This window comes from Pleurodeles waltl, chromosome 4_1 (genome assembly GCF_031143425.1).
Source record: "Pleurodeles waltl isolate 20211129_DDA chromosome 4_1, aPleWal1.hap1.20221129, whole genome shotgun sequence".
NCBI lineage: Eukaryota > Metazoa > Chordata > Amphibia > Caudata > Salamandridae > Pleurodeles > Pleurodeles waltl.
In genome coordinates this window covers 852118585-852190673 of record NC_090442.1, presented here as the reverse complement: position 1 = coordinate 852190673, position 72089 = coordinate 852118585, and positions in this window count along the sequence as shown.

Sequence of the window (72089 nt, the reverse complement as noted above, 5' to 3'; positions counted from 1 at the left end):
CCGCCATGACCTCCTTGCCGCGTCCGGATTGGTGTGAAGTCCGAGGACTTCTGGGTCCTCAGTGGCAGCGCCAGCACCAGTAGTGGAATCGTGCGGGCCGACCCAGTCCGGCCCATCACAGACACTCCCCCTAGAACGCGGCTTCTGCTTCCCGGAGTCTGTTTCTTCTTCGTTTCCTGATCGGGACAACCGCCGTCCAGTTCTTCCCACTTCTCCTGTCCCCGATTGGGACACACGGCTCCTCGGTCTCCCGGCTTTCTCCGTCCTCCTGGTCGCCTTCGTCTCCACTCCTCCGTCTTCCTCCTTGTTCACTTCTCTTTGGAAACCCGACGTCGGGTTTCTTAAGCTTCCGTCTTCCCGCCATGACCTCCTTGCCGCGTCTGGATTGGCGTGAAGTCCGAGGACTTTCGGGTCCTCAGTGGCAGCGCCAGCACCAGTAGTGGAATCGTGCGGGCCGACCCAGTCCGGCCCATCACAGACACTCCCCCTAGAACGCGGCAGTAGATGACGCTCAGGATCCGGATAGCAGTGGCTGATCTGGAAGGAGAAAGGTTGCAATGGAAGAAACCACCATAAGACACGAGAATTAGTATCCTTGTGGCGGGCAAGCCATGTGAGTGGCACGTGATCCGTGACCAGGGTGAATGTCCGACCAGTGAGAAAGTATCAGAGCGCTTCCAAGGCCCATTTAATGGCTAAACATTCTTTCTCGATTGTGGGGTAGTGGATTTCCCTTGGGAGTAGCTTCCGACTAATGTACAGTATCGGATGTATGTGTCCGTCATCTTCAGACTGGGATAACACTGCCCCAAACCCCACATCTGAGGCGTCTGTTTGTAACAGGAAAGGTTTCTGGAAATCAGGACAGCCTAACACTGGATCTGCAGTCAAGGCGTTTCGTAGTCGTTCAAAACTGTGTCGTTCAGTCTCAGATAGAGACGGAAGTGTTTTGGGACAGGACTTCTTAATAAGGTTGGTAGGGGGTTCTGCTACTGTGGAAAACTGATGGATAAACCGTCTATTGTACCCTACTAACCCGAGGAATGCTCTTATATCTTTCGTTGTTCGTAGCACAGGTATTTTTGTGATAGCTTCTATTTTTTCAACTTGTGGGCGTACCTGACCGTCTCCCAGGATGTATCCTAGGTACTTGATTTTGGTGTTTCCCAACCTGCATTTTTCTGGGTTGCCTGTTAGATGGGCTTCTCTTAATGCTTGCAAAACCTTCCCCAAGTGGTGTAAGTGTACCTCCCAGGTTTTATTATATATGACTATATCGTCCAGATATGCAGCCGCATATCGTTGATGGGGCCGTAAAATCCTATCCATAAGTCGTTGGAAAGTGGCGGGGGCCCCGTGAAGCCCGAAAGGAAGGACCGTAAACTGATACAGACCAGATGGGGCTGCGAATGCAGTTTTTTCTCTATCTTCTCTTTTCAATGGGATTTGCCAATACCCTTTTGTAAGGTCTAGGTATGACATAAACTGGGCTTGGCCTCGTCTCTCGAGGAGCTCATCAATGAGTGGCATTGGGTAGACATTAAAGTGCGTTAACTCATTAACTTGTCTATAGTCTACACAGAAACAAGTGCTCCTGTCGGGTTTCGGTACCAACACCACGGGGGAACACCAGGGGCTGTTGGAGGGTTCAATAATACCGGCCTCAAGCATAGAGTGGACCTCTTGTTCGATAACTGCTTTTTTTGCTTCTGGGATACGATATGGATGTTGTCTGGAGATTTTGTCTATGTTCGTCCGTATCGGGTGATCTACTAGCTGTGTTCGACCAGGTTGTTTGGAAAAGACATTGTGATACTGCTCTATCACGTGCGTGAGTTGTCCCTGATAGGGTTCTGCGAGGGTAGAGTTTGTCTGGAGAAAAGGACATTCATTAGAGATATTTGTGGGAAACGAAAGATACGGTATTTCATCTGTGCCCACATTTGTAATGTAACAAATGGGTTGCTCGCCTGTGGGTTCCTGCCATTTCTTGATGAGGTTTATATGGTATATCTGTTCTCTACCTTGCCCGAGAGGAATAGACAATTTATACATGGCGGGATTTATTTGCACAAGAACCTCATATGGACTTTGCCACCGGGCCAATAGCTTATTTTCGCAACTGGGAAGTAAGATTAAGGCCTTGTCTCCTACCTTTAGACTGCGGAACACGCTTTTGGCATCATACCATTATTTCTGTTTATTTTGGGATTCTCTTAGTGTTTTGTGGGGTTCTTCGCACACGGTATGAAGATTGTCCCTTAACTCACGTGTATAGGTCAATAGGTCTTTTGCCTCATCCTCTGTTTCCTCCCATTGTTCGGCCAACATCTCGAGAAGAGTCCATGGTTGTCGCCCGAACAATAATTCGAAGGGGCTATGCCCTAGTGAGGTCTGAACGTGTGTGCGAATAGTATATAGTACGAGAGGCAATTTTTCCCCCCAATCTTTACCCCCTTCGGAGATGCTGTTCCTGAGTAGGGATTTGATTGTCCTATTTTACCTTTCCACTAAACCGTCCGTTTGAGGGTGGTACACTGATGTTCTGATCTGCTTCACCCCCAGAGTATTGCTTACTTCGGCCATGAGTCTGGACATAAAAGGGATCCCCTGGTCGGTTAGAATTTCTTTGGGAAATCCCACCTGGGAAAAGAAATCAATCAGTGCTTGGGCAATGACTTTGGTGTGCATGCTAGGAAGGGGAATGGCTTCTGGGTATCGGGTGACATAGTCCACTAATACCAGGACGTATTGATGTGCCCAACTGAAAGGGGTAAGGGGCCAATGAGGTCCATACCCACTCTCGAAAAAGGGGTCTCTGTGACTGGTAAGGGCTGGAGCGGAGCTGGTGGGTGTGAGGATGGGTTAAACAATTGACATTCAGGACAGTCAGAACAGTGTTTACGTATGTCCCCGAATACCCTGGGCCAATAAAACCGACGGAGTACTGCCTCCTCTGTTTTTCCCCTACCAAGGTGCCCCGCCCCTTTATCCCCATGTGCTAGATATAGGACCTGTTGTCGGTGACTTCTGGGAACTACCAACTGTTTCTGTCATCTGTTCTTTGAATTTGGTACTCTGTATAACAGGTGGTTTTGTATTATAAAATGCGGACCTACTGCATTCTCGTACGGGTTTAGGGCTCTTTGCCATGCATTTTTCAGGGAGGGGTTGTCTCTTTGACTCTGGCGAAACTCCCCTGGAATGGTACACACCGACTGGCCATTCCTGAAGTAGGCTCTGACGTACTATTGTGCTTTTGGACATAGTTTTGTCTCTGGACCCTTTTTTGTCATTTACTGAGGGTTGTCTTTGGGGTTCGACTTACTCCTTCACCTGCCCCGAAGGGTACTTCTTTCCACCAAGTCTTGAGGGTGTGTTCCTGCCCTGCTTGGGATAAGAGGGTGGAGAAGTCTCTATATTCTGTTCCAATGATGGTATCTTCCTCCAGGTGGGGAAGTATTCCCACTTTTAGGGTCTCAGTCACTTCCCTCCACTTCAGGTGTACTATAGCTACTGGGTAGTATCTTTGATCCCCATGTACACATGCTATTAAGACCTGTGCCTGGGGTATCTCTTGCCCGTGTAATACTAATTCTTGTCTTATCACACTCTGGCTACACCCAGAATCGACCAACGCTGTCCTTTCAACTCCATTGAGGATGACAGGGAGAGTATAAGTCGGTTTGTCTCCACCTGCCCGGAAGACTCTCCCTTTTGCTACCCCAATCTCCATGGGTTCTTCAGTATCCTTTTTATGGGGACAATATCGAGCAATATGCCCCCATTCAGAGCAGTGGAAACACTGAGGCCCAGTGGTTGGGTAGTTAGTATTCGATGGTGGGTTAGGCATGGTACGTTCCTGGCCATGTAATAACATTGGTCTTTGAGATGTTCCTCTCCCGACAGTCAGGTGTACAGAGGAAGGGACTGGATGTCTGCTGGAGGTGGCCCTGAAATCAGGACCCCTATGATACGCACAAGCGAGATCTATAGCTGTTTAGTTATTCAAGCCTGGGTGTTGTCTAACCCAGTTACGGGTGGTACTGGGCAACGCATCCAAATACTGTTCCAACACTACAGTATTGAATATTTCTTCCTGAGTTTTCACGGTCTGTTGTAACCATCTCCCCGCCGCATGCTGAACCCTATAGTAGAGGGTGCGCGGATTCTCTTGCTGTTGCCACTTGGATTGGCGGAATCGGGAGCGATAACTTTCGTTGTCCAGCCCTACCCGTTCCAGGATGGTTTTCTTAATGTCCTTATAAGGGAGAGTACCACTGGGGTTGATGGCTTGATAGGTGGCCTGTAAATGCCCTGTGAGTAATGGTGGGATATATTGTCCCCACGTCTCTTATGGCCAGCTCGCAGTACTAGCGACTCTCTCAAATTTGGTAAAAAAAAGAATCCGGGTCTTCATGTTCCTGGTATCTTTGTAGAACGCTGCTGGGCACGTTTGGATGTACCTTCATATGTGCAATAGTGTCTGTGATCTTCCCCAGGGCGATTTTGTGCACCAGTTGATTGTTCGTCATTATCGTGGCTTGGCTTTTGAGAGCAGTCTGTAGGGCTTCCCGTTCTTCTCTGGCTTCCTTCATTTGCTGCTCCCACATCAGTTGAAGGTGACGCTGACCCTCCGCCAACTGAGCAATTATGTCAGCCATGGTGTGTTTCTCCTCCATTCCGTCGTGTTTCAAATCCCACTTCTGACACCACTTGTTGCAGGGATGGCGCAAATAACTACGCAAAGCTACGTCTGGTACTATGGTAGAGGTTATTTTATTGGTTGCATATAGTGATAATTAAGTAAGGATGGCTTCTTGGGTGGTTTATGCAATATCTGTACGTCTTATCCTGGTAGGGGTTCACAGTCTTTTCCTTGTTCTCTCTCTCTCTTCCTCCAGGTCTCTCGGGAAGCACATGTGGAAAAAAGAAGAAGATTCTCCGTAAGTGCTGGTATTTTCGCTTGTTTTACTGTCTGGCTTTCCCTCTTCTGCTGCTGTCTCTTTCTCGTCTCTTTTCCTCTCTTTCTATCTGCACCTCTCCTGTGCTTGCCCTTTCTGACAGGGGGGTTGCCTTTACTTTTCTTTCCTTTCTGTATCTCTTCCTGTTCTTTTCTGGATATCTCTAGGGCAATGTGTAATTACCTTTCATTTTGTCTCTTTTCCAATCAATACCGCATTCTTGGTATCACTTTCTCACCCCTCTCGGATCATCCCCTGACCTTCCCCGTCTCGTTTGTTGTTATAGTGCAGCCCCCTCACCTTCCTTGTGTCGTTTATTATTATAGTGCAGCCCCCTCCCCTCCAGTCCCTCTTTAGTGATTCCCCACCCATCCTCCCTACCGCTGCCCCAGCTACTTTCACGCACCTGGTGATGCCACGCTTCTCCAGAAGCGTGGCGGGCTATTGGTTTCTGCTTCCCGGAGTCTGGTTCTTCTTCGGTCCCTAATCGGGACAACCGCCGTCCGGTTCTTCCCACTTTTCCTGTCCCCGAGTGGGACACATGGGTTTCTCAGTCCTCCTGGTCGCCTTCGTCTCCACTCCTCCGTCTTCCTCCTCGTTTGCCTCTCTTTGGAAACCCGACGTCGGGTTTCTTAAGCTACGTCTTCCCGCCATGACCTCCTTGCCGCGTCTGGATTGGCGTGAAGTCCGAGGACTTCCGGGTCCTCAGTGGCAGCGCCAGCACCAGTAGTGGAATCGCGCGGGCCGACCCAGTCCGGCCCGTCACAGGGTGTGTGTAATTGATGAAGAGAGGGGAATGGCGTTATTAGATGGTGTGTTGGAAGGATGGGTTTAGGTATTGTCATGATAAAAGGGGGTCTGGCAGGAGGAAATAGAGGATAGTGCTGTTGGTTTGTATGAACAGGGAGTGTGTATCTGGATGGCTGAAAGTAATGTATATTGTGGTTTTGTGTTGTGTGGGTGTTTGCAGGTTGTGCTAGTGGCAATGGACAGAGTAGTGTTTGCTGTGAGAATGAAGGTGTTTTACTGTTGTAGTTGTGGTGGATATGTGTATTGGTGTGATATATGTGGTTTTGTGTTGGTTGATGAGACATTGTAATCTGTATGAGGTCAGTTTGTGATGCAAGAGTTGGATATCTTTGCTGATAATGTGTCTGCATGTTGATGGATGTCTAGGGAGTAAGTACCGTTTTAGTAAATGGAAAATTGAGCAGCATTTCTAGCCCTAGGCCCTACCAGTCCAGAACTAGCCCAAACAGGTGACTGCCCTTTTCCTGTCCGCCCTTAGCCTCGATGCCCAGGCTGAGACGCTCTGAGCCCTAGGTTTAACTAGCCTTACTGGCCAATAGAAACCTAGTCCTAACCCTAGCCAATCAGATTTGTAACCCTAAATTTCATGACCAATGGGAGACCTAACCCTATTCACCAATCAAACCCCTAATTCTGACAACCAATCACAACTCAACCCTAAAACCAGAAACCAATAGGAATCTCAACCATAGTATGAATCACAATTCCAACCCTAAAAACCAGGAGCCAATAGGAATCTAAACCCTAGTACCAATCAAAAACCCAACCCTAAAACCCAGGACCCAATAGGTATCTCAACCCTAGTACCAATCACAACCCTAACCCTAAAAGCCAGGAGCCAATAGGAATGTTAGCCCTAGTACCAATCACAATCCCAACCCTAATCCCTAAGCCAATAGAAAGACCAAACCTAACAACCTATCACAACACCATGTGCAACAACCAATAGAAATCTATATAAGGACCAAGTTAACTGACGCCCCAGCCCCTGTGGGAAGGGAGGAGGGAGCAGCTGCTCTATTCAGAATCTCCTTGGATATAGACAAGCTGAACCCAAACTTCCAAGCTAACATTGTCTCCAGGTAAGGGAGAGATTGTAAAAACATTGAAGTAATGCTTGTTGCGCGCTCAGAAATTTGGCTTTTTGAAGGCGAAAACAGGTGATACAGACAGTTTCTAAACACAATTTAAATCACAGAAACACATTCTGGTGTAGGTGTATTTAGCCTTTTTACTTAATAATAGAAATGGGGGGCTTTATGCAGTCTTTTGCCACAAACTAGGAGGGAAAATTCAAAGTCACGGCTAAAAAAACAGTACTTTAAACGGTCATAATTGTCTCATAATGTGACATTCGATTACCCCTTTGGTTTGACCAGAAAAACGGTTAATAGAAGGCAAGTTGCAAGTTGGCACAATCTGTCTCTGGAACGTTTGGACATTTGGGGCCAGATGTAGCAAACTTTTGTGAGTCGCAAATGGCCCGATTCGCTATTTGCGACCCCGCAAAATCGGAAATGGGATGTAAAAATCCCATTTCCGACTCGCAAAATGCGATGCGAGCCGGTACCAACTCACAAAATTTGCGACCCCATTTTGCGACCCGCAAATAGGAAGTCGCAATTTGCGAGTAGCAAACCATATGCAATAGCAACTCGCAAATTGCGACTAGTCGCAAAAAGCCCATTTTGCACTTCCAATTTACCACTAACTCAGAGCAGGTGGTAACCATTACCAAAGTATAAAAGGAGACCCAGAAGGAATCTGGATTACTCAAGATGGCGGAGATATACCTGATAGTAGTGAGGAGGAGAGCCCACGCAGCCCAGCAGAGGAGGAGGAGGAGCCAGAGACAGGAGAAGATTTACAGAACAAGGCAGACACTCTTCCAGCAAACTGAGGAGGAAATGTATGACAAATATAGACTTAGCAGCGCAGCTATACTAGATTTAATAGATTTACTCAAACCACAGCTAGAACGCCAGACTGTGCGTGGTTGCGCCATCCCTACGCATGTGCAAGTGCTATGCTCACTGCACCTCTTGGACTCGGGTAGCTATCAGGGGGTCATTGCTGTGGCAGGTGGGGTATCCCAAAGTGCACTATCAAGGTTCTTCAGGGCATTCCTAGATGCCATACTCACACACATGTCCCGATACATATACCTACCCAGGAATGAGGCATAAATTAACAGCACCAAGTTGGACTTTTACCGGATTGCCAACTTCCCCCATGTCATAGGGTGTGTAGACGGGACACATATTCAAATATGCCCTCCTGCTAACCTGGAATATCTGTTCAGCAATAGGAAGTGTACCCACTCACTCAATATTCAGGTGGTATGTGACGCCCATTATGTCATCACTGACATGGTTGCTAAGTTTCCAGGCAGTACTCATGACTCCTACATTATTAGGCACAGTGGGATACACCAACGCCTGGAACGTGGGGAGTTTGGAGACGGATACCTCCTAGGTAGAGCTGAATACACCTTGAAGACATGCACACAGATCAATGTGCAAACCACCCATGCCTTGCTAACAGTGTACGTTTTGTGCCCAACAGGTGACAGTGCATATGCACTACGTCCATGGATACTGACTCCGTACTTAACACCCAGCAATGAATGCGAGAGGTGATACAACAGTGCACATAAGAGGACCAGGAACATCATCGAAAGAACCTTCGGAGTGCTGAAAGCAAGGTTCAGATGCCTCCACCGAAGTGGAGGTGCCCTCCAGTATAACCCAATAACGGCATTCGAAATAGTTGTCGCATGCGCTATCCTGCACAACATTGCCACCCGACGTGGGCTACCTCTCACCCCTGAAGACCCAGATTCGGAGGATGAAGAGCAAGAGCAACCACATCGCCTTCATGGGGATAGGAGCATCGCCAATCAAGGCAGACTGAGACGGGAACACATTGCAAACCAATACTTTGGAAGGTACGTGCCAACTTCTACCATACTCACCAATAGAACAAACAGTCCATGTGTTAAGTGGAAAGAACAAATGATTTAATAAGTTCAAATAACCAAACTATATACAAGAAAAAACAGTTCAGGGCCTTCAATAGTCCACCTGGCATGGGACACATTGCCATCATGTGCCCCAACCCCAGGGACAGTGTTTAGCTCACACCCTACGGCGGGCTCGGCCAGCCTGGCTGGTACTAGGTGGGTCAGCAGTGCTCTGCCTTGTGCTCCCACTACGTAGCACCCTGGTGTCACCGGCAGAGACACTGCTGACAGTGGAGCCCTCCTCACTGTCTTGTGGGGTGTCACCTATGCCCCTGGACACCTGCTGTGCCTCCATTAGGTCTATTGCATGGTTGATCCGGCCCAGTCCCCATGCCACATGGCCCGCAAAGTGGCCCATGTCAACCTGGAGGCTGACTGTTCTCCTAGACAGCCCAGTTGTGTTAACTGCCAGCCTAACGATAGAGGAGGCCATCCTGTCCAGGCGTTGCAGCAGCTGGCGGTCCCTGAGCCGTGCACTGTCACTCTGCGTTAGCAGTCCAGCCACCAGTTCGCGCATAGACAGTGCAAGGTCACCTGTGTTGTTCCCAATGACCTGCAGTTCTGAATGCACCTGCTGCATGCTGTTGGCATGGTTCCTCTCAAAGCGCTGCAATACCCCACTAATCCTCCTTAACTGTTGGTTTTGCAGGCGCTGAACCCGTAGCAGTTGGGCCTCCGTTGGTGTTGTGGAGGGAAGCCCTGACTCTGCCTGCTGCTCTGCTGTTGTCATCCTGCGTCGCCTGCGCAGCGGTGGAGGCCCTGTAATGTCTGATGTGGCACTCTGGCTTGTACCTGGTGCAGGCTCCAACACCACTGTTGCAACAGGTGTTTCCAGAGAGGGGATGGTGTTGGTGGTGCAGGTGGGAGTGGTTGCTGGTCCTGTTGTCTCCTCTCTGTGCTGGCTGACCATTGGCACCTGGCTGCTTGGGCTGGTGGGGGTGTCTTGTGGGAGACCTGTGGGACATGGGGAACACAATGTCAGTGTCTACTATCAGTTAAAAACTTCCTAATAAACAATTGACTATGAAATGCCTACTTGACTACATTGCCCATAATGCATCATTCTGGTGTTTGCTACTCTGAAATGGAGCTATCTTGGTTGTGCATGCCCCTGTGTACATGGTGGGTGGGGGTATGGCATTGATGGGGGTACAAGCATATCACATGGTACTCACCGGTTGATGGTCCGGGCTCAGAGGTGTCCAGTTCTCCAAATCCAGTGACAGCCTCCGGCTCAAGGGTCTCCTCAACCCTTTCCTCCAGGGGTGTGGGTGGTGGTATGGTAGATGGTCCCCCTCTTGTGCCTCTCATCTCCCGGAGCCGTTCTGCCACCCTCTCCTTGGTCAGGGAGTGGAGGTCGTACCACCTCTTCTTTAGTTCTTCCACACTCCGGTGGCTGACCCCCAGGGAGTTTACCTTGTCCTGGATATCCTGCCAAATTCGTTTTTTTTCTGTGTCTGGCAGAGTGAGGGCTGCCTTGTCAAACAGCTCATCATGGTGCTGACAGCACTCATCTGTTAGCACCTCCAACTCCTTCTCAGCAAACTTGAGCTTCCTATTCCTGGGAGTGTTAGCCATGGTTGCTGGTGCTCTGTTAGCTGTGCTGCAGTTAAAAAGGGTGTGGTCCTCCCTCCTCCCAGGTGTATTTGTAAACTTCCTGGCTGTGATGTCATCATCATGTGCCAGGAAGTGTTTTCCTGAGTGTTCTGAAGTGATTTCTAGACTGTTCTGCAGCACCTGCTTTCAATTTTCAGCACAGTCGCAATTTGCGACACCCACTCGCAAATTGCGAGTCCGTTTTTTGCGCGGTTGCAAAAAGTGACCTCGCAAATAGCGAACTCGCTATCTGCGGTGTGACTCCGGGTGCGAGTCGCAAATTGTCTGCGCACTTTCTACCTGAATTGCAGTTAGCGACTCGCAAATTGTGAGTCGCACGTGCTCGCAATTTGCGAGTCGCTATTTTTTTCCTACCTACATCTGGCCCCAAATCTTAAACAATTTATATTTAGCTCCTGGGGCACGCCCCCCATCTGTTGCATTATAGAGCTCTCTTTCCTGCTACAGCCTGGCCTTCCAACTTTTTATGCTTTCTCGCTACCTTACAAGTTTCTAACATTACATACGGGAATCTTTCCAAGTGTAAGAACCGCCCGCATGGCATTCAGCCACTTCACTGTTATATGAGAGCATGAAATATTGAATCTCAATCACAGATTCTGTTGATTTCTCATAAGGTACAAAGACTACTGCTGTAGGCCCTCCAAATTCATGTGTCTTTAAATCAGTTCCCCAATATTCCTGTCAACTTCTTGATCACTTGCAAAAAATTCCTCTGACTGATCAACCATACTAATAATGTAATATACAAAATGAGAAATGATTTGGAAATCTCATACTTTAGCCATTAAGCCATGAATACCAACTGCCAGTTTTGCAATCTCCAGTAAAATCCAATTTTAGACATTAATGTTACGGATCTGTCAATGTAGGTTTGTGAAGATTCCAGCTTAGGTGTGGGCCTTGACAAAATTAGGTGGAGCAAAAAAAGACTTTAGATCACGGGCATACGGAGGGCAGGAGAAAGCAAGGCCGGGCATGCCTTTTAAAATTGAAAGACACAAAGTCAGTGCTGAGTTGGTAACATGGATGATGTTAGCACTCCAAACGTTGGTAAATGAGTGCCCCTCAGAGACCCTTCTGCTTTCTCTTCTATTCCCAGTTGAATCCATCCGCCTGGCATATCAAGGCCAGACAAGATACAGAGTAGGGGAGGTAGCAAGCTAGAATAGACCATTTAAAATTATGAACTATGAAGTCATCAGTTATACTGGCTATATTGTATGTTTCTGCTGTATCACTAAATACTGATAAGTGGGAGGGGTGTTTTCAGGCAATTTTATCAAATGTCTCCAGTGCCCTAAGGTCACACTGCTCTATTCCAGTGCTTGGAGTTAAGCAATAGGTGCATTATGGTACTTGGAGGCTGCTGTTCCCCTATAGTGCTTGAACAGACTAAACTAGTAGACGATTCATGTGGTGTTTGAAAGGGAAGCTCAGCCCAGCACGTCATCCTTGGTGACATAGTTGGCTGATGACCTTACTTTCAGCAACATAGTTAATGCTGGGTGAACTTCTTTTTGATCGCTGCAAAAAGTATAACTCAAGTTTAGACCATGTTTTTTAGACTAGAAAAAAAGTTTGCCATTCAGGAATTAGCACTGACCTTGCAAGTCATGATTTTAGGAACGTAGTTGAAATACGCCGAGAGTGGGTGAGTATAAAATAATCTCCCATAGTCCTGTCATGTTTGCTACGCCTCAGAGAAATATTTAACTTAGAGACACAATATGAATGAATAAATAAAATAAAATAACTCATGAAGCACAACAGTTGCCTCACCGGCAAGACAGCACAACCTTTAGTTCTTACCTTCCCGTTTGATGATCATTTTTCAGGCATGATAGGTAAAAGGGTTCAATTGAACGAAAATGAGACTACAAGCCCCAGGTTCCACAAAAATGGTAACTTAAAAGTTACCACTGGAGACAAAAGGTGTTGGTCACACAGCCACATGGTAACCCTTACTATCGTGGTGGAGGGCCGGTACAGTTACCACACCTCTTTCTGGCCCAGTGTAGTTCAGTGTCTCATTCTGGTGCGTTCTGACTGTTTACACGAAGTGTTTACCACTTTTATATGTGGTTGAAGCGAAGGCTTAAAATAATTATGGCAGCCTGTGGGTCAAATAATTTGGAACATGAGTACTGTACAACCAGTTTGTCTGTCTCTCACCCTCAGAATATTTTTGTGCTTTGGTGTTTTCGATGCCAGACCTGTATGAACTAGCAGCAGTCAGCATTGAAAGGCTCAGCTTTGGTGACCATGAACTTGCCTTGAACTCGCCCAAAGATGGAATGCTCTGTGTTTGCTTGAACTGGTTTACTCGAGCCTAACAAAAGGCTAGGAATAGTTTCTCAAATTTACAATGGACCGCATTTTTCAAAAATAAAACCACCAATGAGTGCAGTTTGGATTAGAATGGCTTAGAAGCGTTGCTGCACTTTGCACAGCAGTCATGGCCATGGTACTTCGGTAGCAGTGCGGCTTCCATAACTTTGTGTCCGCATAAGCTATCAATGCCAAATTTGTGTCCTTTTTTCCAACATTCTGGGAATTCTAAAGGTGCCCAGGGTTTGTGGATTCCACTGGAGGGTACTGCGAAATTAGCCAAAATATAGCTAAGTTTCGTTTTTTGGGGGCAATCTGTGAAAAAGTGCTGCAGAAGAAAGTGTCTGTGTTTTCCTGCAAATGGCATCAACAAAAGGTTTGTGGTGCTAAAATCACCATCTTCCCAGCATTCAGGAACAGGCAGACTTGATTCAGAAAACCAAATTTTCGAACACATTTTTGGCATTTTATTGGGAGATAGCCCATTTTTCCTACGTTTTGTGCTTTCAACCTCATTCCTCCTCGAAATTGTTGTGAAACCAATGGGGGATCCCAGAAAGCTATACATTTCTGAAAACTAGATAACATTCTGTATTCAGAAAGGGGTCATTTGTGTAGATCCTTTAAGGTTTTCCCAAAGAAACCAAGGGTCTCATTTAGATCTTGGATGAGGGAAATACTCAGTCACAAACAAGACGGATATCCTGTTCGCCTCCCCAAGCCCAATAAGTGCAGCTGTTTACGATTGCAATTGAGATGACATTGGGAGTTAGCCAAACTCTCTTGGCCCATTTGTTAAAACAACACCAAAATAAACAAATTTTCTCTTGTGTGCCATTGGGATGAGATGCTTTAGTTCGCAGAGGAGCAGAAAAACAGTTTCCCCATTTTTTATGAGTGGGGGCATGGCCATGCCCTTGCTGGACAGCCCCCACCATGCCCCCACCCCTACAAAAAGGGGGGGCAGAAAGAATGTTTCCCTTTTTGGGGAGGCATGACCATGACCATGCTGGGCAGCCACGTTTAGGGGTGGGGGGATTTGCGTGCGGTGCCCATGCCATTGCTGAAAACAGTAGAGGGATTTCCAGGTTATTTGCATAAGATGGAATGGAACAGCTCGGTCTTTATTACACAACCACCAGGGCTGAGGACGGAACCATTTTGTCCTCAGCATGGAACTGGTTAAAGAGCATGAAAACTAAATTCAATTACGCTGAACTGCTACAGTCATATATTGTTTCCACCTTGCTGCGTGTTATAGGGACATTGTGTTTTTAGTCTTGGACTTTCATTTGGCAAGCGTTTGAAATTTGGTGTGTTGAGGCCTTTTTCTTACCAAGAACTCACTATTGACATAGGTTGAAACCAGAGGGCTATTTTTGAGCTTTGACCAAGCTCTGGACTCACCCCATAAAAATGGCCCTGCTATGGCCAATGCAAAGTGATGACTCCATGACACATGCAAAGTTGTCCACACTTCACACAGTATACTTTGCTGTGAGGAGCATCGAAGGGCTGCATATCTCCCACATAATGAGCTGTCTAATTTCTTTTGTCCTAGTGGTGTCTGGGCTTCCAAGAGTTGGAGTCAAAAATAGCATAGGCACAACTCTAACATCAGATCTGGTCATACCACAGTATCTCATCAATAGAGGCAAAGAATCGTCCGCAGATTAACTTCATGTGTTGATAAGAGGTAAATGAGATTTTAAAGTGTTTTACTATCTCTGGATTAATTTTTGTGTGATGTATGCCCCGCAGAAATTCTGTTCTTTCTAAGTACCCTGATAATAAAAATAATTTAATTAGAACATAATGTAAACTGTATTTTTGCCTAATTCTACTGCCCCTTAGCCTGCATTCTCTCAGCCTTGGAGTAATGAAAGACTGAGGGTTTGAAATGTACTGCTTGCAGGTTACATGGAACTGTCGAGATGCATAACAACCAAGATATTTTACCATGAATACAGTATAGCTTGCTCCCTGCAAGTAACACACATGTCTCTGCAACAAAAGCGTTCATCCACTGAGCTGTTGTATATAGACTTCAGATCTGTGACCTTACACTTTGTCCTGCAGCAGACTATTCAACTTCTAAACTATTTTATGATGATTCAGACCTGTGACCAGAGAGTGGACTCATATCTCTCCAGCAAATGCATTACCCATCATCGGTCCTCCCAGTGTCAGTCCTGATGAATCTGAGAAGTAACTAATGGCAGCAACAACTCTGGTGGTAGCTTGGTCTGGCTTCCATTAGAAATCCCAGGTCCACCACCTTCTAGAACACTGGACCCAGAGATCACAGAATTTCAGTCAGTCAATTCCTCTAACCCAGCAGATATCATTGGCGTGCAGTGGTGGTTGGTAGAGGACAATCTTCCTAAGGGAGTTATTTTCTAGTTACCCACTCCACTCCTTCTGATGACTGATGCAAGTCTCTGGGGTTGTGAGGCTACACTGGGCCACTTGGAAGTAAAGGGACAATGGTCCAAGGAACAAAATACAGACTCATCTAACTGGAGAGAGTGGGCTGCAGTCTGGGGAGCAATGAAAGCATTTGATCTCAGCTGGTCAGGGGTTCATTTTGTAATCAGGAAAGAGAAGTAACTGACAAGATGTTATTTGAACCACTAAGGGAGTACAAAGAGTAGACAGCTCCATGAGGCAGTTTTAGAGATTTACAGTTGAACAGAGCAGACCCTTGTAGATCGAGAAACAATATATATTCATGACTTATGAGGCAATGGGGATGACTTATCAGGCAAAAAGCCTGAGCCTCAATTTCCCTTCCTCTGTGATGTTTCAGATCTCTCGCCAATTCGGAACACCTTGACTAGATCTGTTTGCGTGCTTTCAGAACACTGTTCTTCCAGTGTTCTGCATATTATCTTGGTGCCCCAAGGCTTTGTACTTCTTTCCATTGATACCCCTTCTTCTGAAGATGTTACAAAAGATCCGAGGAGAGAGGCTGACAGTAATTTTGGTGGCTTCATACTGGTCGAAATGCCCCCCTTTCTCTCAAATGCTAGAGAAGGTGATAAAGCATCACTATCAACTCGTGTTGGATCATCCATCTCTCTAATTTAATCTGTTTATGAGGGACAGGGCACAACTGTGACATAATGGTTGTGCCCAACACTGTCTCTAGATGCAGGCTTGTGCAGGCATGCCACACAGGCTTTTTCTGGAAGGCATTATCCGCATAGGCACCTTCTAGCCTGTGCTGCATCATGGTTACCGGAACAGTCGCTCATACCTCTGGCAGACCAAGACCGCAAAGACCTGGGCAGTCCATTCTTATTGTACTTAAAGGTCCTTAGCCAGCTTCCACTTAAGCAACACAGGATTGTCAAAGGATCAAAATGAAGTCACAGCAATCTTGAATCTGCCACTTTCCATAGAAAATTCACTAAATACTTTGCCTATCGTTTTTCTGAGATCTCACGGGTCTTAAAGAAGAATCAACTCTGTTCAAGCATCTATTGAGATGAACAATCCAAAGAGGTCTTTGTCAAACTAAAACAAGCCTCCACTCAAGTTCCCATTCTTCGTCATATGGATCCAACAAAAATATTCATAGTAACAATAGATGCATGACACCGCAACATTGGAGCTGTACATTTACAGCTACAGGAAGATGATGGACTTGGATATCCAATTTTTTATTTATCCCATGTTCTATCAGATTCTGAGCAAAATTATGTAGCCTTAGAGCAGGAACTGCTGGCCTTAAAGAAGGCTTGTTAAAAATGGAAACAGTTTCTGATTGGAGGTCGTGAACCTTTTGTGATTCGAACAGACCATCAAAATCTTCAATGTCTTCAAAATATTCACTGTAAAAACAGTCATCAGGTATGTTGGGTCTACTTTTTCAACCAATACGATTTTTACATCACTCGTTTTCCTGGCACAATGAATACACAACCTGATGCCCTGTCTCAAAGGTACCCAGAGTCTCCAGCTATCTTGGGTCAGAATCTTTTTGCTCCACAATGAATAATTGGGACTACCCAGTCCTTCCTTCAGAAAATACATGCAGCATATTGCACACATACAAAGACAGAATGGCAAGATGCTATACAAAGGCAAGTCTTTGTTTGTACCTACCAAATCCTTGAGAGTCAAGGTTTTAAAAATGAGTCATGATTCACCAGTTGAGGGACACGGGGTGCCATTCTAGAACTCGTACATTCCTTTCAGTGGCCATCGGTTCAGAAAGATACTGAGCTTTATGTCAAATATTCTCCCACTTGTACTCAATATAAATCTTCTCCTTCTTGCCCTTCTTAGCTCCTTCATTCACTACCCATTCCACCTGGGCCCTGGTATACCATTTCTACTGACTTTGTTGTTACTCTACTCCCAAATGGCGGAAATCAAGTCATTATGGTGACAGTCGACTTCTACTCTATAAAAGAAATTCCCAGTGATAGCAACATGAGACACATATTCTTGCAAAAGGTTTTTCTGTCACAAAGGCTTTCCCAGGTTATTATTTCTGCTTGAGGTCCTAAGTTTGTTTCCCATTTCTGGAAGTCATTGTGTAAATCCCTTCAAATTGAAGTTGCCCTGTCATCTGGTTTTCATCCCCAGACCAATGGCCAGACTGAATGTGTCAATGAGGAATTAGAGCAGTATCACCAATATTTTTGTAAATCTACATAGAATGACTGGTCTTTCTTTTTACCCCTGTCTGAATCTTCTTATGATAACTCGGTCCATAGGACCAATATGATTTCTCCATTTGTATGTCTACATGGTTTGCACCCTAGAGTCTTTCCTTCTACCTTGAAGGACACAGTCTTAGACCATCAGATATTTGATTTCACTCAATCTTCACCAAACTACATCCAAGATGAAGTCTTTTGCCAACATACACCGCACTTCCACACCAGATTATCAGGTGGGGAATAAAGTTAGGCTACCGTCTACATTTTTGCCACCCTTCTCTATCATAAGTTCAAACTTGGATTCTATGTCCCTTTTAAGATTCTCAAAGTCATAAATCTAGTGGTTTTTAAGACCACCTTTTCCTACATTGGAAAGTCCATCCCACATTTTATTCTTCAGAACTGAAACCATTTAAGGTGGATCCCTTCTACCGTGTTTTTTAGGTCTCATCTGGTGTTGGTTAATAATGTTCCTGAGTTTGAGGTCCAGGAGATCTATGACTCTCATTTCTTTAGAAATAGATGTCAGTTCCTGATTAATTGGAAGGTCTTTCTTCTGAGTGAAATATCTTGGGAGTATTTGTCCTTAGTTCATGCCCGCTCCTAGTTTGGTGCTTTTTTTTCCCCTCTCTTCCTGATAAGTCTGATCCTTCTCTGGGGAATACTGTGGCACTGTGGTCAAGCCCCACACCAGTTCCATATGCAGACTTAGGCAGGTGAGATGCATGGTGTTTTTCTCGTGGTAATGGAATGAGGAACAACAAAGGGCTGCCAGACATGTGTTGTTTGCTTAACTCACAGCAGCTGGTCCACCAGCGTAGTCTTCGGCATCCCCACCCTGATCCTGTGGATTTTCTACTAGGAGACCCATACATACCTCCATGTTCTTGATATTTCCTACTCCCAGAATTAGTAGGGGAGGAAGTATATCTCTCAATCTAATATGGCAGCCAAACTAAGTCTTCCAATGGTCTCTTTTCAATCAGTCATGGTTTCCTTTCTCCTGTTGTAATTTCCTGGTATTTTCTGTATATAAGGAGATCAGAACTGCCTTGCCTTTGAGTTGCAACACTTCACCAGTCTTTATTTCAGTTTCTACACTCCCTACTGGTATCCTGTGTCCTGGTTCTCGTCCTGCTACTCTGCTAGTATTGTGAGCCATTCACCTGAACTCCAAGTGGTTCCTATTGGGGCCATGCAATCCCCAAATCCCAATAGGAATTGACAGGGCAGCTATGAAGGACACACTGCAACCCTAGGAGTTTCCAAGGAGTGGGGGTTTGGGATGCGAGGGACAGAAAGAAATACCAGGACTTCTTCATATTTAGATTTTTCTACTCTGGGCACTACTGGGATAAAGCATATCTGGATTCTGGTACTTGATTCAGGATACTGGCAGATGCAAGGGTCTGGCCTCAGATTTAATTGTAATGAAACCACACTTTAAAACAGGAAAAACTAAACAGATCTTTGGCATTAACTAACTTCAAATCAACATACCAATAATTCACACTAGAAAAATTCCCCAGTGTGATTCAAAAATTATCTAGGAATTATCAAGAACAGGAATTATCATGTGCAAGGATTTCACTGAGAAAAAATAGCTGAGTTAATCACAATAAAACTACTTCAAATTCTTCAGTAGTTCAAGAGTCTCAAGAGGTTCACATGCAAATATACTTTGGCAATCAGATTATAGTTCTCAGTTGTCTCCAAAGTCTATAGAATACCAATATCAGATTCTGTTAGAGGAAACACAGATTCAAAACCAACTGTAAGCACAGAAATACGAGTTTTCTCTAATGTCTTTTCAGTCACAACATTGATCTGAATATTATTGCTGGCTTTAGATAAGTTTGATTAATCAATGCTGAACTTGTGTTATCTTATTTGGAATGACCCATCTCTTGCCAGCGCAAGAAAGCGTGATGCAAGAGATGAATTACAAGCTGCCTGCCTTTTACAGTTACTGTGGTAACAGAGGAGAAGATCGAAAATACTTGGTGGGAACCTGGAAGCTTTTTGCTGAGAGGAGAAACCTGTTGCTGTGAAGGTATGGATGCTACTGCAAAGGGAAGTATGCCAAAGACTGGAGACAGGTAAGTGTTGCTTCCAAGTTAAATGAGGCTAAGCATGATTTAGGCCTGCATTGTAACATTGGCAATAAAAACGGCCTACCTCCGTGGCGACTGCCGGCAACAGACCGTCGTCGCGGCTTCCAGCCGTCTGCCATATTATGACCACAGCCGGATTTCTGCCACAAGAAGGGTGGAAAACCAGCTGTAGCCGTACTGGTGGATGGTGGTAAGGTGGCGCTGCTACCATCAGCAGCGCCAAGCCAGTAGACCGCCGCCAGCTGTATAATGAGAAATGTTTTAAAAAAAAATTATTTGCTTCAAAGCTGCCAGCAAAGTGAAAAAGGTTGCTATTCCAACTCTGAGTGCAGCAAGCAATAACACAATTGTGCAGGTGGGCATGAGTAGATGTACCCCAAAATGTTCAAGTACATTCCATGAAGTCAGTATCACCTTCCTGGGCTAAATGTAGTGGAGTGATCTGAAAAGAAATCTGTAGGGATGCAACCTAGTCAACCCCATATACATTTATTAGAACATACAAATTAGAATTAAGCCAGGCAGCAGATGAAACTTTTGGTTCAGCAGTAAATAAGTCACCAATGATGCAAAGTTTTTTGCTTGATCTGTTCTCAGGACTAGGATGGAGAGGACGGATGATTTTTAATTAAATAATTACTTAGCACTAATCTTTATTGACCTGAATCATAATCCTCCACACTCCCGTCCCAGTTTCCTTCCCAACTCCCATCATTCGCACCCCCAAAGATGCTATTACTTGCTACAAACAGATGGATAGGAGGAGAGGATGAGGGTATATACCCAATGTCATTGACATAGAAAGAAGGTTAACGGTCTTTTTAAAACAAAAGGTAGTACGTGTCACTAAACTCTGGGAGAGGGGTCTCCTTACATTCGTAAGCACTGGGACAGGCAGGACTATGAGTGATGGTAATGATTATTGGAATGTAATTTTTTTCCTTAGCTCCCAGTTATCTTACTAGTATCACACCCTGAAACTTGCCGGATAAGAACAGATCCCTGCAGCAAGTGTCATAGTTCCCAGGAAGGTTCTATGAATGAAACCTTCATTTGTGGTATTTTACACAATTTTTCACATAATTGTAAGTGCATTTGTCAACTGATGTGTAACATTCAGCACCATAACAGAGCGCATATTTAGAAGGGCGTTGAACAGTAGAGTATTTTCTGTGAGGATCACTTTGGTGCGTGAGTGACCAGAAAGGTGTTATAATGTCTTTAGTTGCATGTAATGTCAGGAAAAGAACTGACTGTACCAACAATTTACATTAATTCATCACTGTGAATTGTTTTTCAGGTCTGTATAAAGTCCAGGTAGAGGCAATAACAGGGCACCCCACACCAGGTGCGTGATACAGAAAGCATGCCAAAGACTCTTTATAATCCTTGGAGGTACCTCAATGGGACTTTATACATCCAGCCATGCAAGGTGATCCTGAGACTCCTTCAGAAGTGATGGGGAAGAGTCCATAGACATCCAGAGAGGAAGCACAACCATACTAGATGTTTAGGTACTATGCTTGAATAACAGTGGAGTTAAGGATTGCCATGCACCGGTTACAGTCAGCCATTATAGGAGTTCGTTGGAGGACCTCTTGGGCCAAGGAAGAATGACCTATGGGCTCAAACTGGAAACAGTTAGCTAGACTCAGTGCCCTAAAGAGTTCACCAAGATTGAGCACAGAAGCATCTTACAGTATGCACTGGTTACCAGCTGCTAGCATAAATGCTCTATAGGTTCCAACCTGGAGCAAGGCGGGGCAGGTCTTTGTGCATGCCACATAAAGGGAGTTATCCTAAAATGATCTGAAGAGTCAGTTCCTAAATGTCTTAAAGTGTGCACCCTGGCTTAACAGGACAGCAGTCTTGGGAGGCATGGGATAAATGTCCCCATCATAATGATCCAGGATTAATTCAGAAGTGGCAAAGGGAAACCTACATGTATATGCAGGAGTAACACATGTAGTTTGATGGTCACAGGACACCAGGATAAACTGCCATGTAGGATCCACCCAGGAGCAACAAGGGAGCAACAGTCAGCCTTCAGTGGTTACAGGTGGCTTGAATAAATGCTCTCTAGAGTCAATACAGAAGAAGTAAGTGAGTAGGGCATGGAGTACTTTGGTCACAATTGACCAATGCAATGTCCTGTTTGCATCACTCTTGTATTTATGTTGCCTTACGTAAGGCAGAGATTAAAGATTGTTCAGCTTTTGAGGAACCAAGCTGTCAGAGTGGCTCTGCATCCTTAGTGAAAAGACAGGATGATGCCTCATTTCTGATCCTTAAAAGTTCTTCTACGTTTGTTAATTTTGCTGTAGCTCTCCACAGCAAAGATAACAAAAGTAGATAATACTCTTCCATAGTGTAGCTGCTTGTACAGAAAACGACGTTCCTCTGAAGTTCCTCTTCTTGTACAATAGGATAGACAGGCGAAGTGCTATTCTAGAGTCTTTGCCTTAGTTGACCCCATGAAAGGTGCAGACTGCCTTGAAGTCAGAGCCTCTTATTATTTTATTATTATTATTATTTTGCCGATACACCTAGTCTATATTTGTGTTTCCGGGGTTTAAAAGCCTTATTTCTCTTTCTGATGCTTCATCGCCATAAGGACAATTGTGATATGTTTTGCAATCCATCTGCTATGTCTCCGATTCATTCAGTCTTTGGCTTGAGAGCATTTATGTTTATTTCATGTGTGAACATTGGCTCACATAAGCACATGAGTCTATTTTTTGTGTGAATATCTTTTCAATCACAACCAAATTCCATTAGCATGCTTTTCAAATTAAATAAATTAGTCTTTCCACAGTTCCACTAAGGTGTATGTAGCCTTTTTACTTAAAAAATAAGGGTGGTGCTTTATGCAGACTTTTGCCAAAAACTAGGACGGAAATTTCAAACAGTCGCCCCTAAAAAAAACAGCACTTTAAAAGGCCATAATTGTCTCATAATGTGACATTCCAATACTCCTTTGGTTTGACCAACAAAGCTGTTAGAAGAAGGCAAGTTGCAAGTTGGCACAATCTGTCTCTGGAATTTTTTGACATTTGATCTTAAACAATTTACATTTACCTCCTGGGGCACGCCTCCCATCTGTTGCATTATAGAGCTCTCTTGCCTGCTACAGCCTGGCCTTCCAACTTTTTGTGCTTTCTCGCTACTGATAGCGTGTCCAGTCTTTATAAATTACTTATACTTGGACATGCCGGAGGTCGGTGAACCTTTTAACCCAGTTGGGTTCTCCTCATCCAAGATTAGTCGGATCACTCAAATCAATAATCAATAACCATTATAATCAATACCCAATATTCAATTAATAGATCAAACAACAAATTTGTTAAACAGAAAATCAGTAATTAGACACACCATGACCTTTCAGTCATGAATAACCACACCGGTTTATTAAAGGTTAATGAGTTTATTTTCCCTATATTAACAAAGCTAGCACAATATAGGTAAGTCTCAAAATCAAATGGTATACATATACGAACATTACTAGCTGTCCATAGCGACGGAAGAAACGCAATCTACGCAATATTTGGATTATAATGCACTCGGTTATAGCAATACAAATCACTAATATAAGTAACTGAATTTGACTAATTGCATACATCGGTCAGCATAACAAGATTTCAATTCAACATGGTGCATCAAGTGAATACCTCAACTAACCTCTAATTAGCATTGGCATGTGGGGCTTCATGCAAAACGAATTTAGTCAACACAAATTTAGAAAACTTCTAGCTTGGGCTCTGTCAAAATAAGCAGTTGGTACCTAAGAAGGAAAACACAATGCATAATACAATTATCCTTTCATAATTACCAAATACAATCAGCATTCAAGGAAAAGTCTGCGTCCTTCAGGTACCAGTTCGATCAGCATGGGGCAGACTTCAAAGGGGCAAAGTTTAAGGCAAGTTTTCCTTGCGGCAGCAAGGAAAATGGGGCAAAAGTTACTGCATAGGCAAGACGGGGCAAAATGAAAGTTTAAAGTCTCTAGGGTGAGAATTCTTAAAGTCTCTTTCTCTGCGACAGAGAAAAGGCATCAAAGTGTCATTTAAAATGGCGTCTTGAATCTGGCTTCAAAATGGCATAGAAGAAAATGGCTGACTTCTGTTTGTCTGGTGGGTTTAAGTAAGAAACATTCCAAATTCTTCAGGGTCTTCCATTGGAGGGTTCATAGGATGGCTTCCTTTTGACCAATGAATAGTGTCTTTCTCTTTGTACTCATTTATGCATATGGTGTCCTTGGAGCCTTGGAACACAAGTAGCAACAAAGTTTGCCAATTATTTCTGTATCAGTGTCTTTATTGTCTGCACCTGCAGAAACTAACCTTGCTTCAAAGGGGATGAAACTGGCCTAGTACAAAACCTTGAGATAAGTGTATTAGTCATTTCTACTGGAAAAATACAACCTTAAAGTTAAAATACGTTTTTGTTAATACAAGTGAAAACCACGCAGTCAAATTTGAGACCAGGCAACTAGGCCAAAGCCTCTGCTAAATTTAAGCTAAGCATATAACAGTTTCAACAAGAAAATCATAGAATACATTTGCAATTATGACGGATTACTACATTTTCAATTCTTCATGATAAATTAAGCTCGTTTATAATAATGGCGAACTACCTCGTGGGCACATTTTCCCACATACATTATTTTTCTTTGCTAAAATCACACTACCTTATACGATTTTGTTACATGATATATGAATATTTGTTAGTCTTTTTTTTCCTGCTTCATCACTACCATACATTACAAGTTTTTAACATTGCATACAGAAATCTTTCCAAGTGTAAGATAAAACATCCCTGCTTTACCTCTTAAAATCCTATATGAAATGTTATGAAGAAGAGCCCGCATGGCTTTCAACCACTTCACTATTTCATGACAGCATGAAATACTGAATCTCAAACACAGAATCTGTTGATTTCTCATAAGATACAATTTCATGTGTTCTTAAGTCAGTTCTCCAATATTCCGGTCAGCTACTTGATCACTTGCAAAAAATTCCTCTGACTGATCAACCATACTAATATTGTAATATAAAAAATGAGAAATGATTTGGAAATCTCATACAGGCCACATTAGGGCATACGGAGGGGAGGAGAAAGCAAAGCCGGGCATGCTTTTTAAAATTGAAAGACACAAAGTCAGTGCTGAGTTGGTAACATGGATGATGTTAGCATTCCAAACGTTGGTAAATTAGTGCCCCTCAGAGGACCATCTGCTTTCTCTGCTCTTCCCAGTTGAATCCATCAGCCTGGAATATCAAGGCCAGACAAGATAGAGAGTGGGGGAGGTAGCGAGATAGAATAGACCGTGAAGTCATCAGTTATACTGGATATATTGGATGTTTTTGTTGCATCATTAAATACGGATAAGTGGGAGGGGTGTTTTCAGGCAATGTTATCAAATGTCTCCAGTGCCCTAGGGTCACACTGCTCTGTTCCAGTGCTTGGATTTAAGCAATAGGTGCATTATGTTACTTGGAGGTTGCTTTTCCGCTATAGTGCTTGAATAGACTAAACTGGTAGACGATTCATGTGGTGTTTGAAAGGAAAGCTCAGCCCAGCACGTCATCCTTGGTGACTTAGTTGGCTGATGACCTTACTTTCAGCAGTTAATGATGGGTGAACTTCTTTCTGATCGCTGCAAGAAGTATAAATCAAGTTTACACCCATGTTTTTTAGACTAGAAAAAAAAGTTTGGCATTTAGGAATTAGCACTGATCTTGCAAAACATTATTTTAGGAAGGTAGGCGAAATACGCTGAGAGTGGGTGAGTATAAGCTTATCTCCCACAGTCCTGTCATGTTTGCTAAGCCTCAAATAAATATTTAACTTAGAGACACAATATGAATGAAGAAATAAAATAAAATGACTCATTAAGCTCAACAGTGGCCTCACCGGCAAGACAGCACAATCTTTAGTTCTTAACTTCCCATTTGATAATCATTTTTCAGGCATGATAGATAAATGGGTTCAAGTGAACGAAAATGAGACAAGCCCCCAGGATCCGCAAAAATTGTAAATTAAAAGTTACCACTGGAGACAAAGTGTGTTGGTCACACAGTCACATGGAACCCTTGCTATCGTGGTGGAGGGGCGGTACAGTTACCACACCTCTTTCTGGCCCAGTGTAATTCAGTGTCTCATTCTGGTGCGTTCTGACTGTTTACACGAAGTGTTTACCACTTTTATATGTGGTTGGAGCGAAGGCTTAAAATAATAATGGCAGCCTGTGGGTCAAATAATTTGGAACATGAGTACTGTACAACCAGTTTGTCTGTCTCTCACCCTCAGAATATTTTTGTGCTTTGGTGTTTTCGAGGCCAGACCTGTATGAACTAGCAGCAGTCAGCATTGAAAGGCTCAGCTTTGGTGACCATGAACTTGCCTTGAACTCGCCCAAAGATGGAATGCTCTGTGTTTGCTTGAACTGGTTTACTCGAGCCTAACAAAAGGCTAGGAATAGTTTCTCAAATTTACAGTGGACCGCATTTTTCAAAAATAAAACCACCAATGAGTGCAGTTTGGATTAGAATGGCTTAGAAGCGTTGCTGCACTTTGCACAGCAGTCATGGCCATGGTACTTCGGTAGCAGTGCGGCTTCCATAACTTTGTGTCCGCATAAGCTATAAATGCCAAATTTGTGCCCTTTTTTCCAACATTCTGGGAATTCTAAAGTTGCCCAGGGTTTGTGAATTCCACTGGAGGGTACTGCGAAATTAGCCAAAATATAGCTAAATTTTGTTTTTTGGGAGAAAATGTGAAAAAGTACTGCAGAAGAAAGTGTCGGTTTCTGCAAATGGCATCAACAAAAAGTTTGTGGTGCTATAAATCACCATCTTTCCAGCATTCAGGAACAGGCAGACTTGATGCAGAAAACAACATTTTCTAACACATTTTTGGCATTTTATTGGGAGATAGACCATTTTCCTATGTTTTGTGCTTCAACCTCATCCCTCCTGGAAATTGTTGTGAAACCAATGGAGGATCCCAGAAAGCTATACAGTTCTGAAAACTAGATAAAATTCTGTATTCCGAAAGGGGTAATTTGTGTAGATCCTTCAAGGTTTTCCCAAAGAAACGAAGGGCCTCATTTAGATTTTGGCAGAGGGAAATACTCAGTCATAAAAAAGGAAAAAAGACGGATATTCTATCCGCATTATTACGATCCCAATATATCTTATGAGGAATGCGATACGGTGGACGGGATATCCATCACATTTATGAAGGAGTACTCTCTCTACTGAGATCTAAATCAGCCCTGAAGTGTTGAAATTAAAAAAAAAAAAATTAATGAGAAAAAACGAGCATTTATGACAACATTTTAATTTGTAACGTCTCATCACAATGGCTGATTCACAAAGGCTATAAACCATTTCATCTGTTAGACCCTGTTGGTTGTTGGGATATATAGGGTTTGTGGGTTTTCTAAGAACTCAAGGTACCTAGAGCCAAAAACTGAGCTGCACCTTGCAATGATTTTTCATTGTGTACCGAGTATCAAGAAATTCATATGATCAAATATAAATAGTGAAAAATAGGTGTCAAGGAAGCCTATGTATTTCTGAAATGGGCACAAGATATGAGTTTAGAAGCAGGAAATATTTTCACTACGCTGAATTTGTGGGTACCCATACTAACATGTGAATTAGAGGGTATGTCTCAAAATCACTTCTTTATCATGCATTATCTTACATTGGGAAGGTGGAAATGCAGAGAAATACAATTGGTAATAACATGTGTTCTACTATTCTGTGTTCCCCTACGTCTCCCAATAAAAATGGTACCTCATTTGAATCCATTTGACTGCTATGCCTGCAACAGGAAACGTCCCAGAACGTAACATGGATACATCACATTTTTGGAACTAGGCCCAACAACACAAGTGGCGCAGCATTTTTATCGACAGAAGTGGGGCAATTCTGGGTGGTAGCACTTTTGTGGATTCCTGAAGTTTCTATCACAGAAATGTGAGGAAAACTATGTGTTTGTAGTCAACATTTGTGATATGCAGGGCATTGTGGGTAAGAAAATTGTGTGGGATGGTTGTGAAGCACACCTGCCTGGACCAGATGTCTAGTTTTCAGTACCGTCTGGGTCTGGTAGGGTTTTCCAGGTGGCATCCTCCCCAAGCCCAATAGGTGCAGCTGTTTATGATTGCAACTGAGATGATATTGGGAGTTAGCCAAGCTCACTTGGCCCATTTGTAAAAACAACACCAAAACAATCAAATAATCTCTTGTGTGCTATTGGGATGAGATGCTTTAGCCAGCAGGGGAGCAGAAATACTTTTTCCCCTTTTTTGTTGGGTGAGGCATGGCCATGCCCTTGCTGGACAGCCCTCACCATGCCCCCACCCCTACAAAAAAAAGAGGGGGCAGAAAGAATGTTTCCCTTTTTGGGGAGGCATGGCCATAACCACGCTGGGCAGTCTCCATCAATAAACAGAAAAAAAAAGTAATCCTTGGTGTCTAGTGGGTTTTCTGCCCACCAGGAGGACAGATGGGGGAAATTCGCCCCAACCCCCCCCCACAGGGGGGTAGAAAGACTGTTTCGGTCTTCAACACACAACCACCATGGCTGAGAAGGAAACCATTTTGTCCTCAGCATGGAACTGGTTAAAGAGACTGAAAACTAACTTCAATCAGGTGAACTGCTACAGTCATATATTGTTTCCACCTTGCTACGTGTTACAGGGACATTGTATTTTTAGTCTTGGACTTTCATTTGGCAAGGATTTAAAATTTGGTGAGTTGAGGACTTTTTCTTACAAAGCACTCTCTATTAACATAGTTTGAAACCAGAGGACTCTGCTTCTGGCAGCTAATTTTGAGCCTTGACCAAGCTCTGGACTGACCCAATAAAAAATCCCTGATATGGCCAATGCAAAGTGATGACACCATGACACATGCAAAGTTGTCCACACTTCACACAGTATACTTTGCTGTGAGGAGCATCAAAGGGCTGCATATCTCCCACATAACGAACTGTCTAATTTCTTTTGTACTAGTGGTGTCTGGGCTTCCAAGAGTTGGAGTTAAAAATAGCATAGGTACAACTCTGACATCAGATCTGGTCACAACACAGTATCTCATCAATAGAGACAAAGAATCGTCTGCAGATTAACTTCACGTGCTGATAAGAGGTAAATGAGATTTTAAAGTGTTTTACTGTCTCTGGATTCTTTTTTGTGTGATGTATGCCCGGCAGATATTCTGTTCTATCTAAGTACCCTGATAATAAAAATAATTTATTAGAACATAATGTAAACTGCATTTTTGCCTACTTCTACTGCCCCTTAGGCTGCATTCTATCAGCCTTGGAGTAATGAAAGACTGAGGGTTTGAAATGTACTGCTTGTACTGTAACCACATGGAACTGGTGAGATGCATAATAACCAAGATATTTTACCATGAATATAACTTGCTCCCTGCAAGTAACACAAATGTTTCTGCAACAAAAGCGTTCATCCACTCTATTGTGTATAAACTTCAGATCTGTGACCTTACACTTTGCCCTGCAGCACACTCCTATCTTCCCAGCAAATGCATTACTCATCATCAGTCCTCCCAGTCCCAATAAATATAAGAGGTCCTGCCTCCCAGACAGAGTTTAGTAACACAGAAAAACGTTTGTTTTAAAAAGGCTGTAAGTCTTCTTTCTATGTCCATGACATTCAATATACACCCTCCTCCTGCCCTCCATCCTCCTGTAAGTTTTCCTGTCTCCTGATGGGTAGAAGTTTAGTTTATGGCAGTAAGGAAAATCCTAAATTTATATAATTTCCCAAACTCTTAAGATACCCATCATGGGACCTCTGAAACCAGTGGGGGACGGGAAACTGCATTTCAAACATCAATATGAATTTCTCAAAACTTAGAGAATTCTCAGGAGTCAATAATGTAAGTTTTAGTTAGAATTTAAAGGTTTTATGTATCATACGTTTTTAAATCTGTCTTTATTTGTCAAGCACAAATTACAGAACATTACATAAAACGTGTCCCATAATATAATCCTTATTCTATACTTCTGGGGCAAAAGTAGATTGAAGTTGAGTTACTCATTAAAAGCTTTCTCGCAACAGATGAAACAAAGTTTTCAGCAGAAAATTAAAAAAAACACAGGATATCAAGCAATGTAATATAAAATAGTAAAAAGAAAACAGATATCTGAGAATTGGTCTAGCCAGTAAAGCTGTCATTAGTCATAAAGAATACAGTATCAATCTCTCATAGACAACGGTCTAAAGAAGACAGTAAATCTGTCTGAGATTTAAAAGAGTGAGACTCTGTTTGTCTGTTCCTGTAGCAGCGTTTCCCACTGTTCCTTCCCTGGGACACTTTCAGAATAGGATACAATAATATGAAAATGTCCCAAATGTTTCAGATAAATAATACAATCAGCCAGTGAAGTGACAAGAACACCGTGAGACAGGAACTATTTCCATCAAGAGGGCAAGTTCAGACAAAGAGAGTTGTAAACACTAAATACATTTTGTAGAAACATTTAAACAATTTGAAACAAGATCTTTTCTCATTCGCCTTGGCCTCTGAAAGAAAGAACACTCATGTAAGTATTAAGCATATTTGCATTAAATCTCCTCTGCCTTCACATACCTTCACACTAGAAGCTTATTCATAAAGAAGCAAGTTTAAGATTAGTCTAGCAAGTTTTGAGATTTTGATACAGGCAAGCAGTTAATACTAAATAGAAATTATAACTTTCTTTGTGAGCATAGGAAGTTTGCATCATGACAAAAGCCATGCAAAACGCACAATAGAAACATTTCTGTTGAGCTAAAGCAGTTTGGAATTCGTTAATGTTAACAATCAAGCAAGTCAAGCAAATACAGATCATGCAAAGTTTAGAAAGGAACTTGCAAATTTAAAATGCAACATTTAGTTAGGCCTACATTTCACTCATAAAGGTTATTAATTAAATGCATTTTATTTTTATTGAACTGTCTGGCATTTATTTTTGTTTCACGTTATGCTGGGCGAGTGGATACAGCTGTGCACCATCTGCCTTGTGCTCCCCACTCATGTGTAGGGCTGGAGCAGGGAGGAGAGATTTCACTGTAGTTGGGTCATTGGGAGGCCTCATTCTTAGTACTTTCAGACCCTGTGGAGTGCTGACTATGGGCTACCTGGGGGAAAGGCAGCACATGTTCAGGAGGCTAAACCTCATATCTGAAGAGGGTTGGCCTCTACACAACAGTATAAAAACTTTTGCTATAATGCAGGATGTAGTCCCTGCAGCCATGAAAGGGAGAACGGCTTGAAGATTCACAGTATCAAACCTCTGGAGACCAATGAGGAGGGCCTACATTTATCCAGGACTGACTCTGAGGCCGTGATAAAGGAAACTGTGGACTCTGCTATGAATATCAAAATAAAAGGCAAATAATGGACCACGATAAAGACAATGGCCCTCATTACAACACTGGCGGTCGGTGATAAAGCGGCGGTGATACCGCCAACAGGCCGGCGGAAAATAAAGTGGAATTACGTTCATGGCGGAAACCACCAACACAGACAGCCACTTTAACACTCCAACTGCCACGGTGGTAGAAACAAACACCGCGGCGGTAACCATCAACAGACAGGCGGAAGTCAATGTACTGCCCACACTATTACAAGGCACCAATCCACCAGCTTTTCCAGGGCGGTACCAATGCCATCAAAAGCACGGCGGAAACAGAACACAGAAGGGAAACCACTCACCTCTCGACACTCAGCGAACAACTAGGACACCATGGAGTGGGGTTTGGGAGTGGAGGAAGAGGTAGTGGTTGTAGGAGGTGTACGTCTGCTGAGTTTGGGTTAACGGTGCATGGGTTGTAGGCTGTTGTGAGGTGGATGGCTGTTGAGTGGGTGTGTGCTGGCGTTTGTGTACTTTGGGAGGAGGGCTCACAGACACACTGGGAGAGGACACAGGGGGCGTGTGAATGGTAGTGGGGGTGGTGATTGCACGTGAGTGGTGTATAGTGATGGGCGTGCTGGTGATGGAGGTAGTGGCTGAGGATGTAGTGCATGCAGGTGTGAGTGGAGACCAGACAGGGAGGGAGGTGGAGGACGTGGAGTAGGGGGACACAGTGGAGGCAATGGATGTTGGTGTGTCTGCATGGGTATGGTGCTTGTGTGAGTGCCTGTGAGATGTGTGGTGCTTATGTTTGCCTGAGCCACTTTTGTGTGTTGATGTGTGTGCATGCTGGTCTGATGGTGTGCTTGGGAGAGGCTGAGGTAGAGGGGATTGGGTCTCGGTAGTGGATATTGGAGGGGGGAGGCTGGACACAGAGACAATGGCTGCCATCAGCGCTGAGGCCAGAGCCTGAAATGCTCTCTGTTGGGCTGCCACGCCAGAATGAATGCCCTCCAGGTATGCATTTGTTCGCTGCAAATGCCTCTCGGCAAACTGGATGGCATTCAAAATGGTTGACTGCCCAACAGTGAGGGATCTCAGGCGGTCAATAGCCTCCTCACTGAGGGCAGCAGGGCTGAATGGGTCAGGGCCTGAGTTGCCTGGGGTGAAGGAGATGCCCACCCTCCTGGGTGAGCGGGCACGGGAAACACGCTGAGGGGCTGCTGGGAGGCCAGTGCTGGTGGGGGGGTGGCGGCTGTACCTGTTGTTGCGGTGGGCACAGAGGTGCCCGCCACTGCAAGGGAACTCCCATCAGAGGGGGAGTCATTGTTATCCCCTCCTGTCCCCGTCATGGAGCTCCCCTCGCCCTCCGTCCCACTGTTGCCTTCAGACTCCATACATTCACCCTCCTGGCCCAAGTGGGTTGCAGCTCCCTCCTGCGCCGGTGCCACTGCTCCTAAGCCAGATGATGCTAATGCACACAAGGACAGGGTGACAAAACAAAAAGGGGGGGGAAAGACAGAGGAGACACATGGTCAATGCCAGCAACACCACTTCCGTTGGCGGACACAACACACAGGGAGCAGCCCTATGCACTAGGCCATGCACTAACTGTTCGTAGGGAAATCACCTGCCCATAGGGGACTATGCTTAACCCCATTTGCTGCACACCTGGAACCCACAGGAGCCTGACTGGTTGTAGATGGCCACTACCCCTATTGGGGTTGGAGTGCCACAGAGCCTGCTTAACAAGGGACCCACCCAAGCAAGTTCGCCCTGGCCTAGGCGAACCCACAGCCCACATCCCCCACCCAGACACCTCATAAAGCGCACAGAGTCAGCTGAATGAGACTGTACTCACCCCCTTGTGGCTGCTGTGATGCCCTCAAGCGCCCATCCAAATCCGGATAGGCCACCGACAGGATCCGGAACATCAGGAGGGTCATGGTGCGACAGGCACTCCTTCCACGTTGGGAGGCCATCCCCAATTCGGCCTCTGCCGTCTTCTTGCTCCAGCGGCGCAGGTCCTCCCATCTCTTTCGGCAGTGGGTGCACCGTCTATGATAGACCCCCAGGGTCCATACTTCCTTGGCGATTTCATGCCAAATACCTTTATTCTTGTGGGTGCTGACCTAGAGGAAAGGTAATGTAAGAAAGGAACTTACTCACCCGTCTGGTTTGTCATACTCATTGGCCACCAGTTCCCACCCATGCCCTTACACACATACACTCACCATCCTCACATGCAGGCCTCAGCCCCCCCCAAACATGTAACTTCCATCCATACCACTCCATAAATTCATGTCCCACGCATCATGCTCACAGTTTACTCACCTGTTTGTCTGGAGGATCGTAGAGTAGTGTGTACTGGGGGAGGACCCCATCCACTAGTCTCTCCAACTCCTCCACACTAAAGGCAGGGGCCCTTTCCCCAGACACTCGAGCCATTGTCGCTTACATACTGAGGTCACAGCAGCACTTGCAGTGTAGGTCCTCTCCTGTTGAAGGTCAGGTATCAAGTGAGTGAACAGCTAGAAAATGGCAGTCACGTCCGTGGAGGTGCGTACCGTCACCGCCGGCGTACATTGTCTTTGGCTCTTGGAAGCCATAGGGCCCAATGATAACCAATGCTGAATTGCGCGGCAGTCTTCGACCGCCTAACGCAATGCTGCACAATGCCAGCGCAGTTACCTCATTTCCCCTTGTCCCTCCTTACAGGTCAGGCAGCTGCCATTTCAGGGTGGCACATGGCAGGGCACCTAACTGCGTCACAGCACATTTGGGCACAAATACGGACAGACAACACCACATACCGATTTAATCACATTAGTGCAAAAAACCCTTGTGCAAACTATGTGGTACATGACCCTCTGCTCACCATTCTCAACCATAGGGCACATCCGCTGGGGCAGATGATGAGATAGCGTCATCCTCCGGTGTAGAGACCCCTGGTGGACCTGTCGACAATGGAAGACAGACACATCATTATCACCTACAGACTTGATCGTGACACAATCCAAGAACTGTGTGCCCAATTGGAGCCAGACCTGATGTCAGCTATCTGCCATCCCATAGGTATCCCCCTTCTAGTGCAGCTCTTGTCAGTGCTCCATTTCCTGGCCAGTGGTTCCTTTCAAACAACAGTGGCCATGGCAGCAGGGATGTCTCAACCAATGCTCTCTAAAGTGTTGTCCAGAGTGTTATCTACCCTGCTAAAACACATGCGCAGCTACATCATTTTCCCCAAGGTGGAGGATTTGCCCACAGTAAAAGCTGACTTCTATGCCCTGGGACATATTCCCAACATCATTGGTGCCATTGATGGTACACATGTGGCATTTGTCCCTCCTCCCCGCAGGAAAGAACAGGTGTACAGAAATCGTAACAGCTACCATTCAATAAATGTGCAGTTGGTGTGTTTGGCAGACCAGTACATTTCCCATGCGAATGGCAAGTATCCTGGCTCTGTGCATGATGCTTACATTTTGAGGAATAGCAGCATCCCTCATGCGATGGGCCAACCCCAGAGGCACCGTGTGTGGCTAATAGGTGAACCCAAGGTCCCCACACAGTATGAATAGGTTTCTGGGTATGGGGTAGTCCCTAAGGGTTGGTGTATGTCTAACAGATATCCCTCAACATTTACAGGTGACTCTGGTTACCCCAACCTCTCATGGCTACTGACCCCAGTGAGGAATGCCAGGACAAGGGCAGAGGAACGCTACAATGAGGCACATGGGCGAACTAGGATTATTGAGCGGACTTTCGGCCTCCTGAAGGACAGATTCCGGTGCCTCTATCTAACATGGTGGCTCCCTTTACTACTCACCCAAAAAGGTGTGCCAGATCATCGTGGCATGTTGTATGTTGCACAACCTGGCCATGCGATGCCAGGTGCCTTTTCTGCAGGAGGATGGGCCTGATATTGGTCTCATGACAGCTGTTGAGCCTGTGGACAGTGAGGAAGAGGAGGCAGAGGAAGAAGATATTGACAACCGAAACAACATCATCATGCAGTACTTCCAGTGGCACACAGGTAAGAGAATGGCACTGCTCATCTCATATCTGACTACTGTAGGAAATTGTATGTCTGCCTTTTTACCTCTGTGTATGGACCCTGACAGTTCACTTTGGCTTTCCTTTTCACAGATATGGGTACCACATTCTGCCTTCTGCTATGTTTACTGCTGCCCAACAACTGTCATACTTTGGTATGTGCAAATGAACATTTACATTGATATTTGTCTAAGAGGTTGTAATAATACATTTGTAAAAGTACAGACTGACTCCAGATTGTTTTGTGATTCAAGGGTGTTTACTTAAGTGCTAATACATAGAGGGGTGTGTGCAATGGGCTGGGGTGATGGTGGAGGAATATCCATGGTAGAGTCCAGTCTCTTTGTATCACAGGTGCATTGTTCAATGGGGCATAGGAAGTGGAGCAATGTCAGTTCAAGGTGGACAGGGTGACATAGTGGGACAGAAGGGTGACAATCAGGAGAGTCTTATTTCCTGGCGGGGGTCTTGGCAATGTTCTCTGTGTTGTGTCTGGATCACAGGGACCGTTTGCGGGGTGGTTCTCCTTCTGCAGGGTGTGGGGTGCTGGTGGCCTGTTATTCCTGTGGCGGGACCTCCTGTCCACTAGATCTGGTGGATGTGGAAGGCTGTTCATCGTTCGGGCTGGTGTCAGGGGCTCGGTGGTATGCCACTGTCTCCCTCATGGTGCTGGCCATGTCTGCCAGCACCCCTGCAATGGTGACCAGGGTGGTGTTAATGGACTTCAAGTCCTCCTTGATCCCCAGGTACTGCTCCTCCTGCAGCCGCTGGGTCTCCTGAAACTTGGCCAGTACCGTGCCCATGGTCTCCTGGGAATGGTGGTATGCTCCAATAATGTTGGAGATTGCCTCATGGAGAGTGGGTTCCCTGGGCCTGTCCTCCCCCTTTCGCACAGCAGTCCTCCCAGCTTCCCTGTTGTCCCCTGAACCCCAGGTCACTGATAGTCCTGTGTTAGTGAGTTTGCAAAAGGGTCCCTGTAGTGGTGGACACACTGCTGATTGACGTGTCCTGGGGACAGTGGCATGGGCCTGCTGGGTGGGTGCTGTGGTGGTGTTTCCTGAGGGGGGAGGTTCTGTGGTGGGTTGGGACTGTGGCAGGGGAACCGACTGTCCAGAGGTCCCTGATGGACCGGGCTGGTCATCTTGATCCAGGCGTGCAGAGCTGCTGTCATCACTGTGGGCTTCTTCTGTGGGGTGACTGGATATGGCTGGCACCTCCTGTCCAGTAACATTGTGTAGGGGTCCTGTTGGGGTGTAAATGCATTGTTTTTGTATCTGTGTGTGCCATTTTGTGCAATGGGTGTGTTTCCCTCTATTACTGTGCTTGCATTATCGCCTTGGTCCTTGTGTGAGTGGTGATTGTGTTCCCTGGGTGAGTCTCTCCCTTGGACATGCTGTGGTGATGGGTGTCCATGCAGGTCTGTGATGGGGGTCCATGCATTGTTGTCACATGCAGGGCTTGGTATAGGGATGTGTGGGTTGTGATAGTGTGGTATCTGTGAGGTGATGGGTGTGAGGGTAGGGGTTGGGGTTTGTGATAGCATGCAGGTAGGGTGGGGGATATTGTAGTAAAGATATGACTTACCAGAGTCCAGTTCTCCTGCTACTCCTGCGAGGCCCTCAGGATGCATGATCACCAAGACTTGCTCCTCCCATGTTGTTAGTTGTGGGGGAGGAGGTTGGGGTCCACCGCCAGTCCTCCGTACGGCTACCTGGTGTCTGGATACCACGGAACGCACCTTCCCCTGTAGGTAATTCCACCTCTTCCTGATGTCATCCCGTGTTCTTGGATGCTGTCCCACTGTGTTGACCCTGTCGACAATTCTCTGCCATAGCTCCATCTTCCTAGCAATGGAAGTCTGCTGCACCTGTGATCCGAATAGCTGTGGCTCTACCCGGATGATTTCTTCCACCATGACCCTGAGCTCCCCCTCAGAGAACCTCGGATGTCTTTGAAGTGCCATGATGTGGTGTGGGTGATGTGTGAGGTGATGGTTGATGTGATGTGTGGGGTGATGTGTTGGAGTGTGTTCTTTGAGGTGCGTGGATGCTGTATGAGTGATGGTGTTGTGTGCCTCTGGATGCTGGTATTGTCTTTGCTTTTCTGTCTCTCTGCTTCTTCCAAAATTGTCGTTGTGAGGAGTTGTAGGTAATGTGGGTGTGTGTTTTATAGTGGTGTGAGTGTGTTGGTGTGGTGTGTGTATGTGTATCAGGTGTGTGTATTTTGAATTGTCCAATGTGGTTGTGTTTTGTAAATGTGTGTGTATTTTGAGCATGGCGGGGTGTACTGCCAATGGATTACCGCGGTTGAATGACCGCAGCGTTGATTCATGGGTCGTAATAGTGTGGGTGTATTTCTGTTGGCGTGACGGTGTGGGTTTTGCTATTGTCAGTTTATCACTGTCCTTTGGTGTGGCGGACTTGTGTGGGTGTCTGTATTGTGGAGGATTTCTAAGTGTGGGTCAAAATACCCATAGCGGATTTCCGCCGCGTGCACGGTATGTTGGTGGCCGTCTGTACGGCGGTCAGCAGAATTTACCGCCAGGGTTGTAATGAGGGCCAATATCACAACTCCCAGGGCCAAGTATGTGGAGGACACTAACATGCAGAAGATAGCTATGCACATTAGAGAATTTCTGGGTTTTGGTAAGAAGCCTACACAAGAAGAAGAATTCTATTCCTAATATAGTAATACTGTTGTGAATGACCTTCCTTTGCCTGATATGATTAAGAATTTGTTTGTCAAAGAGTAAAATGATATTGACCAAGGTAAATATCCCTCTGCTGCTGAACACTTTTTTGCTTTCAATACTTTCTATACTTACTGGAGAATTTTGAACATCAATTTCTGCTATTATCTAAGGTCAATACTATCCTATTGTCCATGAAATTGTCATCTTAGTTGGCTTCCGGGGATCCTACTCTTTCAGAAATAAGCAATCAGTCATACCATTTGTAAAGCACTCTACTCACCCGTGAGGGTCTGAAGCTACTGGTGGAGAGGGGGATGCTGCTACAGCCAGGTCTTGAGGTGTCTCCTGAAGGTTAGCACGTCCTGTGTCTGTCGCAGGTGGATAAGAAGAGTGTTCCACGTCTTGGTGACGAGGTGGGAGAACGATCTGCCACTGGCGGTCGTTCTGTGGATGCGAGGAATGGTGGCGAAGGCAAGGTCAGCAGAGAGAAGCTGGCGGGTCGGGGTGTATAAGGAGAGTCGTCTGTTGAGGTATTCTGGTCCAGTGTTGTGCAGTGCGTTGTGAGCGTGGGTGAGGAGCTTGAACATGATCCTCTTGTTGACGGGGAGCCAGTGCAGGTCTCTCAGGTGGGCTGAGATGTGACTGTGGCAGGGGATGTCCAGGATGAGGCATGCAGAGGCGTCGTGTATGTGTTGTAGTCTTTTCAGGAGCTTGGCCATGGTTCCTGCATAGAAGGCGTTGCCGTAGTCCAGTATGCTGCTTACGAGGGCTTGGATGACCGTCCATCTGGTTCCTGTGGGGATCCATTTGTAGATCTTTCAAAGCATGCGGAGAGTGTTGAAGCAGGAGAAAGAGACGGCGTTGCCTTGCTGGGTCATTGATAGCCATGAGCCCAGGATGAACCCCAGGTTGTGTGCGTGGTCGGTGGGTGTCGGTGCGGTTCCCAGTGTGGCAGGCTACCTGAAGTCGTCCCAGGCAGAGGGGGCGGAGATAAGGATGAGGACCTCAGTCTTGTCAGAGTTCAGTTTCAGGCAGCTGTTTTTCATCCATTTGGTGGTTCTGGAGGTGGCGGGGTCTTTGGCGAGGGAGAGAATCAGCTGGGTGTCATCGGTGTATGAGACTATGTTGAGGTTGTGTGATCGGACGATGTTTGCGAATGGAGCCATGTAAAACGTTAAAGAGGGTCGGGCTGAGGGATGACCCCTGGGGTACCCCACAGATGATCTTGGTGGCTTCAGGGCGAAATGGAAGGAGGCGGACTCTCTGGGTTCTGCTGGTGAGGAAGTAGGTGATCCAGTCCAGGGCTCTGTCATGGATCCCTGCGTCGTTGAGGTGTGTGCATAGGGTGTGGTGGCAGATGATGTTGAAGGTGGCCGAGAGGTCCAGGAGGATGAGGGCTACGGTGTTGTTGTTGTCAAGAAGGGTCCTGATGACGTCCGTGGCAGCGATGAGGGTGGTTTTGGTGCAGTGGTTGCTGCAGAATCCAGATTGGGATGAGTCTAGAGTGTTGTTCTCCTCTAGGAAGCGGGTCCGTTGTTTGTTAACGAACTTCTCAATGACTTTTGTTGGTAAGGGGAGCAGGGAGATGGGCCGGAAGTTCTTGAGGTCTTTTGGCTCCACCTTGGGTTTCTTGAGGAGGGTGTTGATCTTGGCGTATTTCCAGCTCTCCGGGAAGGTGGCAGACTCAAATGAGCTGTTGCTGATCTTTCGGAGTTGGGGTGCGATGACGGAGCTCACGTTGTTGAAGATGTGGTGAGGGAGGAGTCAGATGGTGAGCCGGAGTGGATGGTGTTCATGATTTTGATGGTGTTGTCATTGATGTGGGTCCAGAAGAGCAGGAGGCTGGTGTGGTTGGGAGGCGGTGAGTCTGTGGTGTCTGTGGTTGACGGGGGTCTGGGTATTGAAGCTGTCATGGATGTCTGCGATCCTGCGGTAGAAGAAGGTGGCTAGGGAGTAGTAGAGGTCTTGCGATGGCGGGATGTCATTGACGTTGGAACCACGGTTGGAGAGTTCCTCACGATGTTGAAGAGCTCCTTACAGCTGTGTACGTTGTTGTGTTCTTTGAAGGAGGTTCTTTTGGCAGTTCGGATGAGTTGGTGGTTTCTGCAGATGATGTTCTTGAAGGCTGTGTGGTTTTCCGGTGTCTGTTCTTGGTGCCACTATTCTTAAGTCTTTATCATGTTTGCTTGGATTCTTGGAGGTCGGTGGTGAATCAGAAGGCCTTTCTGTTGGTGCTTCTGTTTGAAGGTTTCTTGATCGGGGCGAGAGTGTTGGCACAGTCGTCGATCCATTGCCTGAGGTTGAGGGCGGCTATGTCGGTGTCAGTGGTGTCGATTGGTGGGTTCCGGGAGAGGGGGGTGATCAGCTGGTCTTCGGTGACCTTGTTCCATCTGCGGTGGGGAACCCCCTGTGGGCGGTGGTGCGTTGTGGGTTTCTCGAAGGTGAAGTGGATGCAGCGGTGGTCGGTCCAGTGGAGTTCAGTGGTGTGACTAAAGGAGACGTGTTTGCTGGCAGAGAACATAGGGTCGAGCTTGTGTCCTGTGGAGTGGGTGGGTGTCGTGATGAGCTGCTTGAGTCTGAGGTTGGTGAGGTTGTCAAGCAGGGTGGTGGAGTTGTTGTCGTTGGTGTTCTCGAGGTGGAAGTTCAGGTCCCAAGGAGTATGTAGTCTGTGGATGTGAGGGCATGTGTGCTGACGACTTCAGTGACTGAGTTGCTGAACTGCTGTCAGAGTTCGGGGGGTCTGTAGACGAGGGTCCCTCTGAGGGTGGTGTTTGGATCGGTGTGGTTCTGGAAAGCAGGTGTTTGGCAGCCCTGAGGGTGTCTTCGGTGCTCGTCGTGATTCTGAGGGTATTCCTGTGGACGATGGCGGTGCCTCCTCCTGGTCTGTTGTTGCTGTCCCTACGGGTGATCTTGTAGCCATCAGGGATGGCTATGGCGATGTCGGGCCCTGAGGAGAGGTTCATCCAGATGTCGGTCAGGAAGGCGACGTCTGGGGAGGCTGAGTCGAGTAGGTTCCAGAGTTCGATGGCATGTTTGTGGACGAAGCGGGTGTTGAGTAGAGTGCATCTGCGATGGTTGTGTCCTGCCTTGGTGGGAAGGTCGCTGGCATGGAGGCTGGTGAAGGTGCAGTTCCGGCAGGAGAAAGGTCCGCGGGTGAGCCACAGGGTGGCCTGGTGGCAGGTGAATGAGCGGCCGGCGTTGAGTGCATGGAGTGTAGTTGCATTGTAGCGGCGTCATGCGTCGCAGTGGAGGGGGGAAAGCAAGAACCAGGGGTTCCAGCACTGGGTGTGGTCGAGACACGGATGGGCGCAGAGGGGCTTGCCTTAGGCTTGCCTTTGGAAAGGTGAGAGGTGGGAGCAGGGGTGGAAAACAGTGCAAAAAAGGGGACAGGGCCACAGCAGCGGGAATGCAGCACGAGAGAGAGGAGGGGGCGGGCTCACAGGGGCTGCAGCAGCAGGGGAGAAAGAGAGGGGGAGACTGAGAGAGAGGGAGCGGAGTGAGAGGAGAAAGAAATGGGGAAGAGAGAGTGAAACGCAGAAAGCGAAAGGTGAATCATTACCCCTGCCTGAAACGTCTTATGATAACTCGGTCCATAGGACCACTAAGACTTCTCCATTTGTATGTCTACATGGTTTGCACCCTAGAGTCTTTCCTTCTACCTTGAAGGACACAGTCTTGAACCATCAGAAATTTGATTTCACTTAATCTTCAGAAACTAAATCCAAGATGAAGCCTTTTTCCAACATACACCGCATTTCCACACCAGATTATCAGTGGGGAATAAAGTTAGGCTACCGTCTAACTTATTGCCACCAATCTCTCTCATGACAAGTTCAAATCTGGATTCTATGGCCCTTTTAAGATTCTCAAATTCATAAATCTATTTTGTAAGACCACCTTTTGTTGCATTGGAAAGTCCATCCCATATTTTATTCTTCCCAACTTAACCCATTGAAGGTGGATCCCTTCTACCATGTTTTTTCAGGTCTCATCTGGTGTTGGTCAACAATGTTCTTGAGCTTGAAGTCCAGGAGATCTGTGACTCTCATTTCTTTAGAAATAGATGTCAGTTCCTGATTCATTGGAAGGGCTTTCTTCCGAGTGACATGTCCTGGGAGGATTTGTCCTGAGTTCATGCCCTCTCCCAGTTTGGTGCTTATTTTTCCCCTCTCTTCCTGATAAGTCTGATGCTTCTCGTGGGAATACTGTGGCACTGTGGTCAAACCCCACACCAGTTCCACATGCAGGCTTGGGCAGGCCTGAACGCATGGTGCTTTTCTCGTGGTAATGGAATGAGGAACAACAATGGGCTGCCAGACATGTGTGTTTGCTTACCTCACAGCAGCTGGTCCACCAGTGTTGTCTTCGGCGTCCCCACCCTGATCCTGGGGATTTTCTGCTAGGAGGACCCATACATACCTCCTTGTTCCTGGTATTTCCTACTCCCAGAATTAGTGGGGGAGGAAGTATATTTCCCAATCTAATATGGCAGACAACTTAAGTCTTCCAATTGTCTCTTTTCAATCAGTCATGGTTTCCTTTTTCCTGTTGCAATTTCCTGGTATTTTCTATATATAAGGATTTCAGAACTGCCTAGCATTTGTGTCGCAACACTTCACCAGTCCTTTTTTCAGTTTCTACACTCCCTATTGTAAGCCTGTGCCCTGGTTCATATCCTGCTACTCTGCTAATATTGTGAGCCATTCACCTGAACTCCAGGAGGTTCCTATGGGGGCACGGTAAACCCCAAATCCCAATGAGAATTGACAGGGCAGCAATGAAGGACACACTGCAACCCTAGGAGTTTCCAAGGGGTGCGGGGTTGGGATGAGAGAGAAAGAGAAATACCAGGACTTCTGGGTATTCAGATTTTTTTACTCTGGGCACTACTGGGATAAAGCATATCTGGATTCTGGTACTGGATTCAGGATACTGGCAGATGCAAGGCCCTGGACTCGGATTTCACTGTAATGAAACCACACTTTAAAACAGGAAAAACTAAACAGATCTTTGGCATTAACTAACTTCAAATCAACATACCAATAATCCACACTAGAAACGTTCCCCAGTGTGATTCAAGAAATAAGCAGGAATTATCAAGAACTGGAATCATCATGTACAAGGATTTCAATGAGAAAAAATAACTGAGTTAATCACAACAAAACTACTTAAAATTCTTCAGTAGTTCAAGAGTCTCAAGAGTTTAAGGTTCACATGCAAGTATGCATTAGCAGTCAGATTATAGTTCTCAATTGTCTCAAAAGTCATTAAAATACCAGTATCAGATTCCAATCTAGAAAACACAGATTCAAAACCAATTTGAACACAAGATCCAGGAAGGCACAACTATTACAAAAAATATAAGTTTTCTCTGATGTCTTTTCAGTCACAAGATTGATCTGAATATTATTGCTGGCTTTAGATAAGTTAGATTAATCAGAGCTGAACTTGCGTTACCTTATTTGGAATGACTCGTATTTTGCCAGCGCAAGAAAGCATTATGCAAGAGATAAATTAGCAAGCTGCCTGCCTTTTACAGTTACTGTGGTAACTGAGGAGAAGGTCGAACATACTTAGGGGGGAAATAAGGAAGTGTGTCGCTGTGAGCAGAAGCCTGGGCACACTGCCCTCACAGATTGTGTCTGTTGGTGGGGAGAACAAGGCAAAGTCGACATGGCATCACCTCAGGATGCCATGCCCACAAAATACTGCCTATGGCATAGGTAAGTCACCCTTCTAGCAGGCCTTACAGCCCTAAGGCAGGGTGCACTATACCACATGTGAGGGCATAGCTGCATGAGCAATATGCCCCTACAGTGTCTAAGTCTATTCTTAGACATTGTAAGTACAGTGTGGCCATATAAAGTATATGGTCTGGGAGTTTGTCAAAACAAACTCCACAGCTTCATAATGGCTACACTGGATACTGGGAAGTTTGGTATCAAACTTCTCAGAATAATAAACCCACACTGATGCCAGTGTTGGATGTATTACAAAATGCACACAGAAGGCATCTTAGAAGATGCCCCCTGTAATTTACCCAATCCTTCAGTGCAGGACTGACTGGTCAGTGCCAGCCTGCCACAGACAAGTTTCTGCCCCCTGGGGTGAGAGCCTTTGTGCAGTCTGAGGACAGAAACAAAGCCTTTACTGGGTGGAGGTGCTTAACACCTCCCCTCTGTTGGGGCTGTAACACCTAGCATTGAGCCTCAAAGGCTCAGGCTTCATGTTACAATGCCCCAGGGCACTCCAGCTAATAGAGATGCCTGCCCTCTGGACACAGCCCCCACTTTTGACGGCAAGTCCAGAGGAGATAATGAGAAAAACAAGGAGGAGTCACCCACCAGTCAGGGCAGCCCCTGAGGTGCCCTGAGCTGAGGTGACCCCTGCCTTTAGAAATCCTCCATCTTGAGATTGGAGGATTCACCCAATAGGATTAGGGAAGGGCATCCTCCCCTCAGGGAGGAGGACCAAAGAGGGTGTTGCCACCCTCCAGGAGAGTAGCCATTGGGTAATGCCCCCAAGACCAAAACACCCCCCTAAATTTTGTATTTAGGGGTGACTCTGAACCCAGGAAATGAGATTCCTGCATCCTGAACTAAGAAGAAGGACTGCTGACCTACAAACCCTGCAGAGACAACAGAAGACGACAACTGCTTTGGCCCAAGCCCTACCGGCCTGTCTCCTGACTCGAAAAACTGCAACAGCGATGCATCCAACAGGGACCAGCCACCTCTGAAGCCTCAGAGGACTGCCCTGAACCTAAGGACCAAGAACCTCCCGTGAGCAGCGGCTCTGCTCAATAAACAACAACAATATTGTGACTTCTTGCAACTTTTAAAGGACTTCACTGTTCCCGACGGAAGTGTGAGACTTCACCCTCTGGACCCAAAGCCCCCGGCTTGAGCACCAGAGAACCAGCATGACAGGGAGGACTCCCAGGCAACTGCGACCTCATGAGTAGCCCAAGATGACCCTCCTGTACCCCCACAGCGACGCATGCAGAGAGAAGCCAGAGGCTCCCCCTGACTGCAATTGCCTGTAACAAGGGACCCGATGCCTGGACCAAACACTGCACCCGCAGCCCACAGGACCAGAAGGAACTGAACCTCAGTGCAGGAGTGACCACCAGATGACCCTCTGTCTAGTCCAGTCGGTGGCTGGCCTGAGAAGCCCCCCTGTGCCCTGCCTGCACCGCTAGAGTGACCCCCGGTTCCCTCTATTGAATCCAATACAAAACCGGACGCCTGCTTTGTACACTGTACCCGGCCGCCCCTGTGCCACCGAGGGTGTGTTTTGTGTGCCTACTTGTGCCCCCCCAGGGCTCTACAACACCCCCCTGGTATTCCCCCTGAGGACGCAAGTACTTACCTGCTTGCAGACTGGAACCGGAGCACCCCTGTTCTCCTTAGGCGCCTATGTGTTTAGGGCACCTCTTTGACCTCTGCACTTGACCGGCCCTGAGCTGCTGGTGTGGTAACTTTGGGGTTGCCCTGAACCCCCAACGGTGGGCTGCCTATGCCCTGGAACTGAGACTTGTAAGTGTCTTACTTAACTCACAATCTAACCAATACTTACCTCCCCCAGGAACTATTGATTTTTTGCACTGTCTACTTTTAAAATAGCTTATTGCCATTTTAACAAAAACTGTATACGTTATTGCTCTAATGCACAGTTCCTAACTTACCTGTGTGGAGTACCTTGCATTTTGTGTATTTACTTCAAATCTTGAACTTGTGGTTCTAAAAATAAATTAAAAAAATATATTGTTTTATATAAAAACTATTGGCCTGGAGTTAAGTCTTTGAGTGTGTGTTCTTCATTTATTGCCTCTGTGTGTCCAACAAATACTTAACACTACCCTCTGATAAGCCTACTGCTCGACCACACTACCACAAAATAGAGCATTAGAATTATCTAATTTTGCCACTATCTTACCTCTAAGGGGAACCCTTGGACTCTGTGCACACTATCTCTTACTTTGAGATAGTATATACAGAGCCAACTTCCTACAGCAGGTCACAGAACATCAGGATAAAATGCCATGTAGGATCCACCCAGGAGCAACAGGGGAGCAACAGTAGGCCTTCAGTGATTACAGGTGCCTTGAATAAATGCTCTCTAGGGACAATACAGAAGAAGCAAGTGAGTAGGGCATGGTGTACTTTAGTCACACTTGACCAATGCGATGTCCTGATTGCGTCACTGTTTGCATTTTTGTTGCCTTACTTAAGACTGAGATCAAATGTTGTTCAGCTGTTGGGGAACCAAGCTGTCACAGTGGCTCTGCATCCTTAGTGAAAAGACAAGATTATACCTTATTTCTGATCCTTAAAATGTCTTCTACTTTTATCTTTGCTGTACCTCTCCACAGCAAAGATAACAAAAGTAGATGATACTCTTCCATAGTGTAGCTGCTTGTACAGAAAACAATGTTTCTCCGAAGTTCCTCTTCTTGTACAATAGGATAGACAGGCGAGGTGGTAGAGTCTTTGCCTTAGTTGACCCCATGAAAGGTGCAGACTGCCTTGAAATCAGAGCATCTTATTATTATTATTATTATTATTATTATTTTGCCGACACATCTATTCTATATTTGTGTTTCCTGGGTTCAATAGCCTTATCTCTCTTTCTGATGTTTCATCGCCATAAGGACAGTTGTGATGTGTTTTGCAATCCACTAGCTATGTCAGGGATTCATTCAGTCTTTGGCTTGAGAGCATTTATGTTTATTTCATGTGTGTACATTGGTTCACATAAGTACATGAGTCTATTTTTTGTGTGAATATCTTTTCAACCACAACCAAGTTCCGTTGTCATGCTTTTCAAATTAAATAAATATTAGTCGTTCCACAGTTCCATTTCTCGTTTCTGTTTGCTATCAGCAGCAATGAAACCCACACAATGCACATTTATTAGTTTGTATGATTGGGAACCATTTCAGGGAACAGGGATTGGAGGGGACTTTGCTAATCAGAGACAGAAATGTTCAGAAGCGCAGGTTCGAGGTGTACATATTCTCTCTGCTATGGTAAGACCACAGAACTCCTCCCTTCTCAGGTTTTGAAGTGCTCTATAAACAGGCTTCTTAACACTTCACTGTAGTATGACAGGAGAGGCGGGGGCTTATGTCCTCTGAGGTCAGTGGATACTGGCCTGCACTGTCTCAGCCACCTTGAAAAGATGGGAGTAGATTGTTTGCACAGAGGCCGGACTTCTTTGATTGCCTACAAACACCCTACATCAGTGCTTTCCTCCTTGAATGTGCAAGTATTTACAAAGCGTGAACTTAGATCACAAGGAACAGACTGCATGCTTGCAATATGGTGGGTGACCTCAGTAGTATTAGAGCTTCTTGTTGTGACCCATTGGTTGAGATGGTTGGTGTCCATGCATGAACTTTACCTATGTAAATATGTTTGAGACATTTGTTTTAGAGGACTTGCTATATTCAATCAAGTGTGGCTTCTTGTGGTGCTCAGAATCCAATGAAAATATTTTAAGAGAAAATCCCAAATAGATGAGGAAACGTTTTGGACTTTTCAATTACCAAGGTTTGTTGGAGAAAGATGATCTTCAGCTCCTTCCTAAAGTGGAAAAGCCCAAATATTTTTGACATTTTAATTTTCCAAATATAATTTTTTGCTTGATTGGATGACAAAGAATTGTCCTTGCTGGTTTAGAACATCCTGGTCCGTGGTATCTTTGGGAGCATGAACTGCAAAAAAATCATTGCATATGAATATTGTGATAGACTGCCTCCAGATGTCTGTCTGTTGCTGGGCGAATGAAGCAGTGCATGTCACGTGAGGTGTCTCTTTGAAGCAAGCCTTGCATTACAAGCTGTCTGTCAGGGTTAATTTAGTAAGGGTCATCCAACCTTTTGCATATGTTTTTCAGGCCCGTTCAGCATTGAGTCTTACAAGATGAAGTCAGGCATGGAGAAGTAATAAAATTGATTCTTTAGCCAGTTTCCACAGGTCTACACATGTGGCAATCATGTTGTAGCATGCCTTGACCAATCTGGGACCAAGGCACCTTTGATATCATCATCCACTGCAGCAAGGCTCTGTGGCGTTGTGTCCTCCCTGCAAGGGAGATCTTACGATTGTAACTTCTCCATGGAAGAATGTGTCCCCAAATCCAGGCCAGCGTACTCCAAAAGACAACAGGTACGTACACACACATAAGGTAGGTAATACATGTATTGCCACTTAACATTACAATATATTCTTGCATTCACTCACATTAGACTGGCACTAAATATGTCACACATACTCAGGTCTCTGCATACACATAAGTAGACTATGCCCACTGTAATGAGACACATAGCCTAACTGCATAAATTACATCCAGGACCAATGCAAGAATGTACAAGGTGCTATTCCACCCTTTTACAGTCTTTTACATTAATCCCCACACAATAGCCTACTTGCATCAGTCTGAACTAACGCATTTCTTCTCATTTTTGATGCATTGCTGAAGATACGTCAGTTGTAAGGCCAACTTCAGCAATGCACCACTTTTGAGGCTGTGGCATTGTGGCAGAGTTCCCACGGATGCATCAGAATTTCTGATGCATACTTGGGTCCTTACGCCATGGTGCCTCGTATTGTAAATATGACGTATCCATTGCATTGTAAACTGTCTTGCCGAAGCGTAAGAATTTTCGACGCATCGCTGCTGCAACACATCGATGCATCAGCTCTTGTAAATGAGGTCCTAAGACTTTTATTATGTGGTCAAATCAAATTTTGGTGGATTGTCATTTGCTTCTGACAGGGCATGAAACACTAATTTTCTGTAGAAGTGTTTCACAGTGGTGCATGTCCCAGGAAAGCTTTTTACAGATTACATAAAAATTTTATTAGTGTAATCCACAATGTACACATTGTTTGTTTGTTGAGAACTATTTGAAAAAAAAGGAAATAAATCAAGCACTTTTTCATTATTTGTTGAGAATGAAAACTATTTGAAAAAAAGGAAATAAAACAAGCGCTTTCTGACATGTAGTAAGACTTAATTTGCTTTGTCAAATTGGCTGACAATTGAGTCTAGCCACAATGAATAGAGAAATATTGAGGAGTCAATATTTTAAACATTTTGGCAACAACTCAACATTTCCTCCTGCTTATGGTTACATATATGTGTCTGGACTAAGCATGCTTCTCTGACTTGCTGATCCTATGCCTAAAGGCATTGCCAAATGGCAAACGGTTTTGTCACTTTCTGAGCTCTCCGCGGCTAACATTGGGCTCACACTATGCTTACATATTCTTGCAACACTCTTACTGGCTGTATGTTGAGTAGCTTGATTCAATAGAGTATTTTCTAAAGCCTTCAGATTTTAAATCAAATTCAGATGTCAGACTGGTTGACAATTTCACTAAAACATATCAAGACAAATTTACTCAAGTCCTGCAACTCAACCAAGGAAAAGGCTTATTTGATCCATTTGCACAGTACTAGGAAGCATGTGCTTCATGAAAATGTGTCAGCCCTTTCCAATCCACGATTTAGTTACTGGTAAGAAGTTTACATCAGGGTAAATTAGTAAACTTGTAAGGAATGTGCTGGAAATTTGTATATCTTGTGATCGTGCTCCTACCTTATGTCAAATTCTTAGTGTTGGGTTCCACTGATGCTATTCATCTGCTTTTATTGGCTATGCCAAAGACACTGTTGAAATAACGAAGAAGAAGTATAATTAGGCTCACATTTCTTTATTGCTTCTAGTCACCTCAAAGTCACCTCACTCGCTGGTTCTGTCACCAACACTCCTAAGCAGCTTGTCACTGACATTCTAAAGCAGCTCCCTGGACCAAGCATTCTACCAAAAGGCACGGAGGGGGGTACTGGAACAAGCCATAATGATATACAGAGAGATAATGTAATACCATGTCCAGTTATATGAGAGGATGATGTTGATGCATTAACATATAATATATAAATTATAACACATCCCTTTTTTATGAAGAAGTATGCATATGAGGTTTAGTAACACAAGGAATACTGTTTTAGCAATAAAAACTAAAATGCTTCAGTGACCATTGACTGAAGGCGTAAGATCATTATTTTATGCCATATAGGTTTCCTTTTAATTCTGTCTGAATTCCTAATGCTGAGAGGCTTATCTTCCCCCAACACCCACCACCCACACACGCAACCTTGGCATCGTTCTAGACTCATCTCTCTCCATGACCCAGCAAATCAACGCCACATCATTCTCCTGCTTCAACACCCTTTGCATGCTAAGCAAGAGTTTCAAATAGATTCCTTTAGAAACAAGAAGAAAAGTCACCCACGCCCACATCAGCAGCAGATTGAATGACGGCAATGCCCTCAATGCAGGGACCATAGCCAAGCTTCAAAGAAAACTCCTGCGAATTCAGAACACAGCCGCACGTCTCATCCTCAACCTCCCTCACAACAAACACATATCCACCCACCTCAGACCCCTACACTGGCTGCCCATCAACAAAAGGATAATTTTCAAAGTCCTCGTCCATGCTCACAAAGCCCTCCACGGCACTGGACCGGCCTACCTCAACAAACTAGTAAACTTCCACATACCAACTCGACAGCTCCGCTCCGCTGACCTCGCCCTTGCTACAGTCCCCCGCATCCAACGCACCACCTCTGGCAGCAGATCCTTCTCCCAACTCACCGCCAAGACCTGGAACTCACTCCCCACCAAGCTAAGCAAGAACCGGGACCTCCTAACCTTCAGACAGCACCTCAAAACATGGCTTTTTGAGCAGTAACAGGCAACCCCCCCACACAGCGCCGTGAGACCCTAACGGGTGAGTAGTGTGCTTAAGAAATTATTTGATTGATTAATTGGTTGATTGATCCTCATCGTATCCCCAGGCTGTATCAATGGGTTGTTTTGTAAATGTGTCATGGAACTTGGACAGTCTGTCCATATTCTATGTTTTCCCATAATCCAACATTGCTATGTTTTTTTCGTATTTACGTTATTCTTTTTGGAGCAGAATAGTGGCTGTATTTGGTCATGCAGTTAGTAGTTAGTTATACTACTACTGTTTCTCCTACATTCCAGTTTTTCCTAGACACTCTGTGACTGGTATCATACTGTGCTTTGTATTTCTCTTGCTCTTGTTTAATGCATGTCCCTACTACCTCCTTCTAAACAATTAGGTGCTAATTTGGTACCTGATACTCTGCTTTTGAGTGACAAGAAAGGAGAAATCTGTGACAGCATTGGGGGTTGGGTGGTAGGACCAAAGAATGTCCCTCAATTAATTTTCCAGTGATTCCCTTACATGTGTGGTTAACTGTAAGCATTCTTTGATCATTCCATTGGCTCACTCCATTAGCCTATTGGCTCTGGGGCAATACAATGCAGTGGTGAAATGCTTAATGGATAGTATGTTAAGGTTACACCTGCTTTTTTCAAGGCTTCAAAGACTGACCTTGGAGTTTCATTGTGTTTGTACTTACCGTAAACTAAGACATGTTGAAAACACAAGACATTCATTAGTCCCTTTAAGATTCGCTGCATTATTCTTTGAAATACTGCAGTGGTTGAGGCTAGCCAAAAAGGAATTCTGCAATACCTGTAGTCTCCAAAAAGAGTTATAAAGACTTTAAATCTTGGTGAAATTCAACCTGATGGTACACTTCAGATAAATCTATCACACTAAAGTAACATGCTTTTCCGATCATGCTTAACATTTCATTTATTCTTGGGGTGGGAAACCTATCCACCCAGATGCCTGCATTGAGATATCTGAGATCAACATATAGGGGGTCAGTACAACATTGGTGGTAAAAGCCTCTTACTGCTGTGCAGAAGACCGCCAACACACCGCCGCGGCTGTGGATTTCCGCCACAGCTATTATGACCCACATTTCGGAATCCGCCAAAATTCAGACACCCACACAAGTCCACCACACCAAAGGTCAGTGAAAAACTGGTGAAAACAAAACCTCCACCGTCACGCCAACAGAAATACGCCCACACTATCACGACACATGAATCCACGTGGCAGTCTTTCAACCGCAGTATTCCATTGGCGGTACACACCGCCGTGCTCAAAATACACACACACATACAAAACACTACCACATTGAACAATTCGAAATGCACACACCTGATACACATACAAACAACACTCCCACACACCCATTACAATATAAAACACACACCCACATCACCCACAAACCCCCACAACAAAAAATTCAGAAAGAAGTCCAGAGAGAGATAGCACCAGCAAGAACAACAGCATCCACAGGCACACAACACCATCACGCACAGAACTTCCACACACCTCACACAACACACCACTACATATCAGCACACTTATCACCACACACTCCACCCCACACATCACCTACACCACCCCATGGCACGGCAGACACCCCAGGTTCTCGGAGGAGTAGCTCAGGGTCATGGTGGAGGAAATCTTCTGGGTAGAGCCACAGCTATTCAGAGCCCAGGTGCAGCACACCTCAATTGCAAGGAAGATGGAGCTATGGCGAAGAATAGTGGACAGGGTCAACGCAGTGGGACAGCACCCAAGAAATCGGGAGGACATCAGGAAGAGGTGGAACGACCTACAGGGGAAGGTGCGTTCCGTGGTCTCAAGACACCACCTGGCGGTTCAGCGGACTGGCGGCGGACCTCCACCTCCTCCCCCACAACTAACAACTTGGGAGGAGCAGGTCTTGGCGATTCTGTATCCTGAGGGCCTCGCAGGAGTAGCTGGAGGAATGGACTCTGGTAAGACAAATCCTAATTATTACATCCCCCACCCTACCTGCATGCTATCACATACCCCAACCCTCACCCCCAGCACTCCAACTCCTCACATATGTCCCAACATCACAAACCACCCATCCCAACACCAAGCCCTACATGCAACAACAAAGCATGGACACCCATCACTAAAGCTTGGCCACTGCACATACCCATCCAACCCCCTAAACCATCATCACACAAGGTCCCACACAGGAATGCAAGCACTGGGGTACATGGTCACCCACCCATTGCACACCATGACACACACAGATGTAATAACCATCCTTTTATACCCCTGCAGGACCCCTACCAAGCTTCACCGGACAGGAGGGTCCACACAGGTCCACACCACCAACAGAAGAGGCCCACAGTGATGACACCAGCTCTGTCCAACTGGATCTAGATGACCAGCCCGGCCCATCGGGGACCTCAGGACAGTCGGTTCCCCTCACACAGTCACAGGCCACCACAGACCTTCCCCCCTCTGGAAACACCAGCACAGCACCCACCCAGCGGGCCCATACCTCCATCCCCAGGACACGTCAATCAGCGTTGTGTCCACTACTACAGGGAACCCAGGATAAACCACCACCCCAACAACAACAGGGACCTGGGGGCAGTGGTAGTGGGCACACGGTCCAGGGGACGGAGGCCCAGGAACACAGGGGAACTGGGAGGGCTGCTGTGCGACAGGGGGCTGACAGGCCAAGGGAACCCACTCTCCACGAGGCCCTCTCCTCCATCATGGGAGCATACCACCACTCCCAGGAGACGATGGCAACGTTACTGGCCAAGTTTCAGGAGACCCAGAGCCTGCAGGAGGAACAGTATATGGGTTTCAGGGAGGAACTCAGAACCATCAGCTCCACCCTGGGCATCATCGTAGGGGTGCTGAAGGAAGTACTCAACACCAGGAGGGACACTGTGGCACTACAAGGGGCCCCTGACACTAGCATGGACGATGAACTGCCCACCATCTCCACCGGCGCTAGTGGACAGGACGCCCCGCCACAGGACCACCACACCAGCACCTCACCCCCTGCAGAGGGAGAACCACCCCACAAACAGTCCCTGAGATCGAGGACAAAGACAGAGCATGATGCCAAGACCCCCGCCAAGAAATGAGACCACCCTGATTGTCATCCTACTGTCCCACTTTGTCACCCTGTCCATCCTTAAACTGCCCCAGCTCCACTTCCTATACCCATTTGGGCACTGCACCTGTGAGACTAATAGACTGGACTCTGCCATGAACATTCCCCCGCCATCACCCCTCACCATTTCACTACCCCTCAAATATTGAGCACTTAAATAAACACACTTAAAGCACAAAACAATCTGGAGTCTGTCTGTGATTTCGAAATGGTGTATTAGCAATTACAGTGACAAAATGCTCTTTCAATTGTAATGTCAACATACCTATGTCACACAGCTCTAGTCCATGAGGAATCTAAGCATATGTCACACAGTGGGACCCACATCTGTGAAATCATAAGGGAAAGTGACAACTCAGTGACGACAGACAGTAGAGAGGTAGTAGTGTTATAGTACATGTAGTAGGGAGGTCTGTACTCTTACCTGTGTCTCACTGGAAATATTGCTGGATCACTGAGTCCCTGTTGTTCATGTCTTATTCCTCTGCTTCCTCGTCTTCACTGTCCACAGGCTCCACAGCTGCAACAACACCGCAATCTGGACCATCCTCCTGCAAAAAAGGCACCTGTCGTCGCAATGCCAAGTTATGAAGCATACATCAGGCCATGATGATCTGGCACACCTTCTTTGGTGAGTAGAATAGGGATCCACCTGTCATATGGAGGCACCGGAACTTGGCCTTCAGGAGGCCGAAGGTCCGCTCTATAATCCTCCGAGTTCGCCCATGGGCCTCATTGTAGCGTTCCTCTGCCCTTGTCCTGGGATTCCTCAGTGGGGTCAGTAGCCATGACAGGTTGGGGTAACCAGAGTCACCTGCAAATGGTGAGGGACAACTGATAGACACGCACTAACCTGGAGGGATATCCCCAGACACAGACAACCATTCCCACTGACTTGCTTCCAGGTGCTCACTTCATAGCCACAAACAGTGCCTCTGGAGTTGACCCATCACATAAGGGATGCTGCTATTCCGCAGCATTTAGGCGTCATGCACTGAGCCAGGGAACTTGGCATTCACATGGGAGATGTACTGGTCTGCCAAACATACCATCTGTACATTCATAGAATGATAACTCTTCCGGTTTCTGTACACCTGTTCACTCCTGTGGGGGGGGGACCAAAGCCACATGGGTCCCATCAATGGCACCTATGATGTTGGGGATATGTCCCAGCGCATAGAAATCACCTTTCACTGTAGGCAAATCCTCTACCTGAGGGAAAACGATGTAGCTCTGCATGTGTTTCAGAAGGGCAGACAACACTCTGGACCATACGTTGGAAAACATAGGCTGGGAGATCCCTGATGCTATGGCCACTGTTGTTTGAAAAGACCCGCTTGCAAGGAAATGGAGCACTGACAGCACCTGCACTTGAGGGGGGATTCCTGTGGGATGGCGGATTGCTGGCATCAGGTCTGGCTCCAACTGGGTACACAGTTCCTGGTTTGTGGCACGGTCAAGCCTGTATGTGATAAAAACATGTCGCTCCTCCATTGTTGACAGGTCCACCAACGGTCGGTACACCGGAGGATGCTGCCATCTCCTCACATGTCCCAGCGGACGGTGCCTATGAAGGACAGCAACGAGCACAGAGTGAAACAACTCAGAGGTATGTACCCACAGTTTACCCAGAACACCAATCATACACAAAAGATGGCCTGTTGAGTCTAGGCTTAGGTATGTGTGACGCAGTTGGAAATGAAGCCATGTGGGCCCCTGAAATGGTGGCTGCCTGACCTCAAAAGTGGGACAATGGGATGTGAGGTAACTGCGCTGGCGTTGTACACCGTCGCGGTAGGCGGTCGAAGATGTGGTGCAATGCTGCATTGGTTAACATTGGACCCTATGGGTCCCAGGAGCCAATGACGATGTACGCCGGCGGTGACGGTACGCACCGCCGCGGACGTGACCGCCATTTTCTATCTGTACAATCACTCAATACCTGATTTTCGACAGGAGAGGACCTACACTGCAAGTGCTCCTGTGACCTCGGTCTGGAAGAGACAATGGCTCGAGTGTCTGGGGAAAGGGCACCTGCCTTCACATCGGAGGAGATGGAGGAGCTCGTGGATAGGGTCCTCCCCCAGTACACGCTACTCTACGGTCCTCCAGACAAACAGGTAAGTACACAGGGAGCATGTTGTATGGGCTATGCCTGTGTGGAGAGGGCTGGATGTAAGAAGGAAGGGGGGAGAGTGCTGCGTGCATGAAAGACGGTGAATGCATGTGTCACATGGCAAGGGTAGGGATGGGGGCCAATCACTTTGACGGTGCAGTTGGTAATAACTTCTCTTTTTCCACTGTACATTTCATGTAGGTCAGCGCCCACCAGAAAAAAGATATTTGGCGTGCCATCACCAAGGACGTCCAGACCCTGGGGGTCTACCACAGACGGAGCACCCACTGCTGGAAAAGATGGGAGGACATTCGCCGCTGGAGCAAGAAGACGGCAGAGGCTCAGCTGGGGATAGCCTCCCAACGTGGGAGGGGTGCCCTTCGCACCATGACCCCCCTGATTTTCAGGATCCTGGCGGTGGCCTACCCGGAGTTGGATGGGCGCTTGAGGGCATCACAGCAGCCACAAGGGGGTGAGTACACTAGCATTCTGCTGACTTTGCGTGCAGTGGAGGGGTCTGGGTGGGGGAGGTGGGCTGTGGGTTTCCGTAGGCCAGGGCGAGTTCCGTAGGCAAGGCCCCTCCATAAGGCAGGCCATGTGGCACCCCACCCTACTTCTGTAGAGTGCCAAGTATACCTAGTCATGCCCCCTGTGTGATCTATGTGTGCAGATGTCGTCCATAGCCTTGTAGGCCATTTCCCAGGAATTGCACAGTGGAGCCCAAGAGTGCGGCGTAGTGCAGGGGGCTTCTGTGTCTGTAGTGTCCGCCAACGGTAGTGGTAATGCATGCACTCAACATGTCTTTCTTCTCTCTCCTCCCCTTTTTGTGGTCTCCCTGTTCTTGTGTGCATTAGCATCATTAGGCGGAGGAGCAGTGGCACCGGAGCACGAGGGAGCTGCATCCCACATGGCCCTGGAGGGCGACACTATGGAGTCTGAATTCACCAGTGGGACGAAGGGCGAGGGGAGCTCTGCGGAGGGGACAGGAGCTGACACCAGTGACACAGACTCGTCCTCTGATGGGAGCTCCCTTGTGGTGGTGGCAAAATCTGTGCCTCCCGCATCTACAGGTACAGCCCCCACCCCCCTTACCAGCAACGCCCTCCCAGCAGCCCCTCAGCCTTTGCCCCGTGCCCGCTCACCCAGGAGGGTGGGCATCACATTCGCCCCAGGCACCTCAGGCCCTGCCCCAGTCACCCCTGCTGCCCTCAGTGAGGAGGCCATTGACCTCCTCAGGTCCCTCACTGTTGGGCAGTCTACCATTTTGAATGCCATCCAAGGTGTAGAGAGGCAGTTGCAACAAACCAATGCATTCCTGGATGGCATTCATTCTGGTCTGGCGGCCCTTCAGCGAGCTTTTCAGACTCTGGACTCAGCACTGATGGCAGCCATTGTCCCCGACTCTAGCCTCCCCCCTCCAACTTCCTCCACCCCGACCCAATCCCCTGTACCTCAGCTTATCCCAAGCACGCCTACAGACCAACATGCACACACGTCAACACACAAGGGAAGCTCAGGCAAACATAAGCACCACACATCCCTCAGGCATTCACGCAGGCATCACACACATGCAGACACACCAACATCCACTGCCTCCACTGTGTCCCCCTCCTCCCTCCCAGTCTCGTCTACACTCACACCTGCATGCACTACCTCTACAGCCACTACGTCCCTCTCCAGCACACCCACCACCACAAGCCGCACACGTGCAGTCACCACCCCACTACCATTCACACGTCCCCTGTGTCCTCTCCCAGTGTGTCTGTGACGCCCCCTCCCAAGATACACAAACGCAGGCACACACCCACCCAACAGCCATCCACCTCACGACAGCCTCCAGCGCATGCACCTTCACCCAAAGTCACCAAACGTACACCTCCTACAACCACCATCTCTTCCTCCACTCCCAAACCCCCTCCATCTACCCATCCCAGTGTGTCCCAAAAACTTTTCCTGTCCAGCCTTGACCTCTTTTTCACACCTCCCCCACCCCGTCCATCTCATAGGTCCTGAACTAGCACCTGAGCTACAACATCTCCGGGACCAGTGGTGCCTGTAGTCACCGGCCCACCAGCCCACCTGCCAGGATGCCACCGCCAGCACTAGCCCACCTGTCCAGGAGGCCACCGCCAGCACTAGCCCCACTGGGCCATGAAGGACCGCCAGCACTAGCCCCACTGGGCCACAAAGGACCGCCAGCACTAGCCCCGCTGGTCCATGAAGGACCGCCAGCAAAAGCCCCGCTGGGCCATGAAGGACCACCAGCAAAAGCCCCGCTGGGCCATGAAGGACCGCCAGCAGCTGAGACCCTGCAATGGAGACCGCCATCTCAAGCACCGCTGAACAGGGCACCGCCATCTCAAACACCGCTGAACAGGGCACCGCCATCTCAAGCACCACTGCACAGGGCACCGCCATCTCAAGCACCGCTGCACAGGGCCCCGCCATCTCAAGCACCGCTGCACAGGGCACCGCCATCTCAAGCACCGTGAGCGGCAAGGGCACTGACGCAACTGAGTCCGTCACGGGGTGAGTGATGCACTCTGGGCACCATTCCCCCTCCAGAACCAGTGGAGAAAGGCATCCACTCCCTCTGTCCTTAGCAGGATAAAGCACTCTGGGCACAAAGCCCCCTCCAGAACCAGTGGAGAAAGGCATCCACTTCCTCTGTCCTTAGCAGGATGAAGCACTCTGGACACGAAAGCCCCCTCCAGAACCAGTGGGGACTGTTATCCACTTGAGAGACTGTGGCTTTGCACTCCCTAGAATTGAACAGTGGGGAGCCCACCCACTGTAGAGACTTGAGAGACTGTGGCTTTGCACTCCCCAGGATTGAACAGTGGGCAGCCCACCCACTGTAGAGACTTGAGAGACTGTGGCTTTGCACTCCCCAGGATTGAACAGTGGGCAAACCACCCACTGTAGAGACTTGAGAGACTGTGGCTTTGCACTCCCCAGGATTGAACAGTGGCCAAACCACCCACTCTAGAGACTTGAGAGACTGTGGCTTTGCACTCCCTAGGATTGAACAGTGGGCATGTGGCCCCCTTGTGGATTTGGCGTTGTGCACTCAAGCGGCTGAGGTGCCCCCCCTTTCCCTCCCCCTGAGGTGCCTGTTTAGTTGCTGCCTGATGCCCCTGCAGTGTTCTCTCCGTCATGGTTGGGGATCTTGTGTAGGCCTTGCCCATACCGTGTGGTCCCAGTGGTCCACGGACTTTCTTAGTGCACTACCTGGACTACTATGCTTGGTATATATTATGTACATGGTGTATATATATATTTCTGCCTACTTGCTTTTAATACATTCCAAAGGTTACACTCATTTTCTATTGTCTTTGCATTCTTCCAGGGGGTTTGGGGGGTGTAACTGTGATGTACTGATATGCATTATTGCGTGTGTTGTAGTGGGTGAGGGTGGGGGTGGGGGTGTTGCGTGTGTGTGTCACTGTTTTTTCCCTCCCCCCTCCCCTGTGTCGTAGGTGCAGTACTCACCGTGGTCTTCGCCGCCGGCATTCGTGCTCCTGGTAGAGGAGCAGGAAGACTATTGCAGGGAGAATTTAGAGTTCCGGGTCCATGGCGTCCTCATTCCTCGTGGTGTGTGTAGAGGTGAGCGTTTTTCCTTCGGGATTCCTGTGTTTTTATCCGCGGTGAATCCGCTGCGGAAAAGGTGGTGGTTTGGGTTGTCATAATAGTGTGGGCGGTACATTGTCTTCCGCCTGTCTGTTGGCGGTGACCAGCGCTGTTTGTTTGTACCACCGTGGCGGTCGGAGTGTTAAAGTGGCTGTCTTTGTTGGCGGTTTCCGCCACGGTCGTAATAGCACATTTTTTACCGCCGGCCTGTTGGCGGTCTTACCGCCCCTTTAACACTGACCGCCAGGGTTGTAAGGACCACCATAGTCTTATCACTTTACCACCTGCTTTGTTGGTAATTACAATGGGTGACAGCCATTCTGATCTCTCAATGAGTTCAATTACCCCTTGCTCTTCTAACTTTGAACTCCTGCCTTAAAGGATCCTCCATAAGATGAGGAATGGGTCTAACTTTATGTACCGATGGGTTTACCTTGTTTTTGAGTCTGATCTTATGTTGGTAATCTTCAAGAGCACTAATTTGTTTTCAAACAGTTCTTGAAACTCCTTACATACGTCCTGTCCTGTACATGTCCTATGACAAAGGAAGACTTGTACAGGGTTATTAGGATCCAATTTTATGCTTAGTTCCCTTGGGTGCCTCGATCCTAATAGGTTGGATCCATTAGTGGTCATGTAGATTTTTCTTATAGTTGATCTTTCTTTAAATTCAATATGCATAGAAGCCATGCCTAACAAGGGAATTGGGTCCTTATTATACTCACTCCCTAGGATTTATATCTGCTTCCTGCAGCTCGTATCCTTTTTTGGAAAATGTATTCTCAAATGCATTCTTTTCTACCAAAGTGTATGGAAAACATGAGTCTGAAAAAACGTAATTTCTTCCCCATCTAAAATTATTTTCCACCTTGTGTATTGTCTTCTTTATTATCAATCTGAAAAATATTTTTTTCTTGGTTATCATCCCCTTTCTCTACAATATGCATTTGTTTGGTTTACCCATTTTGCATACTCTTGCATAATGTCCTCTTTTGTTACATCTTCTGCATACACCCTGCCTTGCCAGACAATTAAAGCTATTAGCCATATGATTGATTTTACCACACCTTTAGCACTTGGGTTTACTCCCTTCTTGTGTGGATTTCCATTTACTCCTGCTTTTGTTCAATTTGCAATACCATCTTCTAACTTTTGTCCCACATGTACTTCTTCATTAGGATTGGGCTGTTTCATAACCTTTATGCATTCAGCTGTGTGTTCTATGTTTTTAGCAATTTCTAACGCCTCTTTCAGATCAGGATTATTTGTAAATAACTTTTCCTGTATCTTACTGTTGTTCATACACCTGACTGCTTGGTCACAAATCAATGAATCACATTACGAACCAAAGTCACAAGTATTTGCCAGTTTCCTGACTACAGCAACATAACCGGTTATTTTGTTTCATTTTTGTCTTGAATTCTACTAAAAATCTTGTGCCTTTCTAACACAACATTTATTTTTTTACCAAAATGTTCCTATAATTTTTGTACGCAGTTTGGTGTACATCAAACTGTTAATTTTCATTATCTTCCCCATTCAGGATGGCGTCGCTTAGAGTTTCAAAACGTTTCCTTATTTGCACCCCCAAATTGTGCAACATTATTTGTTGTTTTCTGAATGGTGAAATTGTTTCACCCCCAATGGCTACCAAATATGATTCAAATCATTTCACCTACTTATTCCAGGGTACAATTGAATTACCAACATCGTTCAAAAAGGGAGGGGGTTGGCTCATAATTGCTGCAGCCATACTTATTGATCTGAAGATTAAAATATAGTTTACACTTGTATGATTGAAATTCCATTAAGTTAAAGATAACTTATGATATGCTAATGTGTTAATTCAAATAGCATGCATGCAACATTAAGTTTTAGTACGGGAGACCGATACTGCATACATTGATATTACTCCTGTAATACCTTCCAATATGGCGGATGATGACAGATAAGAGAACTGCTAGGCTGAGTTACTAGATATCGCTGATATTCAACAAGAAAAGGAACTTTGCCCCAAGTGGAGAGACTTAGACCTTCAAAGCATAAGAGCATGTTTACTGGGAACTAGGAGAAGTTACCTTGTGAGAATTTGTAATTTACTGTATGTTATTTTGCAGACTTATGTAGCCAACCAACAACTGTACTAATTGAGCTGGCTCAGTCTAAACACCTGCTGAAATGTTCAATTTTATGCATGGATTCTTCCGGTATTAGTCATGGGAGAGGGAAATAGTCTGGAATATTCCAATGTTGCACTTCAATCATAGGAGACTTTGGTGAAAAATGTTTTAGCTGTCAACGACAGGTTTATTCCTGAAAGATCAGATGTTTCTTCGTGTAGTGGTTTGCAGCGCTAGTAGCCATGATCCTAGGTTACCACAGCGCTGCCATGCCTGCAAGTGTGACGGCTCCTCCCTAATATCTGAGCACGGGCACACCCCCATTTCCAAGGAAATGTAAAACACTGCTCTGCCAGTGTGACAAGTTCTTCACTGAAAGTCAAGCGCAAACACTTCTGTTATGTTTGGGAGGGGCGCCCCACAGTTCTCGGCGCACAGGGGTGTTTTGTATGTCTAAACCCCGTGCATGCCGGAAGGTTCCAACCTCCCTGTTTATGTGAGCGAGATGGTATGGGCGCCGTGACGCAAGGGAGCTAATAAAGTGTTTGACTCGGCAGGTGGGTGGGACTAAGACCCCCGGCCGAGGAAGCGTAACGATCTACCTGTGTGTCCCGTGTCCATGTAATTTCAACCGCGTGTTTGCGGCCCGCGCGTTACTTACCAGAATGTAAAGCCCCGATCGGCCGGTGCACTTCCATGCGCGCTGCGCACGCAAAAGACCAAACAAATTGGCGACGAGGCGGCGAACCCACGTGGCGAAAGAGGCGGTGTGAAAAAAAAGAGCCGCTGAAGCAAATCAGCGCGAGGCGAAATTAATCCTCCACATGCCCATACTGGAGTGAGCTGCAGCCCCGGAGAAACGCGCGCTCAGCAAGAAAGAAAGTAGACGGTGTCCTAAGACAATACAACGGCCTGTGGAGACTGGTCGACAGCCCGAGCACAGAAAGGAGGTGAGAGAGAGTACGGCTCACGAACGAAGGGGCACAGACATCTGGGTTTCAATAAATAAAAAATAAAATAAAAAATAAACGTCGAATTAACAGAAGAAGGGACAGGAAAAGAAAAACAAAGCATATTTTGAGAAAACAAAAGGGGAACAACAATAAAAGGCCGGAAAAGTTGGACAAAAGTTAAGGACATAAAGAGGGGACACATATATAAAAAAAAAAAAAAAAAAAAAAAAAAAAAAAAAATGGCTACATTCCCGGTCATAGAGCCTTTTATTATGGAAGGCCCCCATCAGCACAGGCAGCAAAGTGGAAATCATGGGTGGAACGGTTAGAAAACTACTTTGCAGCGGTTGCACTAGACCCGGATAGACAAAGACCAATGCTTCTGCACATGGGAGGAGCGATGCTGCACAGAGTCAGCAAGACAGTAGCTGAAGAAGGGCCCCCATTCACGTACCGAAGCTAAAAAGGGCAATAACTGCATATTTCGAACCAATGGCAAATCCAGACTATGAACGATTCCTCCTGCGCCAGGCCAAACAAAGCTCAGATGAATCAGTAGATACATACTATGCAAGGTTAAAGGAATTAGCAAGCACGTGCACACTGCCTGACCCAGATGATGAGATAAGAGCACAATTTATCCAAGGATGCCACTCAACAAAGCTAAGAGAGCACATCCTTCAGGTCCCAGGCATGACGATGGCGAACATGCTGACGATGGGCAGGTCAAAAGAACTGTCCAGGGTAAGAGCCGCACACATGGAAACAGCGCTTGCACAAACTATAAAAACAGAACCGGTAAACGTCATAGCATCAAACAGCATGACAAAAAAGAAAGACAGAACAAAACTGACAGGGGCGCAACGATCATGCTACATGTGTGGAGGATCATTCCCACACCAAGGAAAATGTCCAGCTCAAGGGAAACAATGTGCCAATTGTCAAAAGCTGAATCATTTTGCAAAAGTTTGTCGATCAAACACCAGAACAAAAGGAGAGAGACAAAAGACAAGTCAAGGGGCCAAGGCGATACAACCACCAGATCTCAGTCCTGACATGGATGATGATGATGAGCCAGAAGACACTGTGTACATAATCCATGCAACGAAACCAGGCTGTACAAGCCGGAAAAAAATTCCCAGATGCCAAGTCACAGTAGCGGGACACCAGGTTATGGCCCTCATTGACACAGGGGCGTTAATAAATATACTGGCACAATCTGACTTCGATAAAATGCCATGTCACCCCCCTTTGCGACGCACCATGGTACAAGTCTTCGCATTCGGATCAACCAGGCCTCTCCCAATGGCGGGAGTCTTCGTGACGGATATCAATCATGAGGAAGAAAAGGTACAATCCAAGGTGTACGTCACCAAAATAGGAACCGGAATGCTGCTCAGCTGCCGCACTGCAGAAGAGTTGAAATTAGTGACGTTCGCATTTAGCATTCACGTCGGGGGGCTAGTCAGTCTACAGGAAGAATACGCAGACATCTTCCAAGGAATTGGCTGCCTAAAAGGCCGCCAAATAAAGCTACATATAGATAAATCAATAGAACCAGTCGCGCTGAAACACCGACGCATTGCATTTCATCTCCGCCCACAAGTGGAGGCGGAACTAAAAAAACTGGAAGAGGCGGACATAATTGAGAAAGTAGAAGGGCCAACCCCATGGGTGTCACCCATAGTGGTCACTAGAAAGCCGAAGCAACCAGGGGAGGTACGCATATGCGTAGACATGCGCCTCCCAAACGTAGCCATCAAGAGGGAGCGCCACCTCACCCCGACGGTAGACGATATAGTGGCAAAGGTCAGCGGGTCCAAGTGGTTCTCAAAAATGGATCTACGAGCAGGATACCACCAAATAATGTTGGCTCTGGAGTCTAGAGCGATCACTACGTTCTCTACCCATGTGGGACTACGCCGGTACCGACGTTTGAGTTTTGGGATTGCCAGCGCAGCAGAAGTCTTCCAGGACACAATCAGAGGAGTTCTAGCTGGCCTGGAGGGAGTCATAAACGTGAGTGACGATATCTTGGTACATGCACCCACAGTGGAGGTACACATGCAGAGATTACGGGCAGTATTCCAACGACTGCAGGAAAATGGACTAACTTTGCATCGCAAGAAGTGCGAGTTTTTGAGAAAAGACATTGCTTTCTTTGGGTATCATTTCTCAGGAAAAGGAGTTCGGCCGGACCCAGAGAAAGTAGCAGACATAAAATCAGCACAACCACCCACTTCAGTCACCGGCGTGCGAAGTTTCCTGGGGATGGTAACTTACTGCGGGAGGTTCATTCCCAATCTAACCTCCCTCACGGCCCCCCTCAGGGAGCTCACTAAGGCCCACACTCCGTGGGAGTGGAATGAGACACAAGAGAAGGCATTTCAGGACACAAAACAGGCACTATCAGCAGAGACAACGCTAGTTTTCTTTGACCCAGCAAACGAAACAGAAATATCAGTGGATGCGAGCCCAACAGGTCTTGGAGCAGTGTTGTCTCAAAAGAAAAAGGAAGGTGACTGGACCCCTGTGGCATATGCCAGTCGAGCATTGACAGAAACGGAACAAAGATATTCACACATAGAAAAGGAGGCACTAGCAGTCAACTGGGCCTGTCGCCACTATTATCTATATATATATGGTCACCCATTCACGGTATACACCGATAAGAAGCCGCTGATACCATTATTCAACAAGACAGCCTCACAGCCTCCCCCTAGAATTGAAAAATGGATTCTCCAGTTGCAAGGGTATCAGTTTGCAGTGGTATATCGCCCAGGGGGCACAAAACCCAGCAGATTATTTGTCTCGGCATGCAAGACCGTTTACTGAACGGGAAAAGGAGGAGATCGAGAGTACGGAGGAGTACGTGAGGTTGATAGTGGAGAGGTCTAGGCCACTGCCTATATCCCTAAAAGAAATACAAGAGGCAACAAAGGAAGATGAGGTATTGCAATTGGCAATATCCTGTGTAAGCGATGGGAGATGGCATTTGTTGAAGCAGAATCTGAATCTAAGAACCAAGGAAGCCAACCACGATATGCAGGCCTTGTTTCGAGTCAGGCTAGAGCTGGCCGTGTCGCCGGAAAACTGCCTGCTGAGAGGAAGTAGGTTAGTTATTCCGGACCGCCTGAGACAAAGAACTGTTGAGTTGGCCCACAGTGCCCACCAGGGCGTGGTTAAAACAAAAGCTCGACTGAGGAGCAAAGTGTGGTTCCCTGACCTAGACATCTGGGTAGAGAAGATCATACAGAGGTGCCACGCATGTCAAATGGTAGGGCCGACGGATCCGCCGCCCCCCATCATCACCGAATCCATCCAGGCAAAGCCCTGGCAAAGAGCCAGCGCGGATCTTGGAAGCTTGCCGGATGGAAGACACATGCTAGTTGTGATTGACGATTTCTCCAAATATCCGGAGGTCGAAGTTTTAGAATCGACAGTCACGGAAAAGGTCATACCATGTATAGAGAAAATAATGGCTACGCATGGTTTGATGCAGGAATTAAGGACTGACAACGGTCCCCCATTTTCGAGCAATGAGTTTGCAGCATATCTGGCATCGCATGGCATCCACCACAGAAAAATCACTCCACGATGGCCTCAAGCCAATGGTTTATGAGGACCCTCAATAAGGTATTGCGGATTGCGGTAGCGAGGGAGAAAAATATAGACTGCGCGATACTTGAGTTTTTGAGAGAGTATCGGCTGACCCCTCACAGTACAACTGGTGTCTCCCCGAGCCAGATCTGCATACCAAGACAAATAAGGGATACCATTCCCCAGGTGGAAACCCTCACCGAGGCATAAGGACAATCAAAGAACAGGCACAAACAAGTGGAAGTGAGACTACGACAGAGACAGGTCCAAAATGAGAGAATGTCAAGGAAAAGGAGAGCGCATCCCAGACGTCTGAGTATAGGGGATGTGGTACTCATGAAAAATCGACATCTGGCCGGGAAGTTCAGAACAACTTTCGAATCGGGCCTGTGGACTGTCACTCGAGTAAAGGGGACGCTAGTGACCGTCACCCGAGGAAGCGAGATGGTAACCAGGAACATTTCTTGTTTCAAAAAATACCACGGAGATCATTTTATTCATCACAGGAGCGAAAGTGATCGCAGCCATGAGGTAGAAGATGAAGATATAGAGCGACCAGGGTTTTTCCTGGGGAGTGAACTTGAGACTAGTCATACCGGCAACGGGGAGGATGTCAGAGTGGGAGATCTGGCACCTACGGGGGTGTCAACCCCGGTTGAGGAGAGCCTATCTGCAGAGGGGCTGGTGGAGAAAGACAGCCGGGTGGTGAGTCAAAGAAGAGGAGAAGGAAGGTATTATCTGAGGTCCCGCGTATCACCCCCAGAGCGGCTGAAGGACTATGTGTGTGAGTAAAGTGGACACTGTAAGGGGTGTGTATTATGGTGGTCGAAATGCTAGTGGAAAAGTCAGTGTGTGCAAGGTTACAACCACGTATTCAAGGAAGAACACACTGCTGTTTAGTTGTAAGTTAATTTATAGTTGAGGAGGAATGTTATGTTTGGGAGGGGCGCCTCACAGTTCTCGGCGCACAGGGGTGTTTTGTATGTCTAAACCCCGTGCATGCCGGAAGGTTCCAACCTCCCTGTTTATGTGAGCGAGATGGTATGGGCGCCGTGACGCAAGGGAGCTAATAAAGTGTTTGACTCGGCAGGTGGGTGGGACTAAGACCCCCGGCCGAGGAAGCGTAACGATCTACCTGTGTGTCCCGTGTCCATGTCATTTCAACCGCGTGTTTGCGGCCCGCGCGTTACTTACCAGAATGTAAAGCCCCGATCGGCCGGTGCACTTCCATGCGCGCTGCGCACGCAAAAGACCGAACAACTTCCACAATGTTACTCAGCTGTGCCCGTCAGAACGACAGGCTTGTTCTGAGTGCCAGACCCACACGCTAAATTTCTACGCTGCTGCTTTTCACCTACACAAACTCCTCTCTCAGCACTTCACGATAGATGTGCACATATTCAAGGCTGTGCCTGTCAGCGCAACAGGCTCCCAAAGACCGTGTAGGGGATGCCTCACTCAGAACTCACACAGCAACCTCCGATAACAAGGTTCCCTTTCCAGTCTGCTTTACAACCCAATGTCATACATTCCAGGCATGCCTCAAAACAGAGGGTGGTAAAGGAAGCACAATTACTCTAGACAATCCTCCTGATAATTCTGGATAGGGATAGATCCCCATCACAACCCATGTAAATAGAGTCAGTAAGCTAGTAATACAGCTCAGAAATTATATTTAAGGCTGGGTGTGAAAAGACGTGTGAACATGGAACGGTTAATCAGTTTACATCTCCTACTGGAGAGTATCTCCTCTCAGTTCGTACGCATCAGCACAGGTTCACCTTGAGAGTCTAACAGCTGGATTACAACTCTGGTAATACATGAGTGACCACAAGATGCAGGGGTGGAGGTGACACTCTGTCCTCTGCACAGCTGGATCCCATCCCTCATGCCACTTATGTTGGAATAACAAAGAAGAAGTATAATTAGGCTTCAGTTTCATTATTGCTTCTAGTCACCTCCTAATCACCTCATTCATTAATTCTGTTACCAACACCTCAGCAGGTTGTTACAGACATTCTAAAGCAGCTGCCCAGACCAACCGTTTTATCAAAAGACAAGAGAGTAAGGAACTGGAGGGAATCAAAGGCGAAAGGAACAAACCCTAATGATATATATATGGAGATAATATAATACCATCTCCAATTATACGAGATGATGTTGCATTAACATAAATTATAACAGGCACATGATATAAGGTGTGGGTATGATTGTTTTCGGCCAGTTGCCAGACTACTAGTGAGTCTTACACTGAATCTTACCCTTAGTGAATGGGAAATACCACTATCACTAGGAGTGAGGAGGAAGTCGGTCACAGTGAACTACCAATGAAATATTAGAGTATTGACCTTAGGGGGACTGTGTAGTTGTGTGCAAATGTTTTATTTACTTTTGTGTTGTTACCCGCAAAATAAAATATTTCTCTTTTCCATAAAAGTGAGTATTTGGCTAGACAATAATGTATTGCTGCTGCTGTGTGCATTTTGAGTTGTGAGCTTGTGTTCACCCCTGTATCTACCTCCCTTCCCTACTCCCTGAGGGGGCCTTGAACTGCTCAGAACACTCTATTCCTGAGCGCCAAGTGATGAAGGGGTACTTGGCCAAGTTGCTCAGTAGTGAAAACCCTCAACCCCATGGACATCATTTGAGGGCTGCCAGGGGCTGCAGCTGCAACCCATGGCCTGCTCATTGTGACCCCTGCCACTGACTTTGCGCCCCCTGACCTCAGAAGTGGCAAATTAATGGCTAGTAACACAATGGTAGCTCGTCCTTATGGACGTCAGTCGGGGCTCTAGTCTCTTTTTCTGTTTTTATTACACTAATAGTGAATAATAGTACATTATTTACTATTAGTGCAATGATAATAGTGTACAGTTAGCTGGAATATGACCCTCTATGGCAGCTGGGGTAAGTAAAAAATGCTTTTAAAAGTATGTTGTGTGTGTGCTTACGTGATAGTGTGTCTATGTGAAAGAGAGTGCATATAAGTTTGAATTTGTGTGTGTGTGTAAGTATGTGTGTATGAGTGAAAGAGGAGGTCAAAGGGCGTGTGAAGTCACTTTCGCTACCCCTTGAATTTCAGTGAATTGACGTTCATTCTCAACCCCCACTGTGGGGCCCAGTAACTTCGCTAGCCCCATGGTCCTCTGAAACGGGTTTTGAAAGAGACACTGAGAAGCTCTTTAGAAGAGGGCAAATATCATAGCTCGGGTTACCGCACACGATTCACCTTGTAAAACCTAATTTTCATCCATTTTCATACGAGGTTTCACCATCTTTCAGCACTGAGAATGTGGTAGGCACTCATCTCTAATAACTCACACTCCTCAGCAATCGTAGAGTCTCTTATTTATACCGATCCCGCCTGCTTTTTCTCCAGTTCTATAATTTCAAGCTCTTTACTGCAAACTGACTCTTAATCTTGTTGTTATTGGAGCTGGCCTGAAAGCATACACCCTTGCAATTTCTAGAAACTTTCATCATTCAGGGGATTATGCTTTTTATTGGCTGCTGGTATCATTAAAGGAAACACACAACGTGATAAAGATCGTCTCAGTTTCTGTCACGGGGACATACTTGTTCATTTGATTGACTGCAGCTGTGTTTTAGTTCAGCTGTTTCCAGAATGTTAAATCTAACTTTAGTCAACGTTGAATCGCGTCGGAGTTTGTTGTACTTGCTGTATACATGTTTAATCAAGACAAATCATACAAAGGCAGGGGTATTTTAATGTCTACATTGCTGCCCCACTGACATAATGGGATTTTATTTTAGCTTCGTTATAGAGTTTTTGTCCGTTATCTCTAAAGGGCAGTAAGGCCTTTCCAATCCAGGCCCAGTTTATTAAATAAACAACTAAATACATCTATAAATAAATACATATTGGAGGTGTTGGCGGTAAGCACCCTCCGTTTGCATCGTGTACAATTTTCCATATTGTTGTTAAATAAATTCAGTTGGGGTAATGCTGCAATGTAAAGGAGTTGTAAGCGGCTGCTCCACAGAAATGCACAATACATGAACTGGTTGTTACTAGACCTAATGAGATCATAATACAATAAACAGTTTCTCTGATGAGAAATACCAACCACATTACGTTGAAGAGCTGGTCCTGAGCTGCTTACACATTGAAGGAACATTCATCCTGGACATAGCCCTCTATTAAGATCCTCCTCTCGACACAGCCTACAGTGTTGTCATAGTGCACCCAACTCCCTCTCCAAATTGGCTCTCCGTTTATACTTGCAGTTCATAGCTAAAAGTATTAATTGCAGGGACTCCTTGCCAACTGTGAAGGAGTCCTAATTGTATTAAGGATTGTATTACAAGACAAGAATCTTCATATTATGCATGTTTAAAGCAAATCAACAATGGTTGATGATGCATGCTCAACCGGCATACAATAAAACGGATGAAACAGATATTCTAGTCTAGACCAATCTGCTGCCTTTGAGATGTCCTTCAAACCAGCACCAGCCCATTCCTGTCAAATGCATGACATACTTAACCCACCCACTTAGGGTAGTAAAAGGTCTACACAAAGAAATCAGTACCTGTGGTGTGGATGCCCTGTTGTTACTTCTTTAGCGATGTCTGCATATGTAGTAAGGCACCTTTACAACACAAAGAGTTGAATGAGAAGAAAAACTTGGAAAAATGAATGTGTGTCAAATACCTCATAGTGCATCTATTTTAAAATCTGGAATGAAACTCATTTAGAGCCCTTACATCCAAAACTGTTCTGAAGGACACTAGACACAAGTGTGTAACCAGTTTGACAGACAAAAGTTTAAATGACAAACCCACACCATGTGGCCAAGATTCATACAAATTTCAAATTTGTTCACATCCCACATGGTAGTATATCTAGGTTTTGGTGGGTTCAAAATCCTAATGCCTCTCATGAGTCTGCAAAGCAGAGGGTGCTCTGCAAATCAATCAATCAATCAAGGATTTGTAAAGCACGGCTAATCACCCATGGAGTCTCAAGGCGCTCAGTGTAGGAGTGCTACTGAGTCGAAGAGCCAGGTTTTGAGGTCCTTCATAAACTGCTTCAGTGCTGCGGTCTGCCTGAGCTTGAGGGGAAGTGTGTTCCATGTCTGAGTAGCAGAAGGATCTTCCACCTGCTGTACTTTTCTGGATCTTGGGGATGGCTGCAAGGGCAAGCTGGGAGGAACGGAGACGTTTGTTGAGTACGTAGAAGGTGAGGCTGTGGTTGAGGTATGCTGGTCCTATGTTGTACAGGGCCTTGAAGGTGTGGAGCAGGAGTTTGTTTGTGATGCGCTTGTTGACTGGGAGCCAATGTAGGTATCTGAGGTGGGAGGAGATTCGGCTGTGTCAGGGGACGTCCACGATGAGTCTGGCTTCTGTAGCCTGGACTCGTTGTAGTCTTGATTTAAGTTTCTTGGTAATGCCAGCATGTAGTGCGTTGCCGTAGTCCAGTTTGCTGGTAATGAGTGCGTGGATGACTGTCTTTCTTGTGTTGGGGCAAATCCATTTGAAAATCTTCCGTAGGAGACGGAGGGTGTGGAAGCTTGATGAGGAGACGACATTAACTTGGCAGGTCATCGATAAAGTGGAGTCCAGGATGATGCTCAGGTTGCACGCATGGTCTGTGAGGTCGGGGCGTTGCCCAGAGTGGTGGGCCACCATGAGTCATTCCAGGCAGAAGTGGTGGAGCCGAACACGAGGGTGTCTCTCTTGTCTGAGTTGAGCTTGAGGCAGCTGGCCTCCATCTATGCGGCGACTACTCTCATCCCGTTGCGGAAATTCCTCTTGGCTTGCGCAGAGTCCTCTGACAGGGAGAGGATCAGTTGGGTGTTGTCAGTGTAGGAGACTATGTTTAGTTCATGTTGTCTGGTGATCTTAGCAAGCGGGGCCATGTAGATGTTGAAAAGCATCAGACTGAGTGAGGATCCGTGGGGCACTCCGCAGGAAGTGTCTTTAGGTTCTGATGTGAACGGTGGTAGTCTGACTCTGTCTTTTTCCGGTGAGGAAGGACTTGATCCAGTTCAGGGCTTTGTCTCAGATGCCAGTGTTGTGCAGTCTGTCACACAGGGTGGAGTGGGAGATGGTGTCAAATTACAGCAGAAAGGTC